General features: G+C 40.5%; 1 protein-coding gene across 1 annotated transcript; it reads right to left on the bottom strand.

Annotated features, from left to right (window-relative positions):
- Positions 1–25,397: 25,397 nt before the first annotated feature.
- slc6a3 (solute carrier family 6 member 3) lies at positions 25,398–64,943 on the bottom strand. The gene is made up of 14 exons (XM_059945767.1): positions 64,649–64,943; positions 63,717–63,848; positions 62,883–63,102; positions 56,276–56,414; positions 53,139–53,273; positions 42,628–42,731; positions 39,450–39,574; positions 38,588–38,700; positions 36,966–37,094; positions 36,610–36,709; positions 33,839–33,939; positions 30,174–30,341; positions 27,034–27,105; positions 25,398–26,285 (listed from the first exon to the last, which is right to left on the bottom strand). The coding sequence occupies exons 1-14, from the start codon at positions 64,941–64,943 to the stop codon at positions 26,262–26,264; spliced, it is 1,857 nt and encodes a 618-aa protein (XP_059801750.1). The 3' UTR covers positions 25,398–26,261.
- Between the last annotated feature and the right edge of the window lie 7,146 nt (positions 64,944–72,089).

Raw genomic sequence — 72,089 nt, 5'->3', positions numbered from 1 at the left:
GATCTTCATAACTTTGATCAGAATTTCCCCGAGGCTTCTGACTGATGTTCTCACCGATGTTTTCCAAGTTTTCTTAAGTTTATCTGTTGTTCCAGTGAAGCATACTGCAGATCAAAATATGTAATACAGGGCAATCTGAGAAGATTAAACGTAAGTGTGGCTTGAAAAAAAAAGTGAACAGTTTTCTGCAGAATCTGTTCCTAATGCTGTAATTACTGTTTTCTGAGTGTAAACAGAATATAAAAAGTAGATGAGAATAAAACAGACTGATTTCTGACAGAGCAGTTTGCTTGAACTTCAGAAAACAACACATTTCTGAGCAACACACACAAAATGCTGGAGAAAATCGGCAGGTCTGACAGCATCTATGGATAAGAGTACGGTTGATCTTTCAGGCCGAGTTCCTTCAGAAGGACTGTAGAAAAAAGGATGAGGGGTTAAAGTTAAAAGGTGGGGGGAGGGGAGGAGAAACACAAAGTGATAGGTGAAACCTGGAGGGACAGAGGGGTGAAGTAAAGAGCTGGGAAGTCAATTGGTGAGAGGGATACAGGGCTGGAGAATGGGGAATCTAATAGGAGAGGACAGAAGGCCATGAAAGAAAGAAAAGGGGGAGGAGCACCGGAGGGAGATGATAGATAGGCGAGGAGTTAAGGTGAGAGAGGGAAGAGGGGATGGCGAGTGGTAAAGGGGGGGGGGGGGGAAATTACCTGAAGTCAGCGAAATCGATTAGCATGTCAGAATGGGAATGGAATTAAAATGGGTGGCTACTGGGTGATCCCGCTTTTTCTGGCAGATGGAGTGTGGGTGCTTGGCAAAGTGGTCTCCCAATCTGCGTCGGGTCTCACTGATGTACAGGGTGCCACGCTGGGAGCACCGGATACAGTAGATGACCCCAACAGACTCACAGGTGAAGTGTCGCCTCACCTGGAAAGATAGTTGGAGCCCCGAATGGTAGTGAGGGAGGAGTTATAGGGCAAGTGTAGCAATTGTTCTGCGTGCAAGGGCAAGTGCCAGGAGGGAGATCAGTAGGGAGGGATGAGTGGACGAGGGAGTCACTTAAGGAGCGATCCATGTGGAAAGTAGAAAGTGGGGCGAGGGAAAGATGTGCTTGGTGGTGGGATCCCACTGGAGGTGGCGGAATTTACGGAGAACTATGTGCTTCTATCTCCTACCCTAGATTCCCACACCGTGACCGACCTTATCAGCTTTGGGGATCTCCCATCCACTGCCACCAACCTCATAGTTCCTTCACCCTACACCTCCTATTTCTACCTCCTACTCAAGCTCCACAAACCTGCCTGTCCAGGTATACTCATTGTTTCAGCTTGTTCCTGTCCACTGAACTCACATCTGCATATCTCGACTCAGTTTTATCCCCCCGGTTTAGTCCCTTCTTACCTAAATCCGTGACACTTCATGTGCTCTTGATCTTTATAAAATAAGCACCTTATTTTCAGCATGGATGTCCAGTCCCTATACACCTCCATCCCTCAACAAGAAGGCCTCAAAGCTCTCTATTTCTTTCTGGACTCCAGACACTTCCCTACTTGCCTCTGTCTAGTGGAACTTGTCTCTTGACAACTCTCGATAATTTCTCTTTTGGCTCCTCCCACTGCCTTCACAGTAATGGTGTAGCTAAGGGCACTCACGTGGGTCCCAGCTATGCCTGCTTTTTTGTTGGATATGTGGGACAGTTCATGTTCCAAGCCTACACTGGGATCACTCCCCCACTACATCTTCGACTGCATTGGTGCTGCGCCCTGCACCCATGCTGAGCTCATCAACTTCACCAACTTTGCCTCCAACTTCCATTCTGTCTCGAAATTTACCTGGTCCATTTCTGACACCTTTCTCAATCTCTCTGTCTCTGGAGACAGCTTATCGACTGATGTCTATTATAAACATACTGACTCTCACAGCCACCTGGACTCTTCCTGTCCTGTTACTGTACTTGCAAAAATGCAATCCTCTTCTCCCAATCTCTCAGTCTCCGCTGCATCTGCTCTCAGGATGAGGCTTTCCATTCCAGAACAAAGGAGATGTCCTCCTTCATCAAAGAAAGGGGTTTTCCTTTTATATATTGGTGAGACCCAACGCAGACTGGGAGACTGATGTGCTGAACACCTACGCTCTGTCCACCAGAGAAAGCAGGATCTCCCAGTGGCCACACATTTTAATTCCACATTCCATTCCCATTCTGATATGTCTATCCATGGCCTCCTCTACTGTCAAGATGAAGCCACACTCAGGTTGGAGGAACAACACCTTATATACCGGCTGGGTAGCCTCCAACCTGATGTCATGAACATAGACTTCTCTAACTTCTGTTAATGCCCCTCCTCCCCTTCTTACCCCATCCCTGATATATTTAGTTTTTTTCCCCCTCCTCTTTTTTTCCTCTCTCTGCCCATCACTCTGCCTGTTCTCCATCTCCCTCTGGTGCTCCCCTCCCCCTTTCTTTCTCCCTAGGCCTCCCGTCCCATGATCCTTTCCCTTCTCTAGCTCTGTATCCCTTTTGCCAATCACCTTTCTGGCTCTCAGCCTCACCCCATCCTCTCTGGTCTTCTCCTATCATTTTGCATTTTCCCCTCCCCTTCCTACTTTCAAATCTCTTACTATCTTTCCTTTCAGTTAGTCCTGACGAAGGGTCTTGGCCCGAAATGTCGACAGTGCTTCTCCCTATAGATGCTGCCTGGCCTGCTGTGTTCCACCAGCATTTTGTGTGTCTGACAATAGACAATAGGTGCAGAAGTAGACCATTCGGCCCTTCGAGCCTGCACCGCCATTCTGAGATCATGGCTGATCATCTACTATCAATACCCGGTTCCTGCCTTGTCCCCATATCCCTTGATTCCCCTATCCATAAGATACCTTTCTAGCTCCTTCTTGAAAGCATCCAGAGAATTGGCCTCCACTGCCTTCCGAGGCAGTGCATTCCACATCTCCACAACTCTCTGGGAGAAGAAGTTTTTCCTTAACTCTGTCCTAAATGACCTACCCCTTATTCTCAAACCATGCCCTCTGGTACTGGACTCTCCCAGCATCTGGAACATATTTCCTGCCTCTATCTTGTCCAATCCCTTAATAATCTTATATGTTGCAATCAGATCCCCTCTCAATCTCCTTAATTCCAGCGTGTACAAGCCCAGTCTCTCTAACCTCTCTGCGTAAGACAGTCCGAACATCCCAGGAATTAACCTTGTGAACCTACGCTGCACTTCCTCTTCCTTAACCCCAGAGACCAAAACTGTACACAATACTCCAGGTGTGGTCTCACCAGGGCGCTGTACAAATGCAAAAGGATTTCCTTGCTCTTGTACTCAATTTCCCTTTGTAATATAGGCCAATATTCCATTAGCCTTCTTCACTGCCTGCTGCACTTGCTCATTCACCTTCAGTGACTGATGAACAAGGACTCCTAGATCTCTTTGTATTTCTCCCTTACCTAACTACACTGCTCAGATAATAATCTGCCTTCCTGTTCTTACTCCCAAAGTGGATAACCTCACACTTATTCACATTAAACATCATCTGCCAAGTATCTGCCCACTCACTCAGCCTGTCCAAGTCACCCTGAACTCTCCTAACATCTTCATCACATGTCACACTGCCACCCAGCTTAGTATCATCAGCAAACTTGCTGATGTTATTCTCATTGCCTTCATTTAAATCGTTGATGTAAATCATAAACAGCTGTGGTCCCAATATCGAGCCCTGTGGCACCCCACTAGTCACCACCTGCCATTCCGAGAAACACCCATTCACCATTACCCTTTGCTTTCTATCTGCCAACTGGTTTTCTGTCCATGTCAATATCTTCCCCCCCAATGCCATGAGCTCTGATTTTACCCACCAATCTCCTATGTGGGACCTTATCAAATACCTTCTGAAAATCAAGGTACACTACATCCACTGGATCTCCCTTGTCTAACTTCCTGGTTACATCCTCGAAAAACTCCAATAGATTAGTCAAGCATGATTTGCCTTTGGTAAATCCATGCTGGCTCAGCCCAATCCTATCACTGCTATCTAGATATGCCACTCTTTCATCTTTAATAATGGACTCTAGCATCTTGCCCACTACTGATGTTAGGCTGACAGGACGATAGTTCTCTGTTTTCTCCCTCCCTCCTTTCTTAAAAAGTGGGATAACATTAGCCATTCTCCAATCCTGAGGAACTGATCCTGAACCTAAGGAACATTGGGAAATGATTACCAATGCATCTGCAATTTCCAGGGTCACCTCCTTTAGTACCCTAGGATGCAGACCATCTGGACCTGGGGATTTGTCAGCCTTCAGTCCCATCAGTCTACTCATCACCGTTTCCTTCCTAATGTCAATCTGTTTCATTTCCTCTGTTACCCTATGTCCTTGGCCCATCCATACATCTGGGAGATTGCTTGTGTCTTCCCTAGTGAAGACAGATCTAAAGTACTTATTAAATTCTTCTGCCATTTCTGTTTCCCATAACAATTTCACCCAATTCATTCTTCAAGGGCCCAACATTGTTCTTAACTATCTTCTTTCAGTTCACATACCTAAAAAAAAAAAAGCTTTTGCTATCCTCCTTTATATTCCTGGCTAGCTTGCGTTCGTACCTCATTTTTTCTCCCCGTATTGCCTTTATAGTTAAGTTCTGTTGTTCCTTAAAAATTTCCCAATCATCTGTCCTCCCACTCACCTTAGCTCTGTCATACTTCCTTTTTTTTAATGCTATGCAATCTCTGACTTCCTTTGTCAACCACTGTGGCCCCTTTCCCTCCTTTGAATCCTTCCTTCTCCAGGGGATGAACTGATTTTGCACCTTGTGCATGATTCCTGAGAATACTTGCCATTGCTGTTCCACTGTCTTTTCTGCTAGGATATCTGTCCAGTTAACTTTGGCCAGCTCCTCCCTCATGGCTCCATAGTCTCCTTTGTTGAACTGCAACACTGACACCTCCGATCTGCCCTTATCCTTCTCAAATTGCTTATCATACTAAAAAACTTATCATACTATGGTCACTACCTCCTAATGGCTCCTTTACTTCAAGATCGCTTATCGAATCCTGTTCATTACACATTCATTGCTTGAATTTCCAGCATCTGCAGATTTACTCGTGTTGGCTTCCCTTCCTCGACCACAATGCTGCCCTCAATCGTATCTCTTCCACTTCACACATGACTGCTCTGACCCCGTCCTCCCGCCACCCCACCAGGGACAGGTTTCCTCTTGGCCTCACCTACCGCTCTCCCGGCCTCTGCGTCCAGAACATAATTCCGTAACTTCTGCCATTTCCAGCGGGATCCCACCACCAAACACATCTTCCTTCTTCCCCACTTCCTGCTTTCCGCAGGGATCACTCCCCATGTGACTCCCTTGTCCATTCATCCCTCCCCACTGATCTCCCTCCTGGCACTTACCCTTGCAAGCAGAACAAGTGCTACACCTGCCCCTACATCTGTAGATTTGCTTTTGTTAGTGATGGTTCTGAGCACCTTCAGTGAAGAAATTCAAGTTTGAGGTACTTTGTCACAAGAGAGGGAGGGTGGAATGCAATTCATCACACCTTCTCGGGATGCTGAGGGTCAGAACAGGAGATACAAATGAAGTCAAATGTGGACAGGCGGAAATATGGAGAGGGCATGAGGGAAGGTTAAAGAGGAAGTAGAGCAAACTACAAGCTTTGGATTCTAGTAGGAGAAACAATAGGATAAGTACCGGCAGTAAAAGATTACACCACCCAGACTATTGCCCAGCAGCTTTGATACAAATAATTGCTGATGCATGCAACTTTTGGTTCTCTATTGATAATTGATAAAGTTATTTTTTACATAGTAAGTAATATTAGAGCATAGAACAAACAACACTGCACAGAAATGGGTCCTTTGACCCAAGATGTCTGTGCCAAACACAAGGCGAAGTTAAGGCTCTTCTGCCTGTATATGACCCATATTCTCAGCATATTCACGAGCCTATTTAACAAACTCTTAAATGCCACTGTTTACACCGCTCCCACTTTCAGACCATTTCAGCACCTACCACTCTCTCTGTAGAACAAATCTTGCCTTGCACATTGATTCTTTTCGTTTCCTGTTGACTTAACAGGGGGTATTTAATCACCATATTCCCACCTTCCCATCCACAAGACCCTGCAGAGAAACTCTTGTTATTTATCTGACAGAAAAGTTCAACTACTAATATCACTAACAAGAACTTTTTACAGACTTTTTGAAAACAACTGTTAAAATCTTGCCCTGCAGAGAGAACCCCGAATGCAGTAGAAACTAGCAGAGGAAATTTTGTCCGCTTGTTGAAAGCTAAACTTTCTTAGGACAACAACAGAATTTGTTAACTTTGACACCTCACAATCATCAAAGAAAATATAAACCTTTAAAGTTCTTTGTGCTGAGGACATTAATTAATATTCAGCAGCACTGTTCTCAACAGCTAATAAATCTCGATGAAGAAATATAAAAATTTTTCCTAAATACAAAGAGGGTGCAGCCAGTTTTTTACGTTTCTGTGTTCATCCTGCATTCGTGCCAATGATATTCTTCCCCCTGAGTTTTCCTTTCCAAATTTCTGGCTGCATCATTTTGCAGCTTAAATGCTGTATCCTTTATAATGGTGATATTGGGTTAAGTTTCTTTTATAAAGTCCAATTGCCATATCTCTGGCTATAGTTCCTTAAAAATTATATAACATAAATCATAATCACTGCACTTTAAAAACTGATATCCACAACACATGACAGTCTACATTTCCAGGAATTTACTCACAAAATTTACACAGGTTTGAAATCAAAGACATGTTTAAATAAAAGGCTAATGAGATGTAATAATATTGCAGTTGACTTTTTGGACTTCAGAAAGTTTATTAAGGGTTGAATTTCCAGACCCAGGACAGGCAATCTTAAAGGGTTAGATGTTTCCTGAGCAGAGTAGTTCAGCCTCTGTGGCTCGACTGAGTGAAAATCTGCCCTGTTTCTGTAAATGTATATTGTACCTGAATTGCAGCCTTGTCGGAGTAATTGTCATTGTCAGCAGTGCACTTGGTAAAAGCTTTGTAATTGCAATAACTACATGTCTATGGATTGAAAGATTGACATTACTTACAACAATCTGCAGCACGTTTAGCAAACAAATTCAGTGTTGGTTTGACATTTATATCTTGTAATTTCTCACATGCTAAAATATTTTTTCTTGATTGCAAAATTAAAATTAATTATAAAACACCCTTGCATCAATGTTCCTATCTTTAATGGCTCAACACTCCTATGTACTAACATGGAAACCCGTCCCTTCGGCTCATCACAGATATGTTGTCCATCATGCCTAGCTATGCTATTCCCACTTACCTGCATTACTTCCACATTCCTCTGTGTTCATTCAAGCACCTTTTAATGTTGTTTCTAATCCTGCCTCCATCACTTCCTCTGGCAGCTCATTTCAGATATAAGTTACTCTTTCTGTGAAACATTTACCTCTCAGTTCCCCTCAATACCACCTTCCCCCCACTTCGTAAACCTGTGCCCTGCAATAGGAAGCAGGTGCTTGTTACCTTCCCTAAATGTGCCTTTCATAATTTTATGTCTGTATCGTATTACCTCTTGGCCTCCTTCAGTCCAGGGAAAACAAAATGAGCCCATCCAATCTCGCCATGCCAGCTGTTGGTGTAGTGGTATCAGCACCAGTCTTTGAGTCTAGTGATCCTGAGTTCGAATCCAATCCTAGCCACACCACATTAAGCAAGAAGCAACAATGAAAGTTGAGTTAGAGCTGTAAAGAGTTAAACAAAGTTACACTAGATACTAATTTCTTTGTTCTTTTAGTTAAGAGTTAAATTGTTAATCAATCAAACTATTTGTAAAGTAGTACCTCTCATGGAATAAAAAGAAATGTAGGGTCAGTTTTGAGATAGCTTTAAACAAGATTACATGGTCAGTGAGTTAATGGGAACAGTTAGAGAACAAGAACATCGATCAAATGATCCTGATGCAGGTCCTCAATTTGAAAGCATCCATTCCTTTCCCTCACATAATTAAGTTAGGGTCAATTAGGGTTCTGGGGTTGCTGAAACAGAGTGGCCCAAAGGGCCAGAGAGTCTACACTGAATATCACTAAACAAATTTTTAAAATGCCTGACCCACTGAGTTCTTCCAGCAGTTTGATATTTTTTCTGCTCCTGATGCCAGTATCTGCAGTCTGTTGTGTCTCCGTGGACAAAAGAATGTAAGAGTTTTAAAATTCAGAGCAGGACAATGTCAGCTTGGGCATGTCTTCCACTCCTGCAGGAAGAAAAGAAAAAAAGGGGAGAAAAGAAGACAATTGAGCTGCGCCAATATCACTGATAGATGGCTGATACAATTAACTCCGTTGTCTGCTGGCCAGTACTGGAGTTGCTGCTGTCTGGTGTACGGCCTAAAAAGTACTGAGCCAGGCAATACTGTGGAGATTCTAGCACTGATCTACACACGCAATTATCATTGAAACATGTTGAACATGTGAGGTGACATGTGGATGTCTGGAGCCTCCTCAAGTATTTATCCTTTGTCAACACGCCCTAGGAGAAATGCTCCCAGAATACCTGTTGTAGATGGAACCTCCTGCTATGAGTTCAGCTCCTCCTTTGACTTCTCTCAGGCTTCCCAGCTCCTCAGGTCTTCATTTTGTTCTTCTTCCAGTGCTGCAGGATTAGAGACACCGTCACTGGGCCCCTGTGTTAGGATGAACTGATATCGGCTCATACAGTCCTACCATCTTGGCTTCTCAAACTCCAGTGGTATTCAGGAAACAAATTTCAGTAAATCTACGCATTCAACACTGCTTAACCATCCGTCATCAATAACCTTTAGGCAGCACAGGTTGGGGGCCCATTCATGGTCACCATATCATCTGGCTATTGTAGTTGGCCAAATTGCACCCTCGCCTCCTGGAAAATCAATTTATCAGCCTGCCTGTGGGATCTTCATTGTGACCCTAAACCACAAATTCTGAGTAAATTGGCACCAATTTACAGAACATCCCTCATGGAGGCTAATCCTGGACATGTATGAGTAGCAAGCAAAGTTCATGCTGGAAATCTGAAACGCAAGTAGAAAATACTGAAAATGACCCCAGATCGGTTGGTGTATGGTTTTCCTTCTGTATAACCCAATGGTAAATTTCAATTACTAAGTAGCAAAAGAAATTGCTTCTTTGCAGAACTTTGGTTGGCAGCTTAGTGGATCCGGTACCGCCTTGTTTCAAACTGTGCCCGTGTGGGTTCTTTTTTAGCAAAATAGTCAACTCCAGTGAAAAATGTTGGAGCACCATGATCTGCCAGCAGCTCTCATCCTCCTTCTACTGTCAGGGATTTTTAATTTTATTTCCCCTTGTGATGGAAAGCTGCCCATCGTTCATTTTGATGGCTTTTTAAAATCCATTGACTTTTACAGTCTTCATGGCTCTGGTGATAGCAAGTTTCTCTGAGTTTTAAGGACATTTATTATTTTGTATAATACTCATGTTTTGGCTGCTGCCCTGTCCAATTTCTTCACAAAGATTATTATGATTTGTATTGATTTCAACCAGTGTTCCTAACAAATGCAATCTTTGAAAAATCCGTCCTTCTGAAACCATGTGTGCTTTGATTGTGTTTGTAGCCAATTCTCTCAGCGCTGAGAGATAATACACCCTGACCATTATCGACTCATTGTTTGCACAGGCACGTATACGCTCATGAAATCTTTTAATCACTTCAACCTGCCGCAAAGATATTCTTTTCCTTGTCAAATTTTGCCAAATATATACATAAATAATTAAGACAAGACAATGTGCCTTGGGCATAGTGGATCTTGAAGTGGGAAATCAGATTGGGAGAAGAACAGACTATTCAACTGAAGAGGGTCAGACCTGTCACTCATCAGTGGGTTCCTATTGATTTATTGGTCACTGAGTTATTACAGAAAAGAATGTGTTTGTTTGCCTTGGTTGTGAAAGTGGGCACCACAGCGGCATCTTAAAGTGGCACTGCAGAAATTAAATTTCATTGTTCAACTTCAAACGGTGCCTAACGGCGACTCCTTTGCTTGCATCTTTGGAAACAGCTCTATTTCTATCTTTGATATCTCTTTCCCTTTTCAGGGTTCTTTTGAAGATCCTGACCTGGAGTTCTATGCTGACTTTGGTTCTTTGTGGAAATGGGACCCACTCTCAGGGCCTCACGACCGACAGCTTTTTCAGATGCCAAGGATGCAGCCTGGAAGCACTCCTTCAGGGTGCTGGATTTTCGTGGCTCTGGAGGTGGTCTGATTCAAGGCCGGTGCTGCCGCCTGATGTATCATGGGAGTACACAGAAAATCGGAAGCAGCTGCTGGCTGCGTACCCAGAGACCCAAGTTCTTTGGGCACAGAGCTCGGAGAAAGCGACACAACAGACTTTTAACACCATAAATCAGCGATTTGCTTTATGTCTCCCCTCTCGCTGTGAAATGAGGGCACCTCTTTTTCCCTTATTAGGGAGAGAGCGAGCCCGTGGTATGTTGAATTACTGGGTGAATGAGTAGTCGTTGGGGTACTGCAAGTCTGTGTCTTTATTGATGCTTTGCTGCATGCTTGAGTGCTAGATGGCGGGTGCAGATGTTTTTTTGCTGGTGGGGAGGGGGGATCGTTGCTTTGCTGCTCCTCTTGCGTGGGAGGGGGCAGCTGGGGGGGCTTTGGGGTTCTAACATTTAACTGTCATTCAAAATTTGGGGCACTCCTCTGTTCTTGTGGATGTTTGTGAAGAAAATGAATTTCAGGATGTATATTGTATGCATTTCTCTGACATTAAATGTACCTATTGAAAAGGAACATTTTCAGGCAAGATATTTGGTTATATTTTCTGTGTTTGTTTTCATTATTCGCACTTGCTAAGTGATATGCATCTGTGTATTGGATACTCCTCTGTTGGAAAATGCAATGCCATTCTTTGGGACTGAAAGAAAATCTGGTTGTGTCCTTGTGTAACTGATATGAAAACAAGAAGCAATCACTTATGAATCAGAATCAGAATCAGACTTTAATCGCCAAGTACCTGTGCACATACAAGGAATTTACTTCCGGCAGATGTTGTCTCTCTGCTCATAACAATAATAATGATAAATATAAATGAAAATATGGATTATACATACAGGTACTGCAATCCAAGTAATAGTTAGCCCACAGTTAACCGGCAGTTAACTGTTCAGCAAAGTGACCGCAGTAGGGAAAAAACTTCTCCAGTGCCATGAAGAGCATTAATGGCAGGCTAGATGGATTGAAAAGGCAGGGTATCAGGACCAGGGGCAAGAGTTGGGCTGCTTCTGCTCACTACTCCACTCTTTGCTTCACCAAGGCAGAGGCTGTGTCCTGCTCAGCCTGCTCTGGGCATCAAGACTGCTGGCTCTGTGATGAACTGAAGCTGAGGCTGTGGGCCTGCACCGGGTTTCGTGTCTATGGACTCACTTTTGTTCTGAATGCTGCTTGCTTGCTTTTATTGTTTGCACCATGTGTCTCTCTCTCTCTGCACGCTGGACATTTGTTGGATTTTTAAAAATGTGTTCTTTTAGGTTTCTTGTTTTGTGGCTGCCTGTGAGGAGGCAAATCTCAAGGTTGTATAATGTATGCATACTTTGATAATAAATGTACTTTGCACTTTGAACAAGCTTTGTGAGGACGATATAGAAACAGAATAAGTTGCTATATTATATTTCTAGGAGGAATATCGATATCAAATGGTAGTACTCAAGAAGGAGACATCCATCATTAATCACCCTCACTATCCAGGCCATGCCTGCTTCTCATCTCTGCAATCAGGGTGGAGGAACAGGAGCCTGAAGACCCACACTCAACATTTTAGCATCTTCCCCTTCATCATATTTCTGAACAGTCCTTGAACCTGTGAGTATTCCATTTTTGCACAGTTTATTTCTTTATTATAACTTATGGTAATTTCTATGCCTTGCACTGTGCTGCAGCCACAATAGTACAAATTTTGCAACATGTGCCAGTATTAATAAACCAGATTCTGATTCTGAAAATAATTTTGATAACGTGGTGTCTACAAACTTGATTATGCTCAGAAATATTCTGGATATGCAAGAACCTGACTCCAGGTGCTTTGGTAGAGGCCCCTCCTGAAGCTGGTGTTGTATAAGAATGTAGAAGGCATGTTTAGTAAGTTTCCAGGTCCCATTAAAATAGGTGAGTTGATAGATAGTGAATGAGGTTATCAATCGATTACAGTGACATGTCGATTAGCTAGTTTAGAGGGCTGAGGAATGACAAGCGGTCTTCAGCAAGAAAATTGTGAAGTCGGGAAGTCAAACCATGGTAGGACTTTCACAGTGAATGGTGGGGCCCTGGGGATTGATAAGTTGTTATAACTTCCATTGACTTTGGGGGTTGTTGTTTTATATTCTGTATTTTTCGCTCATTTTTTTGCCATTTATATGATCTGTATTTTTTTTGCGTGCTGGGGGTTTAATTCTTTTTTTTGAATGAGTACCATGATTTTCTTTGTTTCATGGCTGTCCGTGGGATGATAAATCTCAGGGTTGTATACTGCATACCTACTTTGGTAATTAATGTACTTTGAATCTTTGGAGCACGCTTACATAGTTACCTGAAAGTTCTAACACAGCTAGGCTGGATGGTGAAGAAGGACTTGGTACATTGGCCTTCATCAGTCAGGGCACTGAGTCTATGAGATGGAATTGTATGTTGCAGTTGTACCAGTGATAAGGCCACACCTGGAGTACTGTGCACAGTTTTGGTTACCCTGTTATTGGAAAGATATCATTAAGCTGGAAAGAGAGCAATGAAGATTTCCGAGAATGAAGCCAGGATGCGAGGGCCTGGGTTACAGGAACAGGTTTGGTTTTATTCCTTAAAGTACCAGAGTTGGAGGGATGATCTTGTAGATGTGTATAACATTGTGAAGAGCATAGAGTGTGTGAATGCATGCAGTCTTTTTCCCTGGGGAAAAGGAATCAAAAACTAGAGGACATAAATAAGAGGGAAAAGAATTAAAAGGGACTCATGGGACAAATTCTTCACTTGGAGGGTGGTATATGATAGCTAGATACTTTATTCATCCCCAAGGGGAAATTCAACATTTTTCCAGTGTCCCATACACTTATTGTAGCAAAACTAATTACATACAGTATTTAACTCAGTATAAATATGATATGCATCTAAAATCACCCTCCCAAAAAGCATTAATAAACAACCTTTAAAAAGTTCTTAAATAGTTTACTAAAGTGCATTGAGTGGTAACTTAAGCTCAGTCCTAACCCCGGCACTTTAACATGTCTTGCCCCAGTGGTTGAATTGTAGAGCCGAATGGCGTTGGGGAGTAATGATCTCTTCATCCTTTCTGAGGAGCATTGTATAGAATGAACTGCCAGAGAAAGTGGTAGAAGCAAATATAATGATAAGATTTAAAAGAGAACTACTACCTTTTCCTCATAACCCTTCACGCCCTGACTAATCAAGAAGCTATGGACCTCTGCCTCAGATATTCCCACTGACTTGACTTCTGCAGCCGTCTGTGGAAATGGATTCTACAGATTATCTGCCCCCCGGCTGAAGAAATTCCTCCTCCTCTCTGTTCTAAATGGACATTTCTCTATTCTGAAGTTGTGCTGGAATCTAAAGCAGAAAAGGAACTTCGGATCCAGATTCAAATTTATTTATCACATCTGCACCGAGCGTACAGTGAGATGCATAGTTTGTGTTAACAGCACATTTGGGACAGCCCACAAGATCAGGCAGCAGTAGTGGAGGGAAATGGACAGTTGATACTTTGGGTTGAGACCCTTCATCTGGACTGAGAAAGCCAGCAGAAAGAGGTAAAGGGAGGGAGTGTTGAAAGTTCTAGCAAGGGATCGGTGGATCCTGGTGAGGAGTGCTGATAGGCAGATGAAGAAGAAAAAGAGAGGGGGATTAATGGCAGAGGCTGGGAGGTGGTAGCTGGAGGCCATTGAGGGCTGTGGGTGATGGGATCTGATAAGAAATGAAGGTGGAGAATGGAACCTAATAAGGGAGTTGACAGTGGGCAGATGGGACGGTAGGGGGAGGGGACCAAGAGAGACGAGTATGCCTGTGATGACCAGATGAGTTTAGAAAAGAACCAGGGCGGTGGGAGTTTGGGTGGGTGTAGGAGGAACAGGGTAGATTAGAATGAGAGGTAGATAATTGGTCTCATTTGCCCACAGGTGGTTACCTGTGTAAAGTGTGTATGGTATAATTGACGGATGCCATTATAAGATCGTGTATTACTGATATTGTGCTATATGATTTCATTTTTCATTTCTTTCCCCCTAATGACCGTGATCTCTTTACCTCTGTTCACATTGGTCTCAAAGTGTTCACCTTCGTACACTATCCCTCTCAGGAGCTTCAATTTTCTCATGTCTTTATGAAGAAATTAATCTTATGGAATATGCACCTGCTGTAAGACATCTGGTGGTGTTCCATAGCATTTCACTCCTAAAATTAAACTTGCACACGAGCTTTAAACCTCGAGGAGATAGGTGTACCGAATGGAATAAAGGTAAGTGGTTTCTCATTTCTTGAGAAAGTTTGTAGAATGAGAAAAACAAAATTAAAGAACATTTGATAAAAATTACATCAAACTTTGGGAATGTTGAGGTAATATTAGTTTAAAGTAGGCGTGTTCTGAAGGCAGAGGAAATTGGCCTTTACTGATGAGGAGATGTGGGATTGTAATCCGCATTGCGTTGTTCTGCTGCTGCCAAATTAACAAATTTCACAACACATGCTGGTGATAATAAACCTGATTCTGATTCTAATTTAGTTTGGAAGTACAAAGAACTCCAATGCTGGAAACACTCAGACAGCATCTGTGAAAAGAGAAATAGAGTTAGCACTGCTGATCTGGGACACAGTCCAGGGAGCCATGAACACTATCTCGTTATTCCTTTTTTTTGTACTATTTATTTGTTTTATTTGTAGTGATTTAATGTCTTTGCACTGTACTACTGCTGCAAAACCACAAATTTTGCATCATATGAGGTAGTGCTAACGAATCTGATTCTGATTTATTGGAACAGAAAAAGACAGAAAATAACTATGTTTTGGTTTTGCAGAAAAGATGGGGGAATAATGGAGAGGTTACTCCTGATGGTGTGAGACCAAATAGATTGCTGAGGAAGATACTATTTCTTTGTTTGTATAACATGTTTGTTTGTAGCAGGGGAGTGGTATGTATTCCCAGATGAATCAATGGCAGGAGATAAACTAAGATCAGAGATTCCTTCATATTAGACTGGAATAACATCCAGAGATAGAAAAATGCCTTTTATTTTGATAGCACCTCGTGTTTTCATCAGGTGACATGATACTTCACAGTCAACTAGCTACACTGTGTTGTTCTGCGGACAAGTACAGAAGCTAGCTGTCATAAAGCATGGATGTTTGCGAAAGGCCAGTGGGTTTATTCTGCTGTGGCCGGCAAGCAGGCAAATGGAGAGTGGGTGATCACCCCTGCTCTGTGGGTAAGATCGTGAGAGGTTTTAGCACCACTGTAATGAGTGTACAGTCCTTTTTCTAATCTGTGGAGTTAGGTCAGTCTGAGGACTTCAGCTGAGCAGCAGTTGTGTACAATTCCCAAGACCTATAGACTGGCTGTGCCCACAGTGTTTTACCTTGGCAGTGTGTAATAGGATATTTGGTGAGAATGCTGCTTCCTTCCCCACCCCCCAGACTCCTGCTTTGCATGATATAAAATCCAGCAAGATCTGAAGTTGGCCTGAACTCAGCATTAAAGGTGTCTGTGATTTTCAAGGAAGGTCCTGGTTTTATAGCAATGGTGGCTCTAACACCAACTCGGCTTTCTGACCAACAGACACAGTTATCACTGAGCCAGGGTAAAGAATAGTCAATCATAAAGACGAGAGGTTCTGCAGATGCTGGAAATCCAGAGCAACACACACAAAATGCTTGAGGAACTCAGCGGGCCGGTCAGCATCTATGAAGAAGAAAGAACAATTACTGTTTCTGGCTGTGACCCTTCATCAGGATTGGAAAGGAAGGGAGAAGAAGCCAGAATAAGAAAGTGGGGGGGAGGGGAAGGAGTACAAGCTGGCAGGTGATAGGAGAGGCCAGGTGAGGGGTAATGTAGATGGGTGTGGGAATCTGAGATGGGATAGGTGGAAGAGGTAAAGGGATAAAGAAGAAGGAATCTGATATGAGAGGAGAGCGGACCATGGAAGAAAGGGAAGAAGAGGCACAAAAGGGCGGTGATAGGCGTGAAGGGAAGAGAAAGGGTAATTGGGGAGCCAGAATGGGGAATGGAATGAGGAGTGTGAAATTAATAGGTTAGAGAAATCAACGTTCATATCTTCAGAAGAGCTCTCAAGAAATTTCATGCCTGAATGAAGGTGAGTATCAAGGATGAGCAGTGCATTGGGATGGTGAACAGAGAGCAGTACAGTGGCAGTCCCATACCCCAAGCAGCTGCCGACTGGGAGGGTAATCGACTGCTTTATGTTACCCCAAACGTAGGTGAGGGGCCAGAGAATGGTGGACAGGGGTGGTTAGACAGTTAAGGTGAAGGTGATAGGTGTGTGAGACAGAATATTTACAAGAAAATAAATGAGGGGATGAGTTTGATGGGTTGGTCTCAAAACTGGCTTAGGCATGACAACCTGAATGGCATCCTATGTCAGAAGAGAAAGCGAGAATATAAAATATTAAGAAATGGAACCATGGCTCTTAAAAGCACCTTGACCATCCATGAAGATTCATTTTATTTTATTTAGAGATATAGTAACAGGCCCTTCCGCCTGACAAGCCCGTCTACCCAGTAACACCAACGTGGCCAATTAACCTACTAACCTACTGGAATGTGGGAGGAAACCAGAGCACCCGGAGGAAACCTATGAGTTTTGCAGGGAGAACATATAAACTCCTAACAGACAATGGCAGAATTGAACCCGGGTCACAAGCACTGAAATAGCATTACATGAACCACTATGCTACTGTAATCTATGGACGTCATTTTCTCCCAATTCTCCTTGTTCCTTTAATATTTGAAATATATTGAGCTTTTCTGAGTGAGCTATGTTTGAGCCTCTGTAGTGCTGTAGTACAGAGCTTTCCAAAGATTCACCATCTACTGAGGGATGAAATCATAATTCTAAAGAGCCCATTACTTATTCTGAAACTGTAACCTCTGCTTTTTGACCCCTCAGCCAGGGGAACCATCCTTCCTGTATCTCTGAAAGATGAAAATGGAGGTTATGAAAACAATTTAGAGATTTTCAGTAGTGGAGTTAATGATTGCTTTTTACATTAGTGGTTAAACTAAATTTTTTGGGCAGTAACAGTACTGTGCAAAAGTCTTAGGCATATGCAGAAAATTCTGTAAAACAAAGATACTTTAAAAATAATGAAATGAAACGTTTCTAAATATAAAAAAATCACTATAATGAGCAGTAAACATTAAAAAGAACTGAGTCAACCCAATATTTGATGTGACCACCCTTTGTGTGTAAAACTGCATCAATTCTCTAAGGTACATTGTTCTGCAGTTTTGTAAGAAAATCGACTGGTAGTTTGTTCCAAGCATCGTGGAGAACTTGTCACAGTTCTGCAGACTTCGGCTGTTTTACTTACTTCAATATCTGCCTTAATGACATTGAGATCAGAGCTCTGTGGAGGCCCTACCATCTCAAACCGTTTGAAAAGTCTAGAGCGTCTAAGACTTTTGCACGTATTGTAGGTCCTGGAAAGGAAGGCTAATGACAACTGGGTTGGCTAAGATGAACAGTTGTTAATATATACAGGAAATTCAAACCAAGACTCAAATCGTACTAAGTTCTTGTGGAACGGGATTGCTGGTTGTGGTTTAACCTAATAGTTGCAGATGAACTTCTGTAAGTTTTGCGCTGTAGCTGCAATTTGCGTTCTCCCCAGTGGCTTCACTTGCAGCTAATACAGCAGTCTATTAATATGTGAGAGAATTTTAGAGCTGTCCTGAGGTGATGGGAATTTTTGAAAGGAGGAAAAATAATAGGAAAATTTGGCTTTGATGACTTCAACCGGAACGTCTTCCATAATGAGGATGTCTCTGAGCTCACGGATGGAGTCGTGTGCTTTATCCGGAAGGGCATCGATGATGTTCTCCCCCAGAAGTCGGTCAGGGTCTTCCCGAACCAGAAGCCCTGGATCAATAGTTCTGGACAGTGCGACATTGAGCTTACATTACCGGCAAGCAGCAGGAACTCCAGAAAAGCAGCTGCGATCTGCGCGGAACTATCAAGGCTGCGAAACATTAATGCAGGGTCAAGAGTGATTCAAGATTCACAACGAATAGCACACGTGACTTGTGGCGAGGGCTGCAGACCATCGCAGACTTCAAAGCTGGTGCTGCCAACATCGCGGCCTCTCTCCCAGATGAGCTCAGTTGCTTTCACGCTTGGTTCGATGTCGCTAACTCTGAGCCTCTGAGGAAAGCCACCGCTACAACCTGCCACCTGGACATCTCTGAGGCTGAGGGACGTAGATGTTTCCAACGAGTGGACAGTGGCAAGGCTGTGGGACCAGACGGCATCCCAGGGTGGGTACTCAGGATGTGTGCAGCACAACTGGCAGGTGTGTTTACAGAAATTTTTCTTTCTTTCTTTTTACAGTATTTTTATTCAGAAGAAAAAACAAGATTTACAGAATGGAACACATAGATATATCTCAACATAAATTGTGTACATTCATATATTGTAATAAGATTGATCAAAATGTTATAGCATAACACATAAAGGTATACCACTCTGTAATCAAAAATTTAAAGATAGGTCATACATCATAAAAGAAATTTTTTTATATTAAAGAGAAGTCAACCCCTACCAACTACCAAAGAAAAAAGCTGATGGATGATAATGAATAATTAGAAAAAAAACATATTCGCTTAAGAAGAGAAGATAGAAATATACATAAAAGTCTGTGCCCTGTTAAACTTTATAAATTGGAAAAGTAATTTAGGAAAGGTCCCCAGATATCATAAAAAGATTGTTTTGAATTTAAGACTGAGCAGCGGATCTTCTCTAAATTTAAATAAGACATAATATCACGTAGCCATTGAAGATGTGTAGGAGGGGTAGACTCCTTCCAGTTAAGCAAGATTTCTCTTCTTGCTAAAAGAGAGGTAAAAACTAAAACCTGTAGGATAGGAGTATTTAAAGTTATATCTTCATTTGCAATAATACCAAACAAGGCAGTAAGGGGATTTGGGTCAAATTGGACCCTAAAAAGTTGTGAGAAGGTATGGAATACTTCCCGCCAAAACTTTTCATTTTTAGTGCAAAACCAAAACATATTTTTAATCTCTCCCTCTCCCAGTGTAGAGTCCTCCTGCTTCAAATTATCCACCATTGTTCCTGTACCAAGAAGACCAAGGTAACATGCCTGAGTGACTGGTGTCCTGGCGCACTCACCTCAATAAAAAGCAAATGCCTTGAGAGGCTGGTCAAGGATTACATATGCAGCGTGCTACCACCCACACTGGACCCGCTACAATTTGTATACCCATGACTGTGTCACCACCCACAGCTCTAATCTGCTAATTAAATTTGCCAATGACACTACATTGATTGGCCTAATCTCAATCAATAATGAGGTGGCCTACAGGGAAGAAGTCATCTTTCTGACACAGTGGTGTCAAGAAAACAACCTCTCCCTCAATGTCGCCAAAGCAAAGGATCTGGTTGTGGAATACAGGAGGAATGGAGATGGGCTAACCCCTATTGACGTCAGTGGATCTGGGATTAAGTTCCTCGGAATCCACATCACCAATCATCTCACATGGTCTCACACCAGCTGTGTGGTAAAAAAGGCACAACAGAGCCTCTTTCACCTCTGACGGTTGAGGAAGTTTAGTATGAGCCCCCAAATCCTTTCTATAAGGGCATAATTGAGAGCATCCTGACTGGCTGCATCACTGCCTGGTATGGGAACTGTACCTCCCTCAATCGCAGGATTCTGCAGAGAGTGGTGCGGACAGCCCAGCACATCTGTGGTTGTGAACTTGCCGTGATTCAGGACCTTAACAAAGACAGGTGTGTGAAAAGGGCCTGAAGGATCACTGGGGATCCAAGTCACCCCAAACACAATCTATTCCAACTGCTACCGTCTGGGAAATGGTACTGCAGCATAAAAACCAGGACCAACAGGCTCCGGGACAGCTTCTTCCACCAGGCCATCAGACTGATGAACTCATGCTGATTTGAGTGTATTTTTATGTTAAATTGACTGTTCTATTTATTATAAATTATTATAAATTACTGTGATTTCATATTGCACATTTAGATGGAGACATAATGTAAAGATTTTTGCTCCTAATGTATGTGAAGGATGTAAGAAATAAAGTTAATTCAATTCAAATGGATACTTGGAAGAGGCCTTTTTTAAACATTGCTAAACCATTTTTAGAGAAATTGGAAAAACAGTGTTGTTAACGAGCTGTTATTTGTCACATCCCATCTCATTATTTATGGTTTAGTACTTTAAAGGAGCTTTGTTTGATAGGAGACCATTATAATGACAATATGGATAATCTCCTGCCATTCAAAGTTTCTTCATAAATAACTGTGTCCTTTTTCATTCATTAATGTTCTTAATAGTTTTCTTGTAGGGTAAAACCTGCTACAGTATTCTTTTTAAATACTCCAATGTTCCATTGTTAACCACGAGTATGATAAGTGATTCAAAATTCAGTGGACTCTGGTTAATTGGGCCATTCTTTAATCGTGGCAGCCTCTTGTCTGGGTCAATTCTTAAGGAACAAAAACTAGTCGAGAAAATAGCCAGGATTCTCTTCATTTATTTGGGACACTCTGTCACTTAATTGCGACAGAAGACTGATACCAAACAGTTCCTAACCAGCACCAGTTGCATGTACTTGCAATGGCATTAGACACTACATTGTGCTTTGAGTGAACAATTTTTAAATAGTGTCAGTTGTATGTGTTTGACGGACAATCCAGAATGGTTTTGCTCACTGTGGTTTCAACCATTCAGGCTTGGAGATGTGAGAAACGGCTGGGAGTGAAAATAAAATAAGCTATAAAGAATTTGAAGGTATTGGCAAACATCTTTAGTGTTACAATAAAAATGAAGATCTGGAGGATGCAATCATTGAAAAGATTGTATGAAAGTAGTCCACTAGGTGTCTGTACTGATTTTGTTTGTTTACCGATCCATCAAAAGAACACAACTGTGTACACTGTGTATGTTGATAACTATTAGGAATTAATATGCAGTTTTATAGTACTGTAGTGGTATTAATAGAATTCTAATTTCTGTATTTCATTTAAATACATAATTTGTTGCTTGGTTGAACAGTAGCTTGCCTTTTTTGTACCTTTTTACCTATTTCCATAAAACTTCATCTAATTGGTGCAGCCACTTAATTGGGCCAAAATGTATTGGTCCCTGGTGGGTCTATTTGTGTAGGCTTGCATGTAAACTTGGTCTTGTTATTAGATTAGTACTGAAATTTCATTCTTACCAATAACACATAACACACTAAATATCCAAGTCCCTGCAGGCCCTGTTGGCTCAGCTGTCTTCCATCTCACCTTCTTGATAAATGATTATTGTTTCCTTTGTTACTCTATGTCACTTAATAACATACAATAAAGGGTATCAGCTGTAGTTTTGTATAGCAAATCCACTAAGTAAAATGGCTTTCCTTCCTCCATTTAGATCACAGCACACAGCCGAATTGACTACTCTTCAGCATTGCAAATTGATTACAATAAGGGTTAATGTAAATTATTTTGAATTAACATTTTGGGAATTTTGCCAATTTAACTATCAAATATTTGACCAATGATCAGGACTTGTTTATTTTGTCCAAATTTTTTACAATGTGGCATAAAAATGTCATTGAATCCTTTGTAATAAAATACACATTAAAATGTGTAAAGAATATGTCTAGAAATTGGAGATGTATTACTAAAGGATATTGACGATTTGAAATTATACGCTCCTTCATCAGTAAAGCTAAAGCAATTAGTTCAAATGGTAGAACTACTTTTGAAAAATATAAACATGAAGTTCGGACTAGACAAGTACTAGCAATAGAGCTAGTAGAATATAAAACAGAGCAGCAGAATACAATACAATGGCTGAATTGTACACACCTCAGTGATACAGGAACAGCTTCTTACCCTCTGTCATCTGATTTCCAAATGGACACTGAACCCATGAACACCACTACTTTTTTATTTGTTCGGATTTTTTTTTTTGCACTATATATTTTTACTTAACTATTTCATATGTATAATTACTAAGTCAATTTTTTTTCTATACAGTATCATGTATTACTGAGTCCATGGGGTTTGTGAGTGAACAACTCTTTTCAAGTCCAGCCACACATTCTCAATTGGACTGAGGTCTGGACTCTGAATTGGCCACTCTAGGACATTAACTTTGTTGTTTTTAAGCCATTCCTGTTTAGCTTTGGCTTTAAGTCTTGTTGGGAAACAAATCTTCTCCCAAGTTACAGTTCCCTTGCAGACTGCATCAGGTATTTTTCCATGATTTTCCTGTATTTTATTGCATTCATTTTACCCTGTACCTTCACAAGCCTTCCTGGGCCTGGGGCAGTGAAGCACCCCCACAGCATGATGCAACCACCACCATGCTTCACTGAAGGTGATGATGTGTGGCGTTTGGCTCGTGCCGAATGTAGCACTTAGTCTGATGGCCAAAATGCTCAATTCAATCTAGGAATAATTTTTGTGAACATTGACGAGGAGACATTTCTTTAGCCAGAGAGCAGTGAATCTGTGCAATTGGTTGCCACATATGGCTGTGGAGGACAAATCTTTATGTATATTTAAGGCAGATGTTGATAGGATCTTGATTGGTCAGGGCATGAAGCGATATAGGAAGAAAGCAGGAGATTGGGGCTGACAGGAAAAATGGATCAGCCATGATGGCCTAATTCTGCTCCAATATCTTATAGTCTTATGGAAACTGGCACAACCAGTACATTGCTATCACACTGCTCCACTAGCCTGGGTTCAAACTGGACCTCTGGTGTTATCTGCAAGGAGTTTGCTCATTCTCCCTGCAAATGCATGGGTTTCCCTGGGTAACTTCATCGCATGCCCTAAAGAGATGTGATTTAGGAGGTTGATGAGTCACTGTTAATTGCTTCTAGTGTGAGGGTAACTTAAAATCTGGCAGAATTGAGGGGAGTGTGATGATAATAAAATGGGATTAGTGAAAATTAGGGGAAATAGTTCATTGATAGTTGGTCTGGAATCAGTTGGCTGAAGCTCGCTTGGCATAAATTGTCATAAATACAAGAATTGTGCCTGTGGTGAAGACATTTCTACCAATTCAATGAAATTGTATAATCACAACACTTTGGAAATGTTTTCAAGATCATTATTGTTTATTTTGAAGTTGATTTTCAGTATTACAAGACATTGTTCACTACTGTTTCATAAATGAGATGTTTAAATTGGATAACAGAACAAAAAAGGAAAGCCGACAGCAAACACTGTACATATTCAAGACACTGAAGTCCATGTCATATCAGAGTAAAAACTCAGCATAGGATAATTGGATATGTATACAAGTCACACATCAAACCAAAGTTATTTGTAATCCACAATGGCATTCAAGTCTTCTTAGGGCACCACCATTAAGACATTTACCATAAGCAAAAAAGAGGTAAACTTATTTGCACAAGAGATTCTGCAGGTGCTGGAAATCCAGATTAACAAGCACAAAATACCAGAGGAATTTAGCAGGTCAGTCAACATCTATGCAAAGGAATAAAGAGTCAGTGTTTCAGACTGAGACCCATGGGCCTCAGCCCGAAACATCAACTGTTTATTCCTCTCCATCGATGCTGTCTGACTGCTGAGTTCCTCCAGCATTTTGTGTTTGTTACTCTAATTATATTTACAGCTGAATTTCGTTTTTTGAATTGACCTCAGAAAACTTGCACCTCAGCTGCTCTTCGGTTTTGTCCTGTTGGTGTCTCCTTGGTTGAGCGTGTGAACATGTGTTTGTTTGGGATGTCCCTATACCTGTTGTGTCTGTACTGAAAGACATTGAATAGGGTGGTATTGGAGTCTCTTCATCTTTACAGACAGGCACGATCACCTTAAGGTAAGAATTCTGAAAGCACTTCATTAGGAACAGCAAAGCTTTGTTCATATTTAGTGTGCACAATGAACTTGCTTGAAGATTCAGGAGGGAATTAGATTGGAACTTTACTTGCTCTGGATGGGCAATGGCGGGGCATTGGTTATTGGAAAATTGTGAATGCATTTGATGTGCATTCACATATATGTTTCTGAATGGCATGTTTTTGAGCTCAACAGGGATATCTTGTCTGGGATTCTGTATGCTTTCAGCAATATGAAATGAACACCTCTTTCATCTTTTCAGTTGCTTCACAAAGTTGTGTAAATGTAATGGTCTACAATAATATTGTTGAACTTTGATGAGATAATATCCTGATGCACCTGTTAAGGTGCTGTGCGTGTGTAGCAGTGGGGTGCCAGTCTCCCGTTGACAATTTCAGGCCTTGAGTGCAACAGTCTTGTCGTTGCTTATTTTGTAAGTGAAATATGTGTCTGTCCATCCTCTGAGGATAGCCTGGGGAAAATGATGGGTACAGACATGAGTGGCTGGACATAATCATAGTGGGGACAGCATTTAGCGACAGGAGAATGGCGGCTGATGCTGTGGTCGGGATGTTAGAGGTGAGAAGTGAACAAGGATGTGGAAGGGAACAAACAGCACTGAAATGGTCTTGGCATTTTCACTGGGGGTTTAAGTTACAGATCTGGTTTGTGAAAACCAAACTAAATGATTCACTTATCCTGCCTGCATTAGTAAGATCATGTTGGTTCTGTTGTGCTCACAGTTGAGTATGCAGGGCAGCCTGATGCAAGTTCCAAAAGTGCATGGAGAAGGTAATTTCATTTGCCTCAGTCTCTACATGAAAATCAAGGTTGTAGCTGTTGGAGAGACAAACTTACATGGACATGATTGTTATATTGGAATATTAAACATATGAAGTATTACGCAAATGGATTTAAAGGCTACTCCCTTTTAGTAGTCTCAAGCACTAAAACTCACAAAAGCTAACTTTTCTAAGTTGATCACTTAGGTGCTTTTGCGCTATCAGTGAAAGAGTTAATTTTTTTTGTTATAATGATTGGTCAGATATTTCCTATTTAAGAGACTCATTAAAAATGATTTATGATCACTTGTGAAACAGCATGTGAGAAACATTGATTTAACAAATATTTATAAAGCTAACAGTCTTTTTCAGCATCCTGATGCTGATTAAAATAATTCTAAATGTAAATAAAGATGCACTTTCTCTGCTTTTAATGTGTAAATACTAGCTGCCTGGTTAGGATGGTCATGAACTTTGGACGTCTGTGACAGAACAGTTATTGAGCCTTTCATCATAGAATCTCAGTATTTTGAAGCTTGAGGTCGATAAAACATTGAACTAAAAACTAAAACAAAAATTCTTGCATTTATATAGCACCTTCCTTGACAATTGTTGATAGTCCATGGGCTAATGAAATACTCTTGCAATGTAGTTATTGTATTAATGTAGCTGCCAATTTGCTTGGAGCAATGGTGAAATTAGCTGGTTTAATGATATTGACTGGCATCCTTCCTCATGATTTATCCTTTGGGGAGAATTTTGCAATGTGGCTGTGGGTTTGGACCTAATCCACTTGAGAACACAAGTAGGGCCTCGGTTTAGTATTTTATTTGAGAGAGAGCCATACACAAATCATAATGACTAATAGTTACAGTCTAGAATGGAAGTAGAACCCACAATCTCCTGCCCAAATGTAAGAATGCTGCAAAGAGAGTTCATTAATGATTAAGCTTATACTTTAAGATCTAATATCTGGACTTCCAGTAGACGTACATATGAACTACAAGGAAAGCCAATGGTCGTATTCAATTTGTGGTGGGCAAGTTAAATATAATAATTAATATTCTCAATGCAACAATGGGGTGATGGCCTATGGAAGATGGATCTAAGTTGCAATCTCCTTTGACTGATGCTGTTACCAATGTCAAAGAAATAGAAGAATGCCCTTTTGCACACTATATGTAGCATCACTTACAGAACATGTACCACAGTTTAAGTACAACTTTCTGAGCTATTTTGTCCTAACTCAGTTAGTGAAGGGTGAAGGCTTTCATTCTGCCCCTTTCAGAGTTACTCTTGTGTTGTTAGCCTCTGCCTCAGGCAGTCAGACCGTGAGCCAGTGGTGCAGCTGTTGAGAGAGGAAAATTACTCTTAATGCTAGGTAGGGTGACAGCTTTTGGGTGGTGGTAGGAGGAAGGGGAAAGGGACAGAGGGGGAGAAGAGGAGTGGGGAGGGGGAAGGGATGGAGTAGGGATGGGGAGAAGGAAGGGGGAAGAGGAAGGAGAAGAAATGGAGGGGGAAGAGGAGGTGGGGCGGGAAGAGATGGGTGGGGGAGAGGGTGAGGAATAGAGGAAGGGGAGGAGTAAATGGGATGGTAGGGGAAAGGGATGGGTGGGGGGAGATTAGGAGGAACAGAGGAAGGGAGGAGTAAGAGGGATGGTGGGGGAGAGGGGAAAGAGAAAGTGAAAGGGAGGGGAAAGGTACATGGGGGAAGAAGAAAATGAAAGGAAAGGAACGGGAATGGGGAAAGGCATAAGAGACAAGGGGAGGATGGAAAAGGCATGGTATGTGAAGAGGGAAAAATGGGAAATATGGAAAAGGGAGAAATGGTGGGAAAAGGACGAGGAGGGGGAAGGTTTGGTGGGTGGGGGAGGAAGAGGGTGAGAGGTAGGGGAAGGGACTGGGGGCAGATGAGGGAATTAGGTACAAGGAGGAGAGATGGAGTGGACGGTAAAGGAATAGGGGGTGTGTAGGGGAAGGAATAGGATGAAGGGTGATAGGACAAGTTGGGACCGGGGGATGGTGATGTGAGAAAGAACAAAGTAGGGAATGGGTAGAGAGGTTGTTGACTTTTCTGTGATCCATTTGTTACTCACAGTGAACTGGTGGGCTTCACCATCTTCCACCAGGTGACGGTCCGTCTCAGATGTAATTGCAATTGCTAACTTCTGAAAAGATTAACACATTTTCAAGCGTTACTATTTACGTACATCATAGATAATACAAAAAAACATTGTCCATCTACACTGATTACATTACAATGCTTAGGGAATTTATTTTTCAGAATCCTGCTCATTCGTCCAAATTCAGTTGTCCTCTTGCCCACCTACATTCAGTATTTAGTGATAGCGTCTCCACTGATCATACTTTCTATTTTGACATAGCTTGGCTACTCATAGTGACCTTGACAAGTTATCTTTATATGCTGAGCCTCTCTAACTAGAATCAGAATCAGGTTTATTATCAATGGCATATGTTAAGAAATTGTTTTGTGGCAGCAACAAATATAGTGTGTCACTCTGATCTGCATGATACCCTTATAAACTTCAAAACAAAAAAGTTCTGCAGATGCTGGAAAACCAAGCAACACTGATGAAGGGTCTCAGCCTGAAACGTCGACTGCTCACCCTCCTCCATAGGTGCTGCCTGGCCTGCTGAGTTCCAGCATTTTTTGTGTGTGACTCTTATAAGCTTGTGTATCCTATGCAAGTCTTCCATTTTAATTTTCTACCTTGCAAATAAACAACAGCCCAGTTTGTTTATATCCATTTCTTAAGCTGCAATATTTATGTTACCCCCTCTCTCACTGTTACCCTGGGCTCTTTTGTGACACCTTTGTGCCGTCACTCCTGGCTTATGGTCTTCGATTGTTCAAGACCACAAACTCATTTTCCTCAATACCATCAGCAAGTCTATTTATTTTAACAATAATCTTTTCTGTCCAATCTGTGTCCTTATTATTTGATTTGTGCACCAAACCCAAACTGCTGCAACCTATATCTCTATCTGCACTAAAGCACTGTATTTCCATTCCCTTCATTTCTTCAGGCTCCTGAAATGACTTCAGATGTCTCCAACAATTTAGCAGTCATCTTTAATCTTCATGCTCTGGTGTGGATCATTCATTTCTTTTTCCCTTTCTCTATATCTTCAACTATCACATTGAATACTGTCACAGGTACTTCCTAAGATAGAAAGATATTCTATCTTTCTCTCTCAAGATTTTTTTACACTAATCTTTTCTTGCTTGATGACCATTCTTGGTATACTGTCTTGTTAAACAGTTTCAGATATTTCTGTACCAGTCGGGAGTTCTAGTGCAAAATATTCTTCATTTTTCCAATAAAATGCTTACAGTACTTACTAATGTTTAATAAATGCTGGCAATATATATCCGGAATTTGGCAACAAAAGAGGCCAATGTCTATGATAAAAGTACTCGAATTTTGTGTGTGTGCTAAAGTAAATGTTGTATTCAAATTCATTTGCATAAGTAAAATTTACAATTCTATAACTTTGTTACACTGAGATAATTTCCTATCACAAATTAAAATGTAGTATGGTAAAATAAAAATGCATTCTCCTTTGTTCTCTTAGATGGATATTACACTTAAACTCTGTCCAGGAATTTGGAAGCTCATCTGAGTCCCTCAGACATACTTTTGAGCTCGGTGCAAAGAAAGGCGTTTGAATGACCTGGAGTTACTCTCCTGTGATTATGTTTTGTTCTCGAGTAGTTCTGGAGGAGTGGTAAGGAAAATGAATTTCTTTTTAAGTGCATGCAAAGTTTTTCTTTACACTTCAGACTCCGTAACATTTCCTCACTAAGTGTATTTGTTTAAACTCTTCTTGAACAATTATAGCTGACTGACCCAGTGCATATTTCTACTTTTGTACCAAATAGATCCAAACACCAAAAAGCTCAAAGATAAAATTTACTCCCAGGATCTTCAAGAACAGTTGTAATTTTAATCTAGTCTTATTGTGGGAGATATAAAACATTAACTGAGTTTATACAGTTTGATTCATTTTAGTGAAGTGGTGGCCTTTGGTTTGTTAGTGCAAGGAACCAGAGACAGAGTGGGAGTCTTGGTGTTCTAACCAATGTTAACCAGACTTGGAGAAGAAGTAATGTTTAGAGTTAAAAGGGTAGCTGCAAACAGGATCGACCCCTAGAGGGAGAGAGGGACCAGCAGCTGCACTGAAGTGTTAATGTGTTAGGTAGAGCATATATGGGTCCTATTATCATGCAATTATTCACAACAATATCAAAAGTTCAAAGTGAATTTATTATCAAAGTACACATCACCATATACTACCCTGATGTTAATTTTCAATTTCCATATTAAACCTTACATAATTTCATATACTATCAGAACAGTACAGTGCAGAAACGGGCCCTTTGGCCCATTTAGTTCTGACACAATATTATTCAGCCTAGTCCATTGACCTGAATCTCCATACCACACCCCTCCAATTTTCTCTTAAATGTTGAAATTGAACCCCCATCCATCACTTCTGCTGGCAGCTCATTCCACACCTACACCACCCTCTGAGTCCCTCCTCAAGTTGCGCCTCTATTAAATCTCCCCTCATTCTCCTATGCGCCAGAGTATAAATTCCTACCCTATTAAACCTTGCCCTTTGACCCACGTTGTCAAGACCCAGCAATATCTTGTAAATTTTCTCTGTACTTTTTCAATCTTCCCTGTAGGAAGGTGAACAGAACTGCACACAATACTCCAAATTAGGCCTCTCCAATATTTTGTACAACTTCAATGTAACATCCCAACTCCAGAACTTTGACTTATGAAGGCCAATGTGCCACATGCTCTCTTTACGATTTTATCGACCTGTGATGCAACTTTCAAGGAATTGTGGAACTGTATTCCCAGATTCCTCTGTTCTTCCATATTCCTCAGTTCACTCTGTATGTCCTACCCTGGATTGTCCTCCAACACCTCACACTGGTCTGCATTAAGTTCCATCTGCCATTCTTCAGCCCCTTCTTTGTTGACTGTAGTGCTTTTATTTTATCTATAGCATTTGGTCAAGTATCATTAAACTGTTTAAAAGGATTCTGAGTTGCACCGCTCTTTCAGCCTTATCTAATTTCCCATCCAGATTCAGACAAAGTTTAGGAGAAACCAGCTGCAGAATATATCATTTAAAAACCTACTGTGAGAACAAAAAGTTATTTGCAAACTAATCAATAGTACTTTACAAGTGTACTCACCTCACGCAGAGATCCACGCAGACTGACACACTTGTACACAGCATAAATGGGTACAAGTGCCATTGAAGATACAGCAATACACCATCCAATTACATTGGCCCAGTCTGGAAAGATGTAATTGTCATATTCTGGGGCTTTAAATGTTGAAATGCTAATGACCACAACAAACTTGATGTAATAAGCGGCCAGAAAAGAGGGAAAGAGAAAGCAGTTGTCAAACAGACTCTATACCTTTGATAAATACAAGAGATTCTACAGCTGCTGGAAATCTTGAGAGACACACAAGATATTTCTGATCAAGATTTCAACTGTTTATTCCCCTTCATCGACGCTGCTTGATTTGCTGAGTTCATCAAACATTTTGTGAATGTTGCTCCAAAAACTTTTGCGTTATTAATCAAAACCTTCTCTGTCCGTGTTAAAGCCACTAACTACAGTCAATGCTAATATAATGTTTAATTTCTGGCATCTGAACAAATAGCCAGCAATTGTTGATCAATCTAATCACTGGAGGGAAAGTGACAGAGAACGATCGAGTCCTTCTGTTGAAGATAGTCCTATAATGCTGTTGGGTAGAATTGTGAGATTTGGATCCAGCAGCATTGAAACAATATTAATATATCCCATATTAGTCCCTGCCTCAACCACTTCCTCAGGCAGCTCATTCTGTATATGTAATACCCTTTGAAAAAAAAAGTCTCTCAAATGTCTATTAAATCTTTTCCCTTTCACCTTAAATCTATGCCCTCTAATTCTAGATCATCCAGAACTGGGAAAAAGACCAAGTAAATTCACACTATCTGTGCCCCTCAATTTTATACTTATCTATAAGATCACTTCTAACACTCCAAGGAAAACGTCTCTTCCTTTAACTTAGACCCTTGAGTCCTGGCAACGTCCTTGCAGTGGACAGTATGTACAGGGTCTTTTCAGGATTTGGGGAGCTTCTGTAAGCTTGAAGGGCACCAAAGACCTGTTATGGATTTGGTCACCCAAGAAACAGAACAGCTGCTCATTACCTTTGCAAATGGCAGTGCAAGGAAGATTTACAGGTCAAGAACAATTGTTTGGTTGTCATGACACTGTGCTTACCTATTCTACCTACTGAAAGCATTTGCACTTTTAACATACCCTCTACCCACCAAACATAATCTGAAAAATCAATGCACTTTAGGCCACATTGAGTTTTTTTTAAGCTTTTCACAGCTCCACATCTGGTCTCCACTGCAGCAGCTGTTCATTCTAAAGGTGCATCAAGAACAATATTTTGGGAGCAACATTAAAATACTACAAGATCTTTTATGAAAAGTACCTGCATAGTTTAGCAATCCTTGTTTTGCAATGTAGGAAGAATTGCCACAATAGTAAATATGGGGCCAGGTGTTAAATTGAAATTTGCTTTTATAGAAATGGGTGCACAGGGTGTTCATAAATACAATGCATTATAAGCACAGCATTAAATTAAATTCAGTGAAAATTAAACTCTGAAAAAAGTATAATTGAAACTTATATTTATTTTAACATCTAGAAATTAAAACCTTGAGTTTTGTAATATATCAATGGCATTTACAGTTGGCAATTGTCTGATGCAGGCACTTGTATAACCATATAACCATGTAATAATTACGGCACATAAACAGGCCATCTCAGCTCTTCTAGTCCGTGCCCAACGCTTACTCTCACCTAGTCCCACCTACCTGCACTCAGCCCATAATCCTCCATTCCTTTCCTGTCCATATACCTATCCAATTTTTTTTTAAATGGCAAAATCAAACCTGCCTCTACCACTTCTACTGGAAGCTTGTTCCACACAGCTACCACTCTCTGAATAAAGAAGTGCCCCCTCGTGTTACCCCTAAACTTTTGCCCCTTAACTCTCAACTCATGTCCTCTTGTTTGAATCTCCCCTACTCTCAATGGAAAAAGCCTATCCATGTCAACTTTGTCTATCCCCCTCATAATTTTAAACACCTCTACCAAGTCCCCACCTCAACCTTCTACGCTCCAAAGAATAAAGACCTAACTTGTTCAACCTTTCTCTGTAACTTAGGTGCTGAAACCCAGGTAACATTCTATTAAATTTCCTCTGTACTCTCTCTATTTTGTTGACATCTTTCCTACAATTCGGAGCAGATGTACAAGACACTTGTACCTTATGTGGATCAAAGAGACATTTAAACATTAACAGTTATTTTCTGGCACATGAGTATAAACTGTGTGAAGTTGAATGTGTTGAGGAAGGTAATTGAGTGTGCAGGGAAAAGAAGTCATTAATTTTGTGAAGAATATGGCCACTTTATAAGGTACACCTGCTCATTAATACAGATATCTAATCAGCCAGTCATATGGCAGGAAATCAATGCATAAAAGCATGCAGACATGGTCAAATGTTCAGACCAAACATCAGAATGGGGAAGAAATGTGATCTCAGTGACTTTGACCATGGAATGATTACTGGTGCCAGACAGGGTGGTTTGAGTATCTCAAAAACTGGTGATGTCCTGTTTCACACACAGCAGTCCCTAGAGTTTGCAGAGAATGGTGTGAAAAACAAATGAAAAAAAAAATACTTTAAAAAGCTGTTTAGTGGGTGAAAACACCTTGTTAATGAGAGAGGTCAGAGGAGAATGGCCAGACTGGTAATTGTAATAACCACAAAAGGGAGCATGAAAATAAATTTCCAATGGATATCAAATCAATAAAACATGTTTACTGTAATACTGGATCAGGAGCTCTATGGGTACCTTAAACAGTTAACACTAATAAAATTATGTAGGGGAATTGTGCATGTGTTTAATAATTAATTTATCAATACTTGCAGTGAAGATAGCAAGCCCAGAATCCCAAAGAATCTCTTATTAAGTTCCAGGTTGGAACATGCCAAAATTTTGGTTTCCATCCCATATTTTCGCTCTATTATATGCTCTCTCTTTGGCTTTTATGTTGGCTTTGATTTCCCTTCTCAACCATGTTTGCATCATTCTTCTTTGGGACGTCTCTAACCCATGCCTTCCAAATTGCTTCCAGAAATTCCAGCCACTGCTCCTTTGCCGTCATCTCTGCTAATCATTCTAATTAACTTTGGCCAGCTCCTCTCTCGTGCCTCTGTATTTTCCTTTACTCCACTCTTAATACTGATTCATCTGACTTTATCTTCTCCCTCTTAAACTGCAGGATGAATCCTTCATATTATGATCACTGCCTCCAAAAGTTCCTTTACCTTAATTAACTCTGGTTCATTACACAACACCCAATCCAGAATAGCTGATTCCCCCTAGTGGGCTCAACTACAAGCTGCTCTAAACAAAACATCTTGTAGACATTCTACAAATTCTCCCTCTTATATTCCACCTGATTTTCCCAATCTACCTGAATGTTGAAATCCTCCATGACTATCCTGACGTTGCCCTTTTGACATGCCTTTTCTATCTCCTGTTGTAGTTTGTAGTGCACATCCTGGCTAGAGTTCAGAGGCATGTATCTAACTCCCACCATGCTTTTTTTTTCACCTTTGCAGTTTCTTAACTCTGCCCACAAGGATTCTACACCTTCCATCCTATGTCAGCTCTTTCTAAGTTTCTGATTTCATTTTTTTACCAAGAGAGCAATCCCACCCCCTTTTGCCTCCCCACCTTCCCCTTCGACATGATTCCTTTTTGACTCACCAGAAGGAAGCAGGGGCTGACAAACTTCCAGCACAGTCTCCAATATAAGCCGGGTCTTGTACCAATCATTTTTTCAATATCATTGCTGAAACGATCAACTCCTGGAAGAGAAACTTATGATCTCTGACACAAGCTTCGGTTTATTCCTCAGGTGTATCTTGTAAAATCCACTGATCATCAGTCTTAAGCTGAATAGGCATTTTCATTTCAACAAACATCTTGCATTGTAATGGAATATCATAAGGTGATGCCTGTTGTTGAATATTTAAATGCAGCATATGCGGTACATCTTGGCTAAAGCAGAGTGTGATACAGCTGTACTATGAAAAATCTACATTCTACTGTCTAGCTGGAATAAACGTCCTGCAGATATTGTCTCCAATGCAGCTGATGAATGCTTAATGAGCAGAGACAGTGGCCTGGAAATTTTAATAGGTGGACTTGACTGCACTATAGTGATGTATCAGAGCCATAAACAGAAGTGTTCAATGCACAGAACATCTTGGTCCAAGTGATGAACATTACTAGTGAATGATGTTCTCCTGCGGATGGGACAGTGACCAGAGTGGAATTGCATTAGTGAGCAAGCTGAGACAGGAGTGATGTGGTCGCAAAGAGGTTAATGATCAGGGTTTCAGACATGAGACTGGAGATGAGAACCTGAGTGTTAAAATGAAGGTGCATGAGGTCGCCATCTTACAACAGTTCAGGTAACAGAACTTCACCCTTATGGATTTCATTAATTATCACCAACAAAAATCTGAGATCTAAAACTCCACTCGTAAAATTTTTGTAAAGACTAAATAAATAATCTTTTTTTTAGCTAGCTTTTCTTGATGTATGTGTAGATGATGTGGCAGCACACTACATACCATCACTATGATGGTAATCTGGGAACATCCTACTCCAACACCTTCCCCATCTGTAAGAGATTTACGTCAGTCAGGTTCCAATCAAGTGAAATGGTGCAAAGGCTGTGCTTGTTCAGAAATGCCCAATGGTGATTGGTCCCAGGACAAATGAGCCATTTTTCCTTTGCAATGTGCCATAAAGGATGTTGCACAGGGGATCTTCCTTGGCACAACTGCATAGGAATCTCATTGGGCATTCAAGGGTAAATCCCGACCAGAGGAGCATCAAAGTTGTGTAGACTAATTCTAAATTTCTCAGCTGTTGTAGACCCAGAAACATTCACAATCATGTTTCACTTTGAGAAAGAAAACCCAAAACTGAGCGTCTGAGTTTCTAAGCCACTAAGTTTCCCCTTCCACGACAACGCATGAGTGTGGAGCATCTACAGGTCAGTAAGTTCATTGTTATTGTCCTGTGATTTCAATGAAAGCACAGAGTGAGAGATTTTGCAGATGGAGTTACCATTGAATGCCCCTAACTTCTTATGTTAAAGGGATTCTGAGGGGCTGCCAGCCAATTCCAGTTAAGATAAGCATAAAACAAATAATTGATGCAAGATATCTAATCATTGGCTGCACACAATGCCTGGCTGCAAGAACCTATGGATTATGCAACTTAATATATTGGAGAGATCAGTTTTAAAAAGCGCTTTCCTCACTTGTTCAGAAACTACAAATATTTTAATTCACTAATATAGGAGCTTTCAGTACGATGCCTTACAAGAGATTACAGATGAGGAGGGGACATAGCAGAGCTCGGAACTACCTTGCCTTATGCTGCATTGACTAATGGTTGATTTCGGAATCAGAATCAGAGTCAGGTTTAACGCCACCTGCATATGTCATGAAATTTGTTAACTTAGCGGCAGCAGTACAATGCAATATATGATAAATACAGAAAATAATGAACTACAGTAAATGTATGTGGGGTTCTCAGTAACAGTAACCGTAGAATTAACTGTTCAGGCTAACAAAATGGCTTCTCTGTATTGTTATATTGAAATGGCCTCTCTGTAATGCTGTAATGGGATTCTGTGTCTGGGTTTGGGTTATGGCTATTGATAAGGGGGAACATAACCAATGGAGAAATGTTATGCTGTCTTGTCTGTGTAAGCTGAGCGGGCGTTCACTGTCTTTTTCAGGAGGAGAGCGAGGAGGAGGGACGTGTGGAGCGGGCAGCGGTTCCGGAGCGACAGATACTGGACGTCGGCGGTTCAGACGGTGGCCGAAGGCTCGGAAGGTCATTGTGGAAGGAACCGGAAGTGTGAGCTCCAACGTATTAAAATATGTGCACAAACTGATCATTACTTTGGCGCCTTTAGGTTATCTGTTTCTACTAACCCATCACTAAGAAATAACTATAAAACTGCAATTATTTACTTGCTTTTGGATATTGTCTGGTATTTATATTGTGAGCGTGTACTGGGGGGATATTACACCTTATTTACACCGAGGTATTACATTATTGGCGGGGCGACGGTGGTTCACCCTAGGCGAATGGGGGTCAACTGGGAGCATGGAGGCTACATATATATATATATATATATATATATATGTATATATATATATATATATATATATATATATATATATATATATATACACAATATTTATGTTGAATTGTTAAATTAAGATAAATCATGCAAAAAAAGAGGGGAAAAAAACTAGTGAAGTAGCATTCATGGATTGAATGTCCATTTAGGGATTGGCTGGTGGAGGGGAAGAGGATGTTCCTGAATCGCTGAGTGTGTGCCTTTAGGCTTTAACTAAAGATGAACAAACAGTTATCAGTAAACCACAATTGAAATAGACCAAAATTACAATAGACCAAAATACATTGGCTGGTCAGAATTTACTTACCATAAAACCAAGCCACTCCAATAGTTTCCATTAGCACTCCAAACAGAATGGACGTCTCTGCTGCAAACTTGTCTAATAAGGTGAACACGTAGATTCCACCCTAGAAATGAAAGACATTCCGGAAACAAGTAACAACAGATTATACATACAACAGATAAAAATCACTTAAAAGAAATATCAACAAAGGATCACTATCAAATCATGTAAAGTTTAAAACCACAGTGGTAACATTCACCTAAGCTGTCGCATTCTTGTAATACCGTGCATTAATTTTATTAAACAATAATGAGTATGGCTACCAGGAGCTCTGTTAAACTTGTCATTCTCAAAAACAATCTTTTAAAAACGTGACCTACATCAGTTATACAGAAGAGAGACACTAGAAAGGTAATTATAATGATAAAAAGCGTGAAGATCTCCCTGTGGTTACGCAGGAACTTGAATTCATCAATCACTCCTGTGATCACTGATTCCATGCCGCCCATCTGTAGGAACAGGAAAAACATCATTAGGACTGTAGGTTCTTGGAATGTGTATTTTTTTTCAAATTGATGAATAGATATATAATAATGCTGTTTTAGTTTATTATACAGTATTTGCATAATTACTGCAGATCTTCTATCAGATGCTGAAACTTCAGACCTAAAGTGATCGAGGTCTGACTGCATTGATGACTTAGGGAAGGTAGCCTCTATTGTTTTGCTGGGCAGAGAATTCCACAGATCAACTTCCACAAAATACAGCATGCCACAGCAGTGTAGTCATTAGTGAAATGCTATTACAGCTCGGGGCGTTCCAGAGTTCAAGGTTCTGATGCTGTTCTGTGAGGTGAGGAGTCTGTGGGTCCTCCCCGAGGAATGCATGGGCTTTCTCCAGGTGCTCCAGTTTCCTCCCACAGTCCAAAGACGTACCAGGTAGGTTAGTAGGTAAATTGCCCCGTGATTAGGTTAGGGCTAATCTGGTTTGTTGGGGGTTGCAAGGCATGGCTCAAAGGGCTGGAAGGGCCTACTCCGTGCTGTACTGCTGTAAAAAAAAAATAAACTGCATCCTTGCATTGTGCACCGTTCAGGTCACCACATCCTCACTGCGTAGCTTTACTAATTCCTCTCAGAGCTCAGCAACCTTCACACCTCCTTCACACAAGTGGCAGGAATGCAAACCTCAGTCTACACTCACTGGCGGCTACTCCACCATGGTAGCTGAATAATTTAAAAAAACACAGACGTATTTTTGCTCATTCTTGCAGCGGATGGGTGGAGGAGGATGTGACTGCGTCTGCACTGAGGCAGAGCTGACATCCTCCTAATATCCCACACCTTACTTCCAGTCCCCACCTCCCCCGACATTTGGTGGGCAGGTTGAGAGCAGCTTCGAGGATATTCTAAGCTTTCTATTTCTCAGAAAAAAGGACGAATGATGATTTCACAGTAGGGAAGTTAGACGAATTTAGGCCCCTTTTTTTTTTATGCCTTCTTTGGATTTGTTCCACAGCTTGCAGAAAACTGGAAACTTTAGAACATAGAACATTACAGTGCAGTACTAGGCCCTTCAGCTCACAACGCTGTGACGATCTTTTAACCTACTCTAAGATCAATCTAATCCTTCCCTCCTTCATAGCCCTCCTGTTTTTTCATCCACTTGCCTATCTAAGAGTTTCTTAATGTCCCTAATGATCTTCCTCTACCATGACTACTGGCAGGGCATTCCATGCACCCATCACTCTTTGGGTAAAAAACTTACCTCTGACATATTTCTGCTTTTCCTTGTAAAAATGGGGCACTTAGCAGCTAATAACCCCCTTACTTTCCTCCAATCACCTTAAAATAATCCCTCCCCACTGCATTAGACATTTCCTCTCTGAGAACATGTCTCTAGCTGTCCACTTGATATATGCCTCTTTGATAAACGTGCTTTCACTGAATTGGTTAAGAGTCCCATTCATTTCATCGACTTTAGATTGGTAAAAATATTGCCTTACTGCACTGTCCAGTCCAAGCGTCAGAAGCATGATGAAGAAGATGACCGACCAAACTGACGAACCAGGAAGAGTGGCGATTGCTTCTGGGTAAATGATGAATACCAGTCCGGCTTCTGAAAAATGTAATGTTTCAATTTAAAATCAATGCTAAACACAAGAGATTCTGCAGATGCTGGAAATCCAGAGAAACACACACACACACAATGCTGGTGGATCTCAGCATCCATGGAGGGGGATTAAGCAATTGACGTTTCCTCCAGCATTGTGTATGTGTTAGTCAAGATAATGCTAAGTCTATTAAGTGTGTTGGCATGTGGCCAAGTGGATAAGGTGTTGGTCTAGTGATCTGAAGGTTGCTTGTTCAAGCCTTGGCTGAGGCTGTGCGTGTGTCCTTGAGCAAGGCACTTAACCACACATTGCTCTGCGACGACACCTATGCCAAACTGTACTGGCCTAGTGCCCTACATCGGTGGCATGGAGAGGGGAGACTTGCAGCATCCTGTCAGTCTTCCATACAACCTTGTCCAGGCCTCAGTCAACATCCGAAGAAGAAGTCGTCTATTAAAACCCAAGATCATTTTGCCCATAGAGGGTAAATTGTTCAAAGTCTACAGTAAGTTGAAGTATATGAATGATAAAAATACGTATTGAAATGAGTGTGTAACTTGTTTGCTTTTTAAAGTTCTTTGAAACAAGCTTGCTCCTGACGTTAACCACACACAAATTGTGATACCATTTCATTAATAGATGATAGGATTCTGGTAAAAACATTACGAACTAAACTGGTAATTTCTTCTCCACACACACAGAGTTATCTGTTGGAATAGCATATTCAGGCAAATAATCAGCTCCATGTGCTCACCTCCAGTGGCCACGTCCTCCAGGGGAACTCCACGTTGCTTTGACATGTAGCCCAGGAAAGAGAAGACAACAAATCCAGAGAAGAAACTTGTCACTGAGTTGACAGAACTGGTAATGATGGCATCCCTGAAGACAAAATTGAGAGTTCTGATATGAGCAACGCAGAGAAATGGAGGGCCATATGTGATGGAGAGTGATTTTGCTTCTAATGGGAAGGAAACACTTCCTGTTTGTGCTTCTAAATGTTTAAAGATATGAAGCAATTATATTGGACTTGCCAGTTAAAGGAATTGATCCAAGGCTTTTAAGGATAGAAGAGCTACAAGTTTTCATCAGAATCTTGCATGCCTCAGCAAGTCTACAAGACAGCGAACACACAAAGGGTAAATGAAACACATTGCAGATTTTGTACAAAAGCAGCGACTCAGTAGCAGTGCCTAGATTAGTGGAGTGCCCCTCTTGTGGAGTGGTCATTTCTCAAACCAACCAGCACAACCCTAATCACAAGAGTTCAGCAACTCTATGACCTCTTTGATCATATTGCACTAAAATGGACTTTGTTTCTTTTTGTTCTAATTGTGTTGAAGTTGTTCTTGTGACTGCTGTATATATAATGCAAGGCACCTGTGATTCTGCTGCAAGTAAGAATTGCATTGCACCTGTATGCAATGTAGATTTTCATTGAACCTGTGCATACGACAATAAACTTAACTTCATCTCGCTTTCTCTCAATTCCAATATCTATCCGAATCAAGTAATTGTACTAGATGCGATTAAACAATTTTATTGCTCAGAAGTGGAGCAAGTAATCAAAAGCATTTTGGTGTACACCAGTAATGACAATGGCAGTGCAACATGGCTCTTGTACAATTTGATAAGACCTGGTGGCAATGATAGTGGCCAGCACTACCACCCAGTAGCATGAAAATTGAAATCTCCCACTGATTATAACATCTTCTTGGTTGTTATTTGGTCCTGAGAGACTTTTCTCACCTGTATTGTCTACCCTCATCACCATCCAAGCTAATTTTACCTCCAGAGAAACAGACACAAAATGGTGGAGGAACTCAGCAGGTCAGGCAGCATCTACAAGAGGGGAATAAACAGTCGATGTTTAGGGCCCAGACCCTTCATCAAGACTGGAAAGGAAAGGGGAAGAAACCAGATTAAGAGGGTGGGGGAATTTCTCAGCACAGATCCTTTGTCACCACCGGCACAAAGTAATCCTTTTGTATTCACGTCCATTTGTCTGGTGGATGCAGTTATAGAATTATAGAATGCAAGACGTGGTAAAGTAGAGCGGTTTATTTGAATGGAAGGAGAGGAAATCAGGAAAATTCCTCAGAAATTCTGTAGTTTTTGTTTTCTGAGTATGAGAACTGCCTCTAACCTCTTCCTATTTTTGATCTGAAACTCACATTAGTCAAGACTGCTTGAGCAGTTTCCCAGGCTAACCAGATCATCCATCAATCGCCTCACTGATGATTGTACAATGATTACTTTAATTTGCAGTTCCTCGGATAACGATGAAGTCTTTTGTATGGATGGCAATATTGGCAAATGATTCTGGCTATATAGAATGAGTGGGATGTAAAGCCTTCTCTCAAGTCCAAGGTAATGAGTGATCATCTCCAACAGGAGAGTCTCTGGGCCCCTCCCCAACATTCAACAGAATTCTCATTTTCAAGTTCTCAACGTCTAGAATGTCACCATTGAAAGCACACACAAGTATTATGGCTACACAAGCAGGTCAGCTGTTGGATGGTCAATAGAAAGCAATTTCCCTGCCTCCCAACTCCCTGAAGATTTTTTTTACCATCTGGATGCAGTCACAATTTTCAAGATCATCAGTGGAGTCTTGGACTTAAAGCATCTGATGATAGACGCACTGCCCTTCACTCTAAAGTCTTCCATTTAAAAATAAAACCTTGCCCAGGTTGCGCTCTGGAAACTTTCCAAGGCTCAAATCCATGGTCTATCAAGACTAACAGAGGCCTACACACACATACATATACACAGAATGTACTTATTGTCATTCACAGATTTTTCCTCTATTATATATTGCAATGTACTGCTGCTGTATAACAACAAATGCCAATTTCTGATTTTGATTCCACCGTTCAATCATGGCTGATTTATTTTCTCTCTCAACACCATTTTTCTGGCTTCCCTCCACAATTAGTAAAGGCATCAAAAGGTTAAGTATGTATCAACCTCTGCTTTAAATATACCCAATGACTCGGCTACTACAGCCACCTGTGACAATGAATTCCATTGATTCACCGCCCTCTGGCTAAAGAAATTTATTCTAGCTGCAGCAAAGTGCAGTGCACCAAAACACTACAGCTGTGTTTATAACACTAATATTCCCACCAAAGCTATGACTTTTTAAAGACAAGAATGACAGGGCTGCAGGTACACAGGGATTCGACTCTAAGATCCTCCGAAAGTTTGTCTTTTGCTCCTGTTTAGAAGAATATTGTGCAGTCACTGATGTTGCCGCCTTTGGAGTTCCCTACCTAAGAACACGGTACCAAAGAACAAGCTTTACAGTAACAGCAGTCAAGGTTCAATTCTTGGCACTGTCTGTAAGGAGTTTGTACATTTTCTCTGTGACTGAGTGGGTTTCCTCTGGATGCTCCATTTCCCCCCCCCCCACCCCCAAGTCCAAAGACGTACCAATTGGTAAGTTAATTGGTCAATGTAAATTTTCATCTGATTAGGCAAGGGTTAAATCAGGGGTTGCTGGGCGATGTGGCTCGAAGGCGCTGCAGGGCCTGTTCCACACTGTCTTTCAATAAATAAAATAAAAAGCACAGAGGAAGTACCTTCACCACAGATTGTATTGTTCCTGGAGGGGGTTACCAGAGCATTAGAGATGGGATTTAAATGTTAATCTTGCCAGTGATCTCTGCTTTTTACAGACAAACAGTGATTGGGAAATCATCAGACACTCCCATTTCCATGAAAGAATTTTATAAAAAGTAGGCCATATGGTGCTTGTCTCTAAGTGTCCAAATTACCAGAGGAGGATTCACTTTTGGCTCTTGATAAGATAACAGGAAAGGAATGACCCAGATGGTGTTAAATAGCTGGCCAATCCATAGCAGACATTTTGAATACTCAAAAAGGCATTAGAGGTATTACACAAAGAAACCATCGCCAGCAACATAGCCTACCTGTAGCAATTGTTATTAAATTTGTTATAGCTTGCAAATGCTATTAGTACACCAAAACCCACTCCAAGAGAGAAACATATCTGTGTCGCTGCATCTATCCAAACCTGCAACAGCAGATACACAAAGGAGAGAAAAAGAGCTGTTATTAGAGATAATTGCAGGAACCTATTCAGCACAGAGATGAAAGACAATATTAAAATAAGGGCAATTTTGTAACTTGTGTTTTGCATCTGTAGATTTTTTTTTTGTAGGTTATCTCTCCTTATTTGGTTACTGGCAAATTGCGAAAGGATGCATAAATTGGTATCATTTATAAATGTCTATTTGCACAAATTTAACATATTAGTTTAAACACAACCATAGATTAAAACATTCCGCACAGGAACTCGATAGATGTACTGAGAAAAGATTTATTGGTTTATTCAATATTGATCGGTTACTGGCATTTAAAACATTGAGGTGGTATAGCTGCTATTGAAAAAACAGGGACCATTTCCATGGCAACTTCATCAAGTAAGTAAAGTAATCAAAGCGAATGCCACTTTTCTCAGGATTATTATAAATATAAATTTTAAAGAATCTCTGAATTGTGTTTTTGAAACAACAATTTAAAACCATGGCTATTGCGGTCACAAACCACACATTATTTTTCTGTCAACTTAATTATTTTCATCAAATTAAATAACCTAAGTTTGTACACAAATTACTTAGGCATACGATCCTCTTTCTAATCAGCTTTAAATATTAGCTCATGTATGATGGTGTTAGTCCTTCTGATGATTTTCACTTGTTGATTTCAGCCTTGGTGAGATGGTGAAAGATCCAATTCTTAAGAGAATAAGACATAGGAGCAGAATTAGGCCATTCAGCCCATTAAATATGCTCTGCTATTCCATCATGGCTGATTTATTATCTCTCTCAACCCCATTCTCCTGCTTTCTCCCCGTCAACTGAGGTTCTTTTTAATTAAGAATCCATCAATCTCCGCTTTAAATATACTCAGAGGCTTGGGCTCCACAGCCATCTATGGCAATGAATTCCACAGATTCGCCACCCTCTGCTGAAGAAATTCCTCCTCATTTTTAGCAATGTAGCCAGTGCTATTTTGGAAGGGTCACTCAACAGATTAAACCACCAATGTTGTAGCTGCACCATCTAACAACATGGAAGCTGTGGAGAGAGCCACTTGCAATGGGAGAGGAGAGTGTGCTGGCCCACACAACAGTACAGTTACTGATCCTCCATCAAATTAAATCCTGAATAATCATTTTGTTTTTATATCTCTGAGCCTTCTTACACTCCATCACCTCTTAAACTAGTTGGTGTATGGCAGTGGATTTAACAATTGTTAACTGAAATGGCAATCTGATTCTAAGACGCTGATTTAAGGTTGCTCATTATCAGAATTGTGCCATTTGAAGGGGTGAGCACAGATATGTTAAAAATAATTATCAAAGACAAATGCTATAAAGTTTACTTAAGGTAGTCAGATCTGTGGGAGACACTAATTTAACCAGAAGGTTCTAGAGCAGGGTTTCCCAAACTTTTTTATTCCATGTAGCCTTACTGTTAGCTGAAGGGTTGATGGATCCCACATTGGGAATCCCTGTTCTAGAGCGAAGCTAAATAAACAGCCACAACCTCTGGTTATAGTTCAGGCAATCTCTGTAAGAACATAGGTTGCAAGTACAGTCAAGGCTAGGGCCTCGTATGGTGTGATATGTGAACCTAGTTGTTCACTGAGCGACCAACAGGTTAGCTTGAAATGATGTGACGTATTTTCTCAGACAGTACTCAAAAGGAGTGCTGTATAGGGAATAATATTCTGTATGACTTTAATGCGGAAATTACACCATACATAAAACAGGGAGCCATTCCTGGAAATGGTCAGATTTCTGTTGTGGCGATATTTGATCCAGACATGTCTGCAAGTAACTTGTGTTCATGTAGAGCAGAGCAGAGTAGTTCCATGCAACTAAATTCTTCAGCCATTTGATCTTACATTGAACACAGAAGAGTACAGCACACTACAGGCCCAAGATCTTGTGCTAGACTTAATCTACTCCAAAATCAGTCCAATGCTTCCCTCCCATGTAACTCTCCATTTTTCTTTCATGCATGCTCCTATCTAAGTCTCTTAATTGTCCCATGCACTTATCACTATGGGTAAAAAAAATCTACCTGACATCCCCCCTCCCCATACTTTTCCTTGAAATACCTAAAAAGTATGTTCTCTCATATTAGCCATTGCTGCCCTGAGAAAAATGTGCTGGCTGACTATCCTATTTATTCATTGGCCCTCCTGGCCCGTTGAGCCACATCTCTGAGCAATTCCCTGATTTAACCCTAGCCTAATCAGGGGACAATTTACAATGGCCAATTGCCCCGCCAACTGGTATGCCTTTGCACCTGTGGAGGAAACCGGAGCACCCAGAGGAAACCCACACTGTCATGGGGAGAACATACAAACTCCCTACAGACAGCAGCACCAGGAACCCAGGTCACTGGTACTGTAAAGTGTTGTGGTAACAACTACACTACCATGCCTCTTATTATTTTATACATCCTTATCAAGTCATCTGTCATCCTCCTTCTCTCTAAAGAGAAAAGCCCTGCCTTGCTCAACCTTTCCTCATAAGACATGCTCTCTAATCCAGGCAGCAATCTGGTAAATCTCCTCTGCAGCTTCTCTAAAGCTTCGACAGCCAATCTTCCTTCAGTCTTCAGGAAACTCCACAACAGGAACACAGTTCTTTTAATTAGCAACTAAAATTACAGCAGCATTATGTAAAAACTGTCCAGTATGCAACTACAGCACGTCCTCCAAAATTATGACAGCCGATCAAATTCATTATGATAAATTTTTAAAAAGGTTATTAGAGAAACAAATACCTCAGAGCCAGTCAGCACAGATTTCTAACAAAACAGAATTCTTCAATGAAAGGATAAAAATAAGCAGCTTACTTGGATGCTTTGTGAATTTTATCAGTAATAGGGAAAATGAGAGTCTATTGTAAAATATTAATGGTTTTAGATGAAACCAGTATGAATTTACAAAAGGGAAATCACGTTTGATAAACTTGCTGGAGTTGTAACTGGTAGAACAGATAAAGGAGACCAAAGGATGTGATGTACTTGGACTTTCAGAAGACCCTTCATGAAGCCACACACAAGTGGTTAGTGTGTAAAATTAAAACATGAGATTGGAGCCATATCCTAGAGTGTTGGCAGACAGGAACTGGAGAGTAGGAGTAAAAGGGGACTATTTTATGGCTTTAGGTGACACCTAGTGGGGTAGCACATGGGTCGGTACCTTGGGTGCCAATATATCTAGGTGAGGAAACTAAATTAAATATTGCACTTGCCACCCTGGGTGGAACTGTGAGGAGGACTTGAACAGGCCTCAGTGCAATTTGGACTCTCAGTGCGAACGGGCGTAGACATGACAGATGTAGTGTAAAGTGGACAAATGTGAAGTTATCCACTGAGGTAGGACAAACACAGAGACGGCTTATTATTTAAACAACAATATTAGGAAATGTGTCTCACAGTGGAGTTTGTGTGCTCTTGTATTCAAGTCCCCAAAAGACAACATGCAGGTATAACAAGCAGTAAGACTTCAAATGGAATGTCGTCCTGCATTGCAAGGAGTAAGGCTGTCAAACTGAAACTAGAGGTCCTTGGCGAGACCATCCCTGCAGGATTATGAGCAGTTTTCATCTCCTTGCCTAAGAAAAGATACAGTTCCCATAGAGACAGAGCAGCAAAAGGTTTACCAGACTGAATTCTGGGATGGCAGGATTGCCATATAAGGAGAGATTGGGTTGACTGCACCAGTACACACCAGGGATTAGGGAAGACCAGCTCTAATTCAAAAATGTAGATTCCTGTCAGGGCTTCACAGGTAGCACAAATGCCTCTCCTGGCTGATTCTAGAAGATAAGGCCCCAGATACTTAGAAGGGAGATGAGAAAATTCTTCATGCAGAGGGTAGTGGCAGCCATATCACTGGAGGCTTTAAAAAAGGAGGTTGATGGAAAAAACACACCAAGGGGTATGGGGAGAGAGTGGGAATCAGGTATTGAGGCAGTGGATCAACTATGATTTTATTGAATGGAGCAGTTCAGAGTTCACTCCCTTGACTGGCCCTTTATCTGTGCTCTCTTTTGATGATGTCAATGAGCATGTCATCACCTCATTTTACAGGTCCAAGCCTTTCAATTATCATTTTCAGTCATTCTCACTGATTACTAATATTATTTAATACTGTAGTGCGTGATCTGTATGTAACATAACATGGAAAGTTCAAAAGTCGCGAGGTTATATTGCAGTTCTAGAAAATCCTGGTCAAACCACACTTTGAGTGTTGTGTTCAGCTGAGATTGCCTCATCATAGGAAGGACGTGGAAGCTCTAGATAGGGTGCAGAGAAGTCTGACCATGATCTTTGGATTAAAGAGCATGTCTTATGAGGGTAGGCTGCGCAGGTTTGGGCTTTTCTCTTTGGAGCAAAGGAGGATGAGAAGTGGCTTGATAGAGGTGTACAAGACGATAAGAGGCAAAGAGTTCAAGTGGACAGCAGACTTTTCCCTCGGTGGAAATGGCTAATACAAGGGGCAAAACTTTAAAGTGCTGGGAATAAATTATTGTGGGGATGTAAGAGGCAGGTTTTTTGTAAAACACAGAAAATAGTAGGTGTGTGGAAACTGCAGATACACTAGGGACATTTAAGATGCTCTTACATATATACTTTGTACGTGGATGAAAGAAAGATGGAAAGATGGGAGGGAAGGATGGGATTGATTTGGAGTATGGTAAAGGTAGGCACAACATTGTGGGCCAAAGGGCCTGTACAGTTCTACGGGAGTCATCTGAAACACCGGATTTCCAAACACTCAGTTCACTTCTCCAGGGGCTTGAAGAAAGGCCAGGTCCCACACAGCCAAGGAGCTGATAGCAAGCCAGAGTTCCTTCTCCATTCAACATTGCTTCTCATTGGGATTGTTTTTTTGCCCACCTGCTCTTTGTATATTGGCTAGAGCTGCTCTTGTTTACACCCCCCCAACTCCCACACAAGATAACATTTTGTGATGCCACCTGCAAGTGTTACTCCCACCACGCTGCAGAATGGGCACCAGAAATGAGTTCCTCAGTCTAACAGTAGCTTGAATGAGCCTCTTTTTTTTTGCACAAACCATCCTTGTCACAAAGTCCAGATGTTCTTTGGAAAAGAAGATGGTAGAAGTGATAACAGAAAATTTAAAGACACAAACCGTGAAAGAGAATATGTTAAAATTAAAATATCCCAAAAATGTTACATGGAGGAAAAGGGTAACAGATTCCAAGAGCTGAAGTCCCATTTGCCTGCTCTAGCAGTAAGTCCACACAGTACACGTTCAGCATCTTCTCTCTTTTGTGCCGCAGACTGTTATGTTATCTATGTTTAAACAGCTTTAGTTTGATTATCAGTCTGTCATTTCAACATGCCAATGAATTCAATGCCTTCCCGTTGCCCCCTATAGCTGAACTCTGATAACCAATTCTGTCTAGCTATTCTGGAGCTGACAAAATGTTTGAAAGGGAACTTAATACTAGTCCATCCCTGGAAAGCAGAGTTGTGCTCTGTCACACTATTTTTCTTGTCCACATCCATCTCCTTTATTGCACCATGCTATCAATTTTCTGTTCAGAATTATCTTTTAAGTATGGAGCAAACTGACAGGACACTTTTGAGTTACAATTGATTAGACTTGCCCATTTTAAAACAATTGAAAGAAGCACTTTGGCATCTCATTACTCTGCCACATAAATAATGGTAATTAACATATTTATTGTAAAAAATGGGTAGCAGATTGGAGATATATCTCTAACGAAGGAGATGTAAGGTGCTCCTTCCCTCTGCTAGCCTGCAGGACACCTTTGAGCAAGATGTAGCACCTGCCTAGCAGCCCCCGATCAGGTCACGTGAAGTCAAGGGGGCAGATGGTGGATGGCTGTACGAGCTAGCTGGTGGATATCACAAGTGCTGGTTATGTGACCATTGATGCCAGGCAGATAATCTCTGAAGAGTATTGATAATGGTCCGTCTTCTAAAGACACCGCCCCAAAGAAGGCAATGGCAAACCACTTCTGTAGAAAAATTTGCCAGGAAAAGTTTGGTTGAATGAACTTGGCCTTTTCTACTTGGAGTGATGGAGGATGAGAAATGACCTAATAGAGGTGTTTAAGATGATGAGAGGCATTGATTGTGTGGGTAGTCAGAGGCTTTTCCCAGGGCTGAAATGGCTAACACGAGAGGGCACAGTTTTAAGGTGCTTGGAAATAGATACAGAGAAGATGTCAGGGGTAAGTTTTTTTACGCAGAGAATGGCAAGTGCATGGAATGGGCTGTTGGTGATGGTGGTGGAGGCAGATATAATAGGGTCTTTTAAGAAACACCTGGCTATGGGTAATCCTAGGTAATTTCTGAAGTAATTACATGTTTGGCACAGCATTGTGGGCCGAAGGGCCTGGATTGTGCTGTAGGTTTGCTATGTTTCTGATTCTATAAGAACAATCATGATTATGGATAGAGAAGGAAGTCCATGATCACCCACATCAGATGACACGGCACATAATGATGATGAGTAGTCCTACTCAAAGGTTAGTGACACCTAATAATCCCTGAGAAGGTGGCAGTGAGTTGGGGTTGGTAGTTTCAGGATTTAGACTTAGTGATAATGAATAGATGACTGTGCGCAACTTGGAGGGAAAGTGTCCAATGAAGCTACTGACATGTTTGCTGGAGTTATACTTTTTAAAGTGATAATGAGTGTGCATTTGGGAAATGTTGTCAGAGTAACTAATGTAGGTAAATGTGATATATTTTTGTAGATCATACTGTAGCCCTGATGCACATTGTGGGCAAGAGATGTTTAGGCTGGTAGATGGTGTGTCAAGTTATGGATACTGGGTAAATTAATGGGTCAGAAGTTGGTGTGAACTTCTCTGAAGATCCATCCTGAGCCCAACATATTAAATGATGTGATTACACCGAAAGCATGCCGGCAGCTATACTTCATTAGGAGTTTGAACAACTTCAGTATGTCACCAAAGATTCTAGCAAATTTCTATAGGTGTACCATGGAGAGTATTGTAACTGCTTGCATCAACATCTAGCACAGAAGCATCACTGCACATGATTGGAAAGCGCTGCAGGGGATTGTAAGTTCAGCCTGTGCCAACATGGGCACTAACGTCAAGATGATCTTCAAAAGGTGATGCCTCAAAAAGGGGCATCATTAAAGACTCTCCACCCCCACCCAGGACATGTTCTTTTCTCATTACTACCATTAGGCCCGAAGGTACACACTCAATGTTTTAGGAACACCTTCTTCTCCTCTACTATTAGATTTTTTTGAATGGTCCATGAACCTACAAACACCACCTCATTTATTGCTCTACCTATTTTTATAAAGATGTTTCTTATTGTAATTTTTTGTTTGTATAGCATGCTACTGCTGCCGCAAAACAACAGATTTCACACAATATGTCAGTGATAATAAACCTAATCCAGTCTAGTAACCTAGAAGTTTACACTAACAATACAGTTAATACTAGGCAGTTGTAAAATTTAATTGCAGTTGATAACATGGAATTAAAGATAAATTTCCACAGTGACTTTAAAACTGATGGGTTGTCCTGAAATATATTTGGTCCACTTCTGTACTCTAGGTAATTGAGGGAAGGGCATTGAAATTGGCTGCTTATATCCAACCTGGCCTCAAGAGTGACTAAAGACCTGTAGCTATGTGGTGATTCTCAAGAGCCCTCTGAAATGACTAGTGACTATGTTTCTGTGCTGCTGCATCTACAGGACTTCCACAATAAAAGGTGGTACAAAAAAAAGAGCTAGGAAAACTGAATTCTGGCATGTTATATATAGCTTGATGTTATCAATAAGTAAGAAATTCACTTCCTCAACAACAGTGACTTATCACAAAAGATTGCAAATTTTTGGAAGGAACTCTGTTTGGATGTTGTCAGCAATGTTCATGTGGATGGGGATCTACAGAAATTGTAAGCTTCAAAAACAATGTGGTGCAAGACTACATCCTCGATTCTTCGAGATACAGCCTTGCATCAGTAAGGTTTCAATCATGCAACCCATTGGTTTGCATTTTTGACTGGATCCTGCTGCATAAAGGTTTGATGGAGCAATCACAGGCAACATTGCTCACCAACTAGAGTGATGCTGAATTGCTAGTTTCTCTTTGTAATGGAGATCGTATAAAATGAAGTTTCTCATAATACCCAACAAATCCTGTTAGGAGTGCCAACACTCTTGTTTGAAGCACAAGTGGTAGGTTGCAATATCATGGGGTAAAATTGGCTAACTGTAACCATCAATAGGATGTTATGTTGAAGTTGTATAAGATGTTGGTGAGGCCTAATTTGGAACGTTGTATGCAGTTTTGGTCATCTACCTAGAGGAAAGGTGTAAATTAAATTGAAAAAGTAAAGAGAAATTTTGCAAGGATGTTGCTGGATCTGAAGGACCTGAGTTATAAAGAAAGTTTGATTGGGTTAGGACTTTATTCCTTGGAAAGTAGAAGATTGAGGGGAGATTCGATAGAGTTATACAAAACCATGAGGGTATATATAGGATAAATGCCCACTGTGGTTGGGTAGGACTACAATTAGAGGTTATGAATTAAGGGTGAAAGGTAAAAAGTTTAAGAAGAACATGAGGGGAAGCTTCTTTACTCAGAGGATTGTGAGAGTGTGGAATGAGCTGCCAGTGCAGGTGGTGCATACAAGCTCAGATTCAAAGATTAAGAGATGGTAGGGGTATGGAGGGCTATGGTCTGGGTGTAGGTCAATGGGAGTAGGCAGTTTAAATGGTTCAACACAGACTAAATGGGCCGAAGAGCCTGTTTTTATGCTGTGATTTTCTATGAGTCTAACAAACTGACAGCCGTAAAATGGGACTGAAATAATGATTATCAATTATAGGCAAGTGTATTGTACAACTTGACTGCTCCACTTTCTCAGGATCACAATAACTCAAATGATCTACCTGTACAACTTCTATCTCCTCTATGTTCTATTTTATGTTTCAGGGACATTGAAAAGGACTATCTCTCTGAGAAAGACACTGAACACATCTAATTAAAGATTCTGAAAATGAGTATTCTACATTAACTTCGATGAACACCAAGTCCGTCCCCATGCAACATGACCACTGGTATCCATCACTGTCAGAGACAAGGGATTCTCATCCTTCCTCAGCTTAGTGTTTCCCCAAGCAAATGCACCAGGCAATCACGTTGGAGTCTTGCATACTATCATTTAAAGGACAGCTGCAAGATTGGAGCTGATATCCTGGATACACACAATTTGCTCCAATTTCAAACCTAATTGTCCAGCAAATATGTGCTGGATGGGGTAGCTTGTAAAGTTGCACTGGGATTGTTGCACCCTGGTAGTTAACAAATCATGCAAGTAGTCTCTGACATTATCTTGAATCATTATTGTTTTCAATAGATGATTCAGAGCCTCCCTTGAGGTTCCATAATTAAACTAGAGAGACTATACAACTCAAAATATTTATGGCAAAGAACAGAGCATTTTCTTCTGAGCCTACTAACAACATATTTTTTTGGTCAATCAGCCTCTGTAGGAAGAGAGAAACAGAAATTACATCTTAGGCCAATGATCTAGGACTAGCTGGCAGATAGAACGAGGTAAAGTAAGAAATTGAAGGATGTTTTAAGTTAGAGGAAAGGGGAAGGGGTGGGAAGGACAAAGGGAATGTGTATTATGGTGGAGAGACTGAATTGACACAAATGCTGTTGTGTTAGCTAAAAAGGTGGTGAAGGCTTATTAATCACTACTGATCTGTTTCAAGACGATGAAAACAGAAGAAGAAGAATGAAGAGAAGAGAGAAATCAAAACAAATACAGGACCAGAGTATACCAAATGATGCCGTTGTGTACAGCTGAAATAAAACTAGTATATTGGAAGTCCTCATGCCAAGCAGCATTTACAGAAAGAAAAAAAAAGTTCACATATCTTTAATTAGAAATAGCCAAACTGTTAAGGTTCTTAATTTAAAAAAATGTTTCTCTCTTCACAGATGCTATCTAACTTCCTGAATATACAGTATTTTTAGATTTCTAGCAACTCTTGTGTTTTCGCCAAGAAACTACATGATAACTTGCACTGCAGTCCTTAGGTGCCCGCCTGTACATTTCAAATGTTTTCCTTTTGTTTTGGATGGCTTTATAATATTTCACTTTTCTATTGAGATTTTAATTTTAACTTTTTTAAACTTTCCTTTCACTTCCTCCAAACTAACCTTTTTAAGGAGAGCATTTCAAAATCTGCCCATTGTTTTATAAGACAGTCTGAAGCTATAGAATTACAATGGAAAATATGTACAAAAATAATTGCTGCCCATCTACCATTTAACAAAGAGAGGAATAAATGCCTGTAACTGGTGTCGTATCACTCTGATCTCAAAGACTTACCGAGGCCTTCCGAAGCCGCAAGAAGTCAACACTTAGATACGCTTTAATTCCATCTATCGCTCCAGGGAGAGTGATTCCACGAAGGAGCAAGATTGTGAGGACAATGTAAGGCATTGTGGCAGTAATCCAGACAACCTGTTATGTATCAAGGTTAAACAAATTTGCCATTCTCATTATTGGATCTTATCAACATTGAAAGCTTCAAAACTTATACTGCAACAACAATTTAAGTAATACATTACATATTTCCTTCAAACAGGGGTAGTTGCAATATTGTATTAGATGAAATTGCACAAGCATTATGGTGATTATAGACAACACTAGTTAAAATGGTGAGATCCAAGAATAGAGTGTTCTCTGCTGTTTTGTAGATACTTTAATTTCACCTCTGACCCAAATTATGCTGGTGTTCGGATTTCCTTATGATATCGAGAAGCACCATTCAGCAATAACATCTGTGCTGGCTCGATGTTATCTCGCATATTTAAAAATGTTATTTAATATCAGCGTAATTATATCATAAGACCATAAGATATAGGAGCAGAAGTAGGCCATTTGGCCCATCGAGTCTGCTCTGCCATTCAATCATGGGCTGATCCAATTCTTCAGTCATTCCCATTCCCCTGCCTTATACACATACCCTTTGGTACCCTGGCTAATCAAGAGACTATCTATCTCTGCCTTAAAATTAATCTGGATATGTACATAAATGACCATTTTAGCTAGACCATTGGCCAGACTGATCGTCCATGCTTACCTTTACTGTACTTGGAGTAAAAGTAAGCCATTTACTTCTAAATGACCTAGTTGTCCATACCCTGGAACACTGTATGAGGAAGTCTGGGTTCCCATTTCTGACTGCTTTACTGGCGCAGTGAGAAACATCAATGGTAGGAAGCCTGGGTTCCATAATGTACTCGGCTCTGTCCACCTCTTTCTGCCATTTCTTGTGATCATCGTTGTCAATATAAGTAGTGAATCATCCCTAAGGGATGATTTCTATGGTGCATTGATTAAAGATTGGAGAGTGTCAAAAGGGACACGCCATATTTCTTTGGACTCTTGAGGAAATAGAAGTGCTGGTTTGAAACCATTAAAAAATTAAGTTAAAAATCTGTAAAGTATTCAACTACAGCTAAAGGATGGATTAGCTACCTTCCACCTCTCCACTTAATCCAGAGTGAAGTTCTGCACTAGATCCAATCTGATGCCCGATTAACAGGACACCTCACTAATGTCAGTTGTGGGACATGATGGCAAGACAGCTGTCCCTGCAGGGAAGCTCTGTTTGGTATGTTCATAATGTCTTTTGGGTTTGGATCTCAGAATTGCCAAGTTATTCCCATTTTATGACAATGAAATGTATGTAACAAGGTCCCATCTCTATCCAGTTGCATAGCACTTCTAAACTTCATGAAGATGTCTTCATCAGCTTTTTCCACAAATGATTGCCATTTTAATTGCTAGCCCTACTACACAATCCTTGGAAGAGAGTCTGATGTTTGGCTGTGGCTGTCTGCCCGGACAAAAAGATAAGGAAAGGGCTTTACTACATTTAGTCAAATTGTAGAAGGCCTACTGAGGTGTTTAGTTGAAGACAGGGTCGTTGTAATAATGTTTATAAGAAATTAGATCAGAATTGCTTTGAAAATTGCTTTGGAATTGCTTTGAAAATTAATTAAGCTACAGGCTATGATAATTACTTTAAATGTTACATTACTTATTATCTTAAAATTGTAGACTGCTTTTATGATTTATTTCAGATTCAGGACAGTAATTGACCAAAGACAGAGTGGTTGACCAGGCAAATGGGCAATTGATGAAATTTAATACTAAGAAATGGGAACTGTTGCATTTTAACGGGAAGAATAAGACAAAGCAATAAAACCTAGACAACACAATTCTAAACAAGGTACAAGAACAGATACTTGGGGTTTATGTAAATATTTCATTGAAAACAGCAGGCCGGATTGAGACAACCAATGTTGGTTGTTGGGCATTGGTTGTTAATAAAAAGTGTAAGAGTAAAGGACGAAGAAGTCACGGTTGTCATTCATAAACACTGGCTGAGCTACAGTTGAAGCATTGTGGAATCACACCTTAGAAAATGGTTGGTGAGAATGCAGGAGAAATTTACCAAAACAATTCCAAGAATCATGGCTGCTTCAGTTAAGTTAAAATAAATTTATTGTCTAAGTATATATTTGTTGCTGTATACTACTTTGAGATACATTTTCTTGTAAGCATTTACAGGAAAATAAAGAAGATCAATGGAACTTATGAAAAACTTTACTTAAACAAGACTGATAAACAATCAATGTACAAACGACAACAAACTTTGAAAATAAAAAAATAAGTATTACTGAGGACATGAAATGTAGAGTCCTTGAAAGCGAGTCTGTACATTGTGGGATTAGTTCAGAGTTGAGGTGAGTGAAGTTTTCCACACTGGGTTCAGAGCCTGATGGTTTCGGAATAATAACTGTTAGTGTAGGATCTTTGGCTCCTGTAAGTGCTGCCTGATGAGAATAGAGCAAGACCTAGATGGTGGGGGCCCTTGACGATGGACGCTGCTTTCTTATGACAACGCTTCATGCAAATGTGCTCAAAGGAAAGTTGTGGAGACAGAAGAGAAGATATGGCATTGTTCTTCCTGGGAAAGAGGAGGTTATGAGCAGAATTAACAGAGCTATTCAGAAACAAGCAGAGGACAGATAGAAGAAAGACTGTTCCCATTGACAAAGAAGATAAAACAAGAAGGCATTAAAGTAATAGGCAAAAGAACCAAGAACTAAGTGCATTGACACACTGTCTAGAAACCATTGCTGACTGGATTTGTGGGGACAGATTCAAGTATTCTTAAAGGGTAGCTGCAGGGTCACTGGGAGAGGCCAGGAGAGTGGAACTCTCCTTTCCAGTCCTGATGCAGAGTCTTGGACAGAAATGTCAACTGCTCGTTCTTCTTCATAGATGCTGCCTGACCTGCTGACTTCCTTCAGTATTTTGTGTGTGTGTGTGTGTGTGTGTGTGTTGCTGTGAATTTCCAGCTTCTGTATTAAGTTAAATCTACCTTGTATGTTGCTAGTTGAATCTAGATGTCAGTGCATTGGTAGAATAGAACAGAATAATGAGATCACCTTGCCAGAAGTTCGAACTCCCTTCCACAGGCTGAAGTAAAGGATCACAATAACGACGAATAAACAACTGGTGAGTTGCCACCTGAGCTTGCCGATGTCATGGATCCCCGTACTTTCATGAAGGTGAAGCATTCTACGCCTGTTTAGAAGCAACAACAACATTCTTTACACAGACAAGAATAGTTTAATAATTATTCTGCACTTGAATTTGGTTATCACAAACATATTCATTAATTTTTGGGTGGCAGGTAGAGATGCATCTCTGACAAAGGAAGTGTAAGGTGCTCATTCCCTCAGCTAGCACCCATGGGAAACTTGCAGCACTTGCTTAGCCCCATGATCAGGGTCATGTGAAGCCATGGGAGCAGCTGGTTGATGGTTGTATGAGCAGCTGGTGCATATCACAAGTCCTGGTTATGTGACCACTGATAATCTCTGAAGAGTATTGATAATGCATGGGGGTCACCTGTCTCATAAAGACACCGCCCAGAAGAAGGCAATGGCAAACTACTCCTGTAGAAAAATTTGCCAAGAACAATCATGGTCATGGTCAGACCATGATCGCCTACGTCATAATGACATGACATATAACATCGAATGAATGACTGTTTTGCATTATAATTTACAATGTTTGATCCTTCACTCTCCAGAGAGAGGGACAAATTACAAAACTTTGAAGCACTATGGAAATTAGTACTAGCTTATTTTAAGAAAATGCAGCTCCTTTCATTTCAAATTGTTCAAACAACTTCATCAAAGGACTTTTTTATTTGAGGCCAATTCTAAAAACCAGCAGATCTGCTGAAAACTCAGCATTCTGAAAAGCAGCACACAAAATGCTGAAGGCACTTAACAGGTCTGGCGGCACCTGTGAAGAGAAATGGACAGGCAGCATTTTCACAGATACTGCCTGACCTGCTGAGTTCCTCCAGCATTGTGATTTTTCCAGATTCCAGCATCTACAGTCTCTTCAGATTAATTCATGACATGTACATCGAGACATCTTGTCTCCATTCTTCAGGGTAAACACACACGTGATTGGTATAAATTTATCAGGAAGCATGAACTTCGACTTGCAGCAGGCTCCGCACCAGGTATTTTGGACAGCTGCAGCACCTTGAATCTAAGGACTAAGCAAAAAGATCCCTTGCAGTAGGGGAGGTTGCTGTCAAAGTATGAACCCTTTGAAGGGGATAACACAATGTATAGACCTCTTCTGGCCTTCAATGCAGATATGTTTAGCTTAGTATGAAATGTGCCACTGCTTTTCACTTAGGCATTGCAGTCAAAAGCTTTAGGTGACTGTCCCTCAACATGCAGTCTAAAATTCAGCCAAATTAGTGGGAACTCGCCGCATCCCCTTCTCTTTCTTAACAGATTCCAGAGGACCATAAGACATATGAGCAGAATTAGGCTCTTTGGCCCATGGAGTCTGTTCCTCCAATGGTTGATTTACTATCCCTCTCAATGCCGTTCTACTGCCTTCTTCCTCTAACAATTGATGCCCTTACTAATCAAGAGCCTATCAATCTCTGCTTTTAATATACTCAATGACTCCCTACTTCATTTTTGTGGGCACTGAATGAGTTAACTTCACCATTCACTTTGTGTGCAGTTTGTTCAACACTGAAATAGTCAAACTACCTCTCTGCCTCTGGATGGTGGCTCAAGAAACCAGGAAACCTGGTTTGAGCATTTTCTCCCTGTGAAATTTCACAGGAAATCCTTGAATTTTGTTGAATAACTTGCAGCTTACTTATGTTTTATAGATGTGTGTCCAGTAACTGTACTTTTGTAAAAATTATTGCATATCTTCAACCTCGGCCTTCCACTATCTTCAACCTGCTATTATCTTTCTCCAGTTTGATTCAAACTTACGAATTCTGCTCAATTTATGAAACTTCAGGATTTTCATTTTTGATTTTCATTTTCAATTTTGATTTTGAAACAAGTAGATGTAGAATTTCATCTCTTTTGTATATGTATTTTAGTCAAAAATCACATTACCTTTTGGAGCATTGATGAGAATTGTAGGTAACGACTTGTCCATTTACCCTATAGCAAACAGATCAACTTCTGTTTATGTAACACATTCAGCTGACAAAATGTAGAAAATAAATTCACGCTTATGATAAACGTTTTGAGCGAGTCCTGAAGAGTCTCGACCCAAGACACTGACTGCTTATTCCCCTCTAAAGATTGTACCTGACCTGCTGAATTCCTCCAACAGTTTGTGTGAGAAGTGAGTGACTGTCCTTGTCATCAAGGCTACATTAGGCTGAAATGACATCAAAGAGCATTGTAAAAATGAACTCAATGGGCATTTGAATGCAAACACCCCAAGGGAAGATGGTCATAGTTATTTGATTCAGTGTTCTAAGTTCCAGGGCATCAAAGGAGGAGTTCTTCAGGGTACCATCTGAGGCCCAGCCATCTTCAGCTGCTTTATCAAAGGCATTCTTTTTATTGCAAGTTCCATAAGACCAGAATGAGAAGGAACAGAATTAGGCCATCTGGCCCATTGAGTCTGCACTGCTATACCATCATGGCTGGTTTATTTTCCCTCTAAACCCTATTCTCCTGCCTTATCCCCACAAACTTTGTCACGCTTACTCATCAAGAATTTATCAACCTCTACTTTCAATATACCCAATAACTTGGCCAAAGTGGGGATGCTCATTAACTACTCCACAGTCCTTAGTTCCACTCACAGCTCCTCTGTAAATAAAGCCATCAGCACCTGCATGCAGCAAGGCCTAGACAACATCCAGGCCTTGGTTGGAGTAGCATTGTAACATTCATGTCATTAATATGCCAGAAAGTGACAATTTCAAACAAGACTGAGCTTCATTTGATTTTCAAATAAATTACCATTGCCAGGCCTTCCAGTATCAACATCCAGGTGATCAGCATCTACTGAAAGCTCAGCTGGTGTACCAGAGAAGACCGGACGCTGGGAATCCCATAATGAGTGACCCACGTCCTGCAAGGTGCAAGTCCAGATCCAACAGCACCCAGGAAGCTCACCTCCATTCAGGACAAAGCAGCCTGTTTGATTACACCCTATCAAGCATTCCAAATCCTCATACGTTAACTGCTATTTGAACCTTATACAAAATACATTGCAAATATTTGCCTATGCTACTCTGAAAGTACCTCGCAAACTAACTACCTCTACTACTGAGGATGATCAATCCCAGCATTCCTTTTCCCTCCACCACCCAACCCCCTCAAACAACAATAACTGGTATGCATAGCCTCTGGCATTCTGACTTACTCCATTGCTAAATAATGGCATTACATTGATGACTTTCCAATCCTCCAGCTCTTCCCCCAGAATCCAGGGAATTTCTAAACACATCCACCATCTCTGCTGCTACTTTCTATATGACTCAAGGATGCAGATCATTAGATCCATGGGGACCTGTTAAACCCTATTACTTCTGCTTGCACTTGTTCTTTATCGATAGCAATAATTTCTAATCCCTTTCTCCCCCATTACCTATTTTACAGGAACTACTTTGGGGGTGTCTTTCTCTATGAAAACAAATCAATGTACTTAGTATTTACACCACTTTTCTCTTTTGCCCCAGAATTAATTCTGTGATTGCATCCTCTGTGACCAGTAAATTTACTGTTGAAGTCATGTCAGCATATACTATCTTGAGATTTATTTTCTTGTGAGCATTCACAGTAGAACAAAGAAATACAACATCATCACTGAAAAATTATACACATAGATTGTGCAAAATAAGATAAACTGTACAAATACAAAAAAAGTAATCAAATAATACAGAGAACTTGAATTGCAGAGTCCTTGAAAAGTCAACAGGTTGTGGCATTAGTTCAGAGTTGAGGTTATTCATGCTGATTCAGCTTCCCTATTGTAAAACCTCTTACAGACTGGTTTTATATTGTTTGCTAGGTTACTCTGATTACTTTTCTCCTCTTTACATTTTTTAATTATCCTTTGCTGGTTTATAAAATATTCACAGTTCTCTAATTTGCCACTAATGTGTGCATTTTGAAAGAAGATAATGAAAAAATTGAAAACACATGTTGTGGTGCCAGGAGATAGAAAGAGGGGATCACCTTACCATACACACATCATTATTCTCTTAATATACATGCCAAAAAGACTAATGCCTCCTACCAACCTTCATTTACTGCCTCAGAATTACAGGTGGATCCATCTTATTGAACCTTTTATTCTCAATGCAATACATTTTTGCCAAAAATTGTGAAATAAGTATCTATTATTGATCTATAATTTTAATCTATAATGATTTATAATCTATTTTCCCAGTACACTTCCGCCAACTCCCTCCTCGTACCATTTTAATTACCCTCATTTAGGTTTAGGACGCTACCTTCAGGTCAAAGTTTTTATTAATTTTTAAGCTGAATTTATAATTCTACCATACTATGATCATTCCTTCCTCAAGGATCCTTTAGTGTGACAACATTAGTTTATCCAATCCTGCTACACAACACCAGATCCAGAAAGCCTTTCTCTAGTTGGTTCCTCAACATATTGCTCTGAGAAACTATACCACATACATTCCTCAAAACACCTTCATTAGCTCCCTTTGTTAATTTGATTTGTCCAATCTATATAGTTAAAATGATCCATGATTATTATTATTATTTTGGGCCCCTTATCTAAGGAAGAGCTGGCATTGGAGAGGTTCATGAGAATTATTCTGGGAATGAAAGAATTAACACACGAGGAGAGTATGTTGACTTTGGCCCGCACTGACTGGAGTTTAGCAGAATGAGGGGGGAATCTTATTGAAATCTCCCAAATATTGAAAGGCCTAGATGTGGAGGGGCCTAGATGTGGAGGGGATATTTCCTGTAGTGGGCGTACCTAGGATCAGAGGGCACAGACTCAGAATACAAGGATGTCCCTTAGGACAGAGGTGAGGAGGAATTCCTTTAGCGAAAAAGTGGCAAATCTGTGGAACTCATTACCAGAGGTGGCTGTGGAGGCGAGGTCATTAGATATATTTAAAGCAGAGGTTGATAAGTTCTCGATTACTGAGGGCACCAAAATTTACAGGAGAAGGCAGAGAATGGGGTTGAGAGGGTTGATAAATGATTCATGACTGAATGGCTGGGCAGACTCGATGGGCCGAATGGTCTGATTGTGCTCCTATGCTTTATGGACTTATTGCAATCCATTTCCTCCAGCCCCTTCTGCTTTCTCAGTTGATATTCTATCACACAGCATAGCGATTGTTAAGGTGTCCATATACTACAGCAACCAGTGAATTCTTACCCTTGCTATTCCAGAACCCTACCCAGATTGATTCTGCATCCGTAGTTTCTGGGACAATATCATGTCCCATCTCTTCGTTAGTTAGTAGAGCTATTCCATCCCCTTTCCCATCCTTTCAATCCCACAGATATGCCATACATCCTTATTCAGGTCCCAACAAACCTACTCTGCAATGGCTGTCAATCATAACCATTTACTTCAATTTCTTCTGCTATCTCATCCATTTCATTATATATAGTATTATGAATGTACACACTCAGATAAAGAGCCCTGAATAATATCAATAAAGAGAAAGAGCTTCTTTCTCTTTATTTGCAAATGGTCCCTTACTCTTGCATGCTGTTCTTTTCAGATTCATGCAGATTATTGTTACACCTCTCAATATTTCTAGCTACCTCCCTAAATACTCTTTCACCTAAACACTGCCTTCTATTTCCAGCTTAGCATTTTTTTCCTTCTGATTTTGGAAAGGGTTCTTAATACCCAAACAACATAAGCAGCTTTCTCATCCAGCTCGGATGCTGGTTCCATACCTGCTAGAGTACAAATTGATGGTACTTACACAAATCAGGTTGCCCTAGAAAAATACATGATCGCTCAGGGAATTTAAAACTTTATTTAAGTTTAGTGGCTCTTTAGAGGCTTTCTAAGCATTATTTCACTACACTATCATTCTGGACATAGCCAATGTTAGAATTAAGAAGAAAACAAAGTACATTGGAGTAATGATCAATATTCATGAGCTATGAACAGGGGGAAGAAAGCTTGTAGAATGATCAAAGTACAAAGCAAATTTATTATCAAAGTACATCACCATATACAGTTGTCTTCCGAGTTTCATGCTCTTGCAGACATTCACAACAGAACAAAGAAATACAATAGAATCAATGAAAAACCGCCCGCTAACCAAAACTGACGTACAGACAATATATGTTAGTAATATATATAGAATGCTAGATGAAAAGTAATCAGAACAAGGAGGATTGTGAAGCAATGAAAGTTGAAAAAAGAGAGAGAAAGAAGGAAAAAAGTAAACGAAAATGAAAATAAAAATAGAAAATACAAGTTGTGGTGCCAAGAGACTGAAAGAGGGGATAACCTTATCATTGTTCTTTTAATATGCATATCAGAAAAACTAATGCCATTTACTGCCTCGGAATTACAACCCCTATCAAACTACCCATGACCTCGTTCCTAAGTGGTGACGTTTTTTTTATCGCCACCAATATCAGGACTGGTATCACAGCACAGTAAGAGCAGTAGCCCCATGCCATGACAGGCAAACACCATTACCAAGAGTAATCACGACCAAGCGTTTCTACTTACTCGTAATATTCAGCGGCAGGGTTGGTTTTATACTCGTAATATTTCTGCTGAGTAAAGTTGGTGACCTCAGAACAATTGGGACTGTTCCAGCTGTTGTTGCAGTGTATCCATGGCAGCTCCATTGTAAAGGATGAGAAGAGGTAATAGAGAGCCCAGGCGATGATTACATTGTAATAGAAGCCGACATACAGTGCGATCAAGATAACCGTGAAGCCAACACCTAAAACAGCGGAACGGATTACTGAGAATCAGGGTCTGGAGCAGTTTCCCCATTGCCATTTCAAAAATAAAACAAAATGCTGTTTCCTTAAAACTTCAAGCACCGTCATTTCTTTATATATTACAGCAAATTGGATAACAGGGAGAAAGAACACGCGTGACGTTTACAAGGGTGTAATAAGACGGAAGACTTTTACAGTGTCACTGTCATCAATAGCATCGTTCAAGTATTTTACAGCAGCATTTGATCCTTAGGTGAGATTGTTGCCTTAAAATCTCTGCTAGCTAGCAAGAGCACGTGTCTATATAGCACCAATTTTGAAGTGATTTTCTTCCATTTGGGCCCTATTCACTGCTCAAAGCGACCTCTTAGTGCAAATAGTGGTTGTTAGTCATTCGACATAAAAGGTAGTTGGCATACAACACTGATAACTGCAGTCACCAGCTGCCGGCGTTTAGCAGAATTGGAATAAACACTTTGATTTAACACAACGCACCAGGTTGTTCCATGAAGCGACATTCGACATTCCCCCAAAACTTTTACTCACGGAGGCCGATAAGGAATGACTGGAAGTTGAAAGTAGAGTTTGCTGCAAATGCAGAAGAGTTGCTCACCTTTAAATATGGGACAGATCTTCCAGACCCCCGCGGCGCCTTCTCGGTTGAACTGCCCCAGTGCCAATTCCATGTAAAACAGCGGCATTCCAGCGATGAACATGAAGAACAGGTACGGGACGAGGAAAGCCCCTGGGACGAAAAGCATCTCTTCAGCACACTCACGGCGGATCAGTGGAAAATAAATCTCAGGGTAGTAGTATATGCCTATATATACGTACATTGATAATAAATTTAATTTGAACTTGCTGAGAGGCGTATATCGAGTCGCTGCGGGCTGAGCGCGATATCGAGGACGACAGGTAAGGGGAGCTTCAAATACTTCCATGTTGTTTATTATTTGTTGTTTGTTATTTATATTAAGTTATATATATATATATATATACTTCCCGACTAATATAAATATGACATTCGTTTCTAAACCTAGATTCACTTAAGTAACTTCATACAAAGTAGGATGTGATCGAAAAGTGAAGTATGCCTTGTGGAGAATGGTCTCCTCTCTCTCTCTCTCTCTCACACACACACCTCTCGGAAAATAGGTCAAGCTATTAAACAATCATTATTCTATTTAATGGCCTATTCCTGGACATTCTTATCTGAGGTGATCTTAGCACTAATTTAAAGATGTTAGCTGATTGGGAAACAGGCTAAATTTCAGTAGCAATGGACTGCTACTGACCACCGCTTCGTACTATCATGTGCTCGTCTCAATGTGTCTTTGCGTTGGCACTGAGGTCCTGCGCTTGTACGGTCTTTTTGCAATATATGATATAATTTTATGGACAATTCATAATCTGTGTGTTATCTGTTCGTGCCCGTGATGCTGCCGTAAGCAGGTTTTATTTTTATTCAGGCCTCTACCTCACCGTAGTTGTGCACAAAACAATAACAGTTTAGTACTGGAGCAAAACATTGTCCACGCTTCCTACCTCCGCCGTTGCGATAACAGAGATAAGGGAATCTCCAGACATTGGCCAAGTCCACCGCAAAGCCGACAACCGAGAGGAGGAAATCGATCTTCTTGGCCCAGGTCTGTCTCACCTGGGTCTCACCGACTCCTTCCCCAGCGGGCTGTGGAGAGCTGACAAGCGTCGAATTGGTAAACTGCACGCCATTCTGCTCCTTTACCAGAATCAGTTCCACCTTCTTGGTCTCCATCCTGTTGAACTCCTGAACTGGGGCCACAACTGAAGACATCAGGCCGAGGAGTCTCCCTTTGATCATGGGACTTCCAGCTCTTCAGATGCTCCAACTCTTCAAATGGTCTTCAATGGCAAGAATAACACAGCACGTCGGCGAAGAACACCATCCCAACGGGGGAAATAGTTGTCACCAAAAACACCTATACATCAAGAAGCAAAGGCAGAGATCTACATTTTAAACGTTTGCACTTTCACCGACCAGGTTCTCGCGTAATTCGATAATATGCATGGGTGAGATTAGTTTCGAAGGATTTACACATCGGTTGTAGAATGAATATTAATCTCCACATATTTCTGCGATACTGCCTGTGTTTATACTGTGGACAGTATAGTGTAAGTATTGTTTACATTTTGATTCATTTGATAATACAAAATACAGTGAATATTATTTTTTTTATTTTCCCGGTTAATCATTATTCACTTAGCACCACCATTACGGGATACTCTCTCTAAATGCTCGCAATGTTTTAAATAACCCAATGCTAAATTTACACAAAGTAACTCAAATACATTGCGGGCGTAGTTGTAAACTTATAACAATGACAGGTTTAAGAAGCGACCTTCAACTAGAAAACTAATCTGCAGCCTTTTCCTTAATTAAACAAAGCAACGTCTAGAAATTTAGTTGCAATCTAGGAGCAGCAAAGTGAGCGGTTTGCCATTCTAGATATGCATCTGTTGGCGATCTGAAAGTAAACGGTTTCATGGACAAAGCCGCCTTTAACGTCTGGTTGCCACCTTGAGAACATGTTGTTCATCCATTTCGGCTGTTTGGAAAGCAAAGAAATCAAATTAGTTTTCGTCCCGACTCCAGTACACCGGCGTTATCATTCTTCTGTAATTGGCAATTTGCGGGATAAACCAAAGAACAACAAAGCTCGAATTGAAAAAGGACAAGAGATATTGTCAACTTCACCTGTACAACAACAAAGAACTGACTGTAGTTGCCGCAGTTTCAGCCTTGGATGTACACAGCGAACCAAAGGTGCTAAAACGAGATGTCGGGAATTCTTGCCGGTCGGATGGAGCCAGTTAGATGCTGGCAGGAGCTGGTCACAAGCCCGCCGGCTAAATGACTGACTGAGAGCAACAATAGAAAGGGGTCGCTTTCAAACCTTTCGGTTTTGGTATCAGAGGCACGAGGCTGTATTTATGAGACGCAAGGTTACGCCGTCGCGGAGTGACAGCTACATCGCTGAACGCACCGCGAAGGTGTGGACTTGCAATTAAAAAAAAGCAGAGCGATTGTAAGGCAATTTTAATTGAAAGCAATGTAATTCACTGGAATCAAAAAAATTCAGCAATGTTCAGTCTTCCTAGGTCGGAGGACGGCGTTTAATACGGATTATCCCTCTCTTTTAATGGAAATAATTCACCTTAGCACGTCTTGATGATCTGAGATTGCGTGTACTGATCTCTTCAAGTCATCTTGTTGGCTGAGGGGCACGGTACGTCCACTAATAGTATAATGCATTTATTGTTTAGAGTACTGAGTGGAAATTAAAATTTTATTTCAAAAGAAACAATGTTTTAGGCAGTGGAAATTACGAAAATAAGACAAAATTTTGGAGACATTCAAGCAGCATCCCCAAAGATAAACGATGAGGATTTCATTATAGCCTTTTAGAAATTAGAACAGCTCATTCTGTATTAAAAATAACCCACATCTACACAGACGACAAAACGAGCAAACACGAGGAAATCTGCAGATGCTGGAAATTCAAACACACACACAAAATGCTGGTGGAACACAGCAAGCCAGGCAGCATCTATAGGGAGAAGCGCTGTCGACGTTTCGGGCCGAGACCCTTCGTCAGGACTAACCGAAAGGAAAGATAGTAAGAGATTTGAAAGTAGAGGGGGGAGGGGGAAATACGAAATGATAGGAGTAGCACGTTTTATGTACATCAATGTATGCTGTAATCTATTTAACGAAATCCTTAATATAATGCAAATCCAATTTGAAGTGAACTTGGGATTCAGAGGAAGTTAAGTTATTGATTAACCTACGTCGAAGAGTGGATTCAAAACGGGAATAGCACCAATGAATCAATCAATTACGTATTCGTAACGTTTCGAACTTTGCGGGTTTATATTCTTTTAAAGTTTTCTTCAGGTTTACATTTGGTTGGCAAACATGAGACCAGTGACTTTAAAATACAGATCGAACCGGAATTCTTGTTCCTTTCGTGCAATTTACAGCCAATTTTCGTTCACACTTAATATCAGCTAAATAATGCATACATTTTTAAACGTAGCACCGGACTGCATCACCCACAGTTTTTAATACGCTAGGTATTCTAGCCCGGCAGTATTTGCCAGGCGGGAAAACGGTCTGTAGGATTCCAATGGTGCACAACAAATTTTCCTTTAATAACATTCATTATTTTAAACTTTAAATTCAAACAGTATTATCAAGTATAGCTGTTAAGGCTTGAAATTGTGATTTCTTCTTGAATTTTATATTAACAGACGAGCATCCGATCTGTTTCGACCTTTGTCCAACCCCTTTATATCCTGACTTCTGTACTTACCTGTACAAAATACTGGCACGAATCCACACATGATATCCCATATTCTGTTTGTCACTTTCTTCCAAGCTTCCACCAAACAAGGCAGCCATTATGCAACGATTATTTAGTGGCCACGGCTTAATTCTTACAACGTTACGTATTGCAAGAATTACATTTCAGAATGATGAATCGATAGCATCAGCTGTTGCTGTGGTAAATAATTAGCAGAGGCGGGACTCACGATAATGTATGAACAAAGCGGTGTAACTCCGCACAAAACCAATAGACAGGACTTCAAGAAAAAAGGCATCCAATATTAGATCAAACATGATTAGCATTTTGGCTTATTTGTACATACAAAATGAAGAAATCTTTAATTATGTAACTGCAATGGCCCAGATTGTACTGTTACAATTCACATGGAATACAACTTCGAAATGGAGGAAATATTCATTGTAGTTTTACATATAAATAATGTAATTGCTGCAGTGAACTTTAATCTATTACTGTTTGGTGGCATCAGATTCTGGCTGGTTAATGCAGGAATTGTAACTGGGCTTTTCAGCGTTAAACATTCTGTCCAACGTCACAATATATGAGGGAGGGAAAAAAGGGTCTTTAGGGAAGAGTTTTACCTACTGATTGTCCGTAGAGATGGAGCTTCCCAGAGGACAAACAGTGGTAAAGGTAAATTATTATCAGAAGGGCAGAAAGTGGGAAATTGAAAGATTTCTTCCCGTGGAAGGCACGATGGGGTTTATATCTTGCCAATCATAACTGATATTTCCAAATATGTTAATAGTGGAAAAGGGGTGATGGAGAAAAGGGAGATTGTGACTCTGTCGTGTATTCTAGTAAGAATTCATTACTCTAGTATTCTAGTATTAAGTATTCTAGTATTCATTACTAGCGAATTCAAAATTCAAAGATTTATTATCAAAGTAGGTCACCATATACTACCATGAGATTCATGTTCTTGCAGGGATTCAAAGTAAAACAAATAATTGCAATAAAATCAATGAACAACTACACAAGGACACAACATGCAAAATACAAACTGCGAAAACAAAAAAAAAACAAAACAATAAATAAATATGTAAAAAGGTAATATTAAAAGCACGTGTAGTCCTGAAATTGAGTCTATAGATTGTGGAATTAGTTCATTGAAGTTATCTACTTTGGTTCAGGAGCCTGATGATTGAATTGTAATAACTGTTTTTAACCTGGTGGTGCAGAACAAAAGGGTCCTGTACCTCCGGCTTGATGGCAGCAGAGGGAAGAGAGCATGGGCTGGATGGTAGGGGGTCCTTGATGACAGATGCTGCTTTCTTTTGGCAGTAGTACTAGTAGATGTGCTCAATGATGGAAAGGATTTTTTTTTCTGGACTTTCACTCACTTTCTGTAGGCTTTTCCAATCTTGGACATTGGGAATTGGTGTTTCACTGTGCCCAAACTTGGTTGAGAGTGCTAGAGTTTGCAGTGAATGAGCCCAAATGAAAGGCATCTCTGTAGCATCTAGTCTACTGCTATAGAAATAGGATTACCTGCACAAATGACATTTGATATTCCACTTTTAAAAATTACATAATTAGTTGAGGCAATCTGTTCAAGTGATCTGCAATGCAGGAGAGGAAGCTGTACAGAAGGGTACAATTATTATTCCTGAGTTCTGTATTTCAAGGCAAAATAAATTTAATAGCACATTTTTCTTACAAATCAAGACACTTCCTTGGTATGCAGAAATGTTAGAATAGATTATATTTGGGCAGCATGACAATAGAGTTGTTCTTAAGTTCATGCTTGTACTGGAGCTCACTGGAGATCTGCTTTTGGACAGCGCTAAGTATTGATCAGTATTCTTTCTCGAGAACAGGCAGGAATAGTCAAATGTTGGCCATTCCAGTGAGATCAATATACCAATTTGCCACTGTTTTAAAGCATTAATAACATAAAAGTGAAAATGTTTTGAGAAGTTTGAAAGATACAAAAGATCATATGTGTCACAAATAGCCTTAAAACAGTGACGTTTGTCAATTGTATGTTTACCAGTTGTCTATCAGTCAGACAGATGTTCAAGAGCTGGGTGTATTACCTTGGTTTACACTCTGCTGGAGCATGACCTTAACCTGTTGCACAAAGTCAATGAAAAAAACAAACATGGTTTGGTCATTATTAAGTGATCACAAATCACAAATACTCTTGAACAATCTCTGCAGCATAAGTCACATTTGGAAAGAAACTATACCAGTTTTAATGACAAAATTACCAATGGAAAAATATCTTTTGCTACTATTACATTAAAGTGCATGATAGCTCATCTCGATCACCCTGGCTAATATTTATCCCTCTACTGATACGGTATTAAAATCATGGTCATTGATGCACTGTGCTAGCTTGCTGTTCATAAATTGTCTTCCATATTTTATTTATCAGCATTTGTTAAAGGAAATTACTTGAGACAAAATGGTTTTATTTTTTGTTTCTCCACAGATGCTGACCTACTTTCTGCGTTATGTCTGGCGATTTTGTCTTTTACTTGATCAATTCACAACATGAGTTGTGCTCTTTTAGGTCAGACTGAAGAGGAGAATGAAAGGTAAACAACGAACTAGCCATTTAGAACTGACACACGGAGAAAACAATGCATTTTGATTCCTTGGGATTTCCTTCTTGAGAGGGCTTGGATATGCGTTGAGCATACAGTAGAATGATATAAAACAACTTGGGAGGTTATTTTACATTTTGAGTTGATGCTCATTGCAAACGAGCTATTCAGCCAAATCACACCTGCCAGCAGTGAGTCATAGCCCTGCAGTTCATAACTTTTCAAGTACATATCCAAGTTCTTTTTAAGTGTGATAATGATGACTGCCTTTTGAACTGAGAGTTTCAGACCTCAAAAACCCTTGGGGTGAAAATATATTTCCTCAACTCCTCTCTATTGTAATCTATCCATACAGTAAATCTGTGTTGTTTTTTTTAAATCTCAAGCATAGCGAAGTATTTAACAGATGTGGACAGGGAACAAGTATTTGGTTTTCTTTGACAGCAGAATAGGCTGAGTTAAATGAAGAATGTGATGTCCCAAAACTGGAAAAAAATAGGAAGGGTCCATTATCATAGCAGATGATCAAAACCCAGAGAACTATGATCAATTCAACTGTGTTTTAAGAAAATAATCAGAATGCTAAATAGTGTAGAAGGTAATGAAAAATTACAGGGGCATCTTGATCAACTGGGTATGTGGGATGGGGATTATCAAATGGATTTCATACCAGCTGCTCTCCATTCCATGTTCACAAATACACTTCTGTGCAAAGGTCATAGGCATTCTGGCTATCCACGAGTTTTGCACCATACTTTATACGAAACCGACACTATCAATTTACCATACAAGAGATTCTTTGGATGTTGCAAATCCAGAGCAACATGATACTTCAGCAGTTCCATTTAATATCAGAGTATAATATGCAACCTGAAATTCTCTCTCCACAGACATCCTTGAGACAAAAGAAAAACCCCAAAGAATGAATGACAGGAAAAAGAGAACCACCCCAAATCCCTCTGCTCCCGTCCCCGGCATAAACAGAAGCAAAGCTGTATCAAGCACTCCACCTTCCCCCACTATTCCAGCATAAAACATCAGCATTCCATCACCCGCCATGTGGCAGCAAAGAGAGACCATGATCAATAGTACCTCAAAAAGTACTGTTCACTCCAACATTTTCGATGTCCCACAGGCACTCACTCTCATTAACAAGGGAGTGACAGAATTCATTCCTTCCATTGTGACAGACACAAAAAGCTGGAGGAATTCAGTAGGTTAAGCAGCATGTATGGAAATGAATAGACAGTTGAAGTTTCAGGCTGAGTAGGAGAGTGGACTATAGAAGTAAGGGAAAGAGGCGGGGCAACAGGGAGAGGTGATAGATAGGTAATGGGAAGAGGAAAGATGCCAGAGCAGGGAATAGAAGAGGGAAGCAGGAGGGAGAAAAAAATTACCTGGAGGAGATATCGATGTTCATGCCATCGTTGGAGGCTACCTAGATGGAATACGAGGTGTTGCTCCTCTCCCTAACTGTGACTTCATCATGGCAAATAGCATCGTGATTGAATGTAAAAATGACTTAGAAGTCAAATATAACCATAATCTTATTGAATATTTGAGGAATGTAGATGCAGTTAATGGAAACAGGTTTTTTCAACCAAGGATGGTTGAGACTAAAACTGGAGGTCAGATTAAGGATGAAAGTTGAAATACTTAAGGGGAACCAGAGGGGTAGGTTTTTTACTCAGAGGCTGGCGTGAACGTGGAATCAACTGCCAGTGAAAGTGCTGAATACAGGTTCCATTTCAACATTTAAGAGAAGTTTGGATAAAGTACATGGATGGGAAGATTATGAAGGGCTATGATCTAGTTGAAGATCAATGGGACCAGGTAGGGCAAAATGCCCATCTTGACACTATAGTGTCTATGACTATGAATAGCATGGTAGGTTCAAGCAATAGGATGATTCATAGTGGGTCTAATGTTTCATGTCTTTTGGGCCCACCTAGTTTAAATTTGAAAAACTAAGGATATAGAATTATTAACTTTTTACTCCAGTATACAAGTAAATTTATATGGTCCAATTGCAACAAATACTTCCCTTTC

Source organism: Hypanus sabinus, chromosome 20 (genome assembly GCF_030144855.1).
Source record: "Hypanus sabinus isolate sHypSab1 chromosome 20, sHypSab1.hap1, whole genome shotgun sequence".
Classification (NCBI taxonomy): domain Eukaryota; kingdom Metazoa; phylum Chordata; class Chondrichthyes; order Myliobatiformes; family Dasyatidae; genus Hypanus; species Hypanus sabinus.
This window is presented reverse-complemented; position numbering and strand designations above follow the sequence as displayed.

Bases quoted from the DNA above. Each gene is read 5' to 3' on its own strand.
- slc6a3 (XM_059945767.1), bottom strand. From the start codon at position 64,943: ATGATCAAAGGGAGACTCCTCGGCCTGATGTCTTCAGTTGTGGCCCCA. The intron at 38,701-39,449 runs GTGAGCACATGG...TACATTTTTCAG, and splicing joins GGAGGACGTGGCCACTGGAG to AAGCCGGACTGGTATTCATC. The intron at 26,286-27,033 runs GTGAGTAACAAA...CTCTCTCAACAG, and splicing joins GTGAAGCCCACCAGTTCACT to CTGCACCACTGGCTCACGGT.